Source organism: Bubalus kerabau, chromosome 6 (assembly GCF_029407905.1).
Source record: "Bubalus kerabau isolate K-KA32 ecotype Philippines breed swamp buffalo chromosome 6, PCC_UOA_SB_1v2, whole genome shotgun sequence".
Taxonomy (NCBI): domain Eukaryota; kingdom Metazoa; phylum Chordata; class Mammalia; order Artiodactyla; family Bovidae; genus Bubalus; species Bubalus kerabau.
Genome location: NC_073629.1, coordinates 49,984,523 through 50,056,611, shown reverse-complemented (window position 1 = coordinate 50,056,611; position 72,089 = coordinate 49,984,523). Strand labels below are relative to the sequence as shown.

Below are 72,089 nucleotides of genomic sequence, written 5' to 3'. Positions count from 1 at the left end.
CATAATAAGGGCAAACATTGTTTTATTAAACTACTGTTTTCTGAAACATTTGTCTCAATTGTATGTGTGTAGAGCACATACTGAGTCCCAGCAAAAAGATATATTTCTTACTGGGAGTTGCATTTTAAAAAACGACTTAAGTAATTTGCTTTCATGGATTCTTTTCATCAGCTTCCAAACATAATCTACTATATTTCATCTGTGAAAATTTTCCCTGAAGGGGATATATGTATAATTATGGCTGATTTGTGTTGTTGTTTGACAGAAACCAACACCACATTGTAAAAATTAAAAAACAAGGGAAAAAATTTTTCTCCCTGAGTTTCACACATCCATCCAGCTCTTGTCTTGTTGACTCAGGTTTGTGAATAAGAGGTCTGAATTTGAAAATGCACATCCCAGCCACTTTTCAACACACCCACTCTAGCCCTGCCATTAAGAACCTTCCTGTGGAGGGATCTTTCACAGCCTCCCACCTTATCTGATGTCTCAGCAGTAGTCTAAGGATAGGCTACTCCTTACCTCCTTGTACATCTCTTTTTTTGGCTTCTATGAGAAAGCACCCTCTCCTGCTTTCTCTTCTGCCTCTTTGCGGGCTTCTCCTTTGATGGCTTCTCATTTGTGGGCCCGTTGACTCTTCACTGGTGGCTCAGAGGTTAAAGCGTCTGCCTGCAAGGCGGGAGACCCGGGTTTAATCCCTGGGTCGGGAAGATCCCCTTGAGAAGGAAATGGCAACCCACTCCAGTATTCTTGCCTGGAGAATCCCATGGATGGAGGAGCCTGATAGGTTACAGTCCACGGGGTCACAAAGAGTCGGACACGACTGAGCGACTTCACTTTCTTTCTTTCTTTCTTTGACTCTGAACTATTAGTACCCTTTGGGACTGGTCCTGTGTACTGTTTTCTCCTCACTCTCTACTCCTTCCCCTCATGCATGCATGCTAAGTCGCTTTAGTCACGTCTGAATCTTTGAGACCCTATGGACTATAGCCCACCTGGCTTCTTGGTCCAAGGGATTCTCTAGGCAAAAATACTGGAGTGGGTTGCCATGCCCCCCTCCAGGGGATCATCCCCACCCAGGGATCAAACCGTTGTCTCTTATGTCTCCTGCATCAGCAGTCTGGCTCCTTACCACTAGTGCCACCTGGGAAGCTCACTCCCCCTGTAGGCAGTATCAATCATTCTCATGAGAATGGTAACCATCTGTGTTGTTCCCCACTTTCCACCTACCCAGCAGTTAGCACAGTGCCTGGCATACAGGTGGTGCTTAATAAATAATCATTGACTAAATGAGTAAATGACCAAGGGGTCTCCTCAGTTCAGTTCAATTGCTCAATCGTATCTGACTCTTTGCGACCCTGTGGACTGCAGCAACCAGGCCTCCCTGTCCATCACCAATCCCCAGAGCTTGCTCAAACTCATGTCCATTGAGGTAATGATGCCATCCAACCACCTTATCCTCTGTCATCCCCTTCTCGTCCGGCCTTCAATCTTTCCCAGCATCAGGATCTTTTCCAATGAGTCAGTTCTTCACATGAGGTGGCCAAAATATTGGAGTTTCAGCTTCAGCATCAGTCCTTCCAATGAATATTCAGGACTGATTTCCTTTAGGATTGACTGGTTTGAGATCCTTGCAGTCCAAGGGACTGTAAAGAGTCTTTTCCAACACCACAGTTCAAAAACATCAATTCTTTGTCTCTCAGCTTTCTTTATAGTCCAACTCTCACATCCATATATGACTACTGGAAAAACCATAGCTTTGACTAGACAGACCTTTTTTTGGCAAACTAATGTCTCTGTTTTTAATATGATATCTAGGTTTGTCATAGCTTTTCTTCCAAGGAGCAAGCGTCTTTTAATTTCATGGCTGTAGTCACCACCTGCAGTGATTTTGGAGCCCCCCCAAAATAAGCCTGTCACTGTTTCCACTGTGTCCCCATCTATTTGCCATGAAGTGATGGGACCAGATGCCATGATCTTAGTTTTCTGAATGTTGAGTTTTAAGTCAACTTTTTCACTCTCCTCTTTCATTTTCACCAAGAGGTTCTTTAGCTCTTCTTTGCATTCTGCCATAAAGGTAGTGTCATCTGCATATCTGAGGTTATTGCTATTTCTCCTGGCAATCTTGATTCCAGCTTGTGCTTCATCCAGCCTGGCATTTTGCATGATATTCTTTGCATATAAGTTAAAAAAGCAGGGTTACAATATACAACCTTGACGTACTCATTTCCCTATTTGGAACTAGTCTGTTATTCCATGTCCAGTTTTAACTGTTGCTTCTTGACCTGCAAACAGATTTCTCAGGAGGCAGGTAAGGTGGTCTGGTATTTCCATCTCTTTAAGAATTTTCCAGGTTGTTTTGATCCACACAGCCAAAGGTTTTGGCACACTCAATAAAGCAGAAGATGTTTTTCTGGAACTCTCTTGCTTTTTGGATGATCCAACAGATGTTGGCAATTTGATCTCTGTTTCCTCTGCTTTTTCTAAATACAGCTTGTAGGTCTGGAAGTTCATGGTTCACATACTGTTGAAGCCTGCCTTGGAGAATTTTGAGCATTACTTTGCTAGCGTGTGAGATGAGTACAATTGTGTGGTAGTTTGAACATTCTTTGGCATTGCTTTTCTTTGGGATGGGAATGAAAACTGACCTTTTGCAGTCCTGTGGCCACTGCTGAGTTTTCCAAATTTGCTGGCATATTGCCCCACTCCAGTACTCTTGCCTGGAAAATCCCATGGATGGAGGAGCCTGGTGGGCTGCAGTCCATGGGGTCGCTAACAGTCGGACACAACTGAGTGACTTCGCTTTCACTTTTCACTTTCATGCATTGGAGAAGGAAATGGCAACCCACTCCAGTATTCCTGCCTGGATAATCCCAGGGTTGGGGGAGCCTGGTGGGCTGCCATCTATGGGGTTGCACAGAGTCGGACACGACTGAAGCAACTTGGAAGCAGCTGGCATACTGAATGCAGCACTTTCACAGCATCATCTTTTAGGATTTGAAATATCCTGGAATTCCATCACCTCCACTACCTTTGTTCATACTTCCTAAGGCCCACTTGACTTTGCATTCTAGAATGTCTGGCTCTAGGTGAGTTATATAGAAATCTGGATCTGGAAATCTGGTTATCATGAAGATCTTTTTTGTATAGTTCTTCTGTGTATTTTTGTCACCTTTTCTTAACATCTTCTGCTTCTCTTGGATCCACACCATTTCTGTCCTTTATTGTGCTCGTCTTTGCATGAAATGTTCCCTTGGTATCACTAAACTTGAAGAGATCTCTAGTCTTTCCCATTCTATTGTTTTCCTCTGTTTCTTTGCATTGATCACTAAGGAAGGCGTTCTTATCTCTCCATGCTAGCCTTGGAACTCTTCATTCAAATGGGTATATCTTTCCTTTTCTCCTTTGCGCTTTGCTTCAGTATTATTCTAGTTCCATATTCTTGCCTCGAGAACTCCATTCTTGCCGTGAGTTTTCTTCATAGCGCTTCATACCACCTGACAGCACCCTTCTTTTTGTTTAAGTCATTTCTCCCCACCAGAAGGTAAGTTTAAGAGTACAGAAAGTTTGACCATTTTGTTTACAGCCCTCATACATAGTACTTAAAAGAGTACCCGATATGCAGTAGGCATACTGTCTAGGAGTGGCTGCTTGGAGAGCTGCTCATCAGGGTCACTGGAGTCAAGTGGGAAAGTTGCCAATGTCTGAGGGTTTGTTGAGGTAAGGGTGAATTTGAATTTCCTGAACCCAAGACTCTGGCTATATGAAATCCCTGTGGATTCAGTATCTCCCTGAACACCAAACCCCAGGTCACGGTCAGTTATTGTCCTTACAGACAAGTTTCCTCTCCCCTCCCTCATCTTAAGAGGCAGCACTAAGCTCGCTGGGTCCCCTGCTCCTTCTCAGATACCCCAACCCCAACCTCATTGCTGTCTTCTCTCCCCGGTGCTGGTCCTTTAAATGGAAGCATTACCCAACATTACTTTTTGACCTTCTTCTCTTTAACACTCTCTCTAAACTCCTGTTAATCATTGTCTTTAGATGATATCAATGCATGAGAAAGATTAGCAAAAATGGTAGAAGCAATATTTTTAAAAAGGGAAACACATTTTGCTTTGCATTTTAATGAGCCCAGATTTTGATTGAGAAGACCTAGGTTTGGGCCCAGCTCTGTCAACTTACCAATTTTGTATCTGTGCAAAAAACTCATAACTTCTCTGGGCTTCCATTTCTGCATTTACAAAATAGAGATAATAATGTCTTGAAAATAAAGTGTTAGTTGCTCAGGCAGTCATGTCCAACTCTTTGTGACCCCGTGGACTGTAGGCCACTAGGCTTCTCTGTTCATGGGATTCTCCAAGCACGAATGCTGGGATGGGTTGCCATTTCCTTCTCCAAGGGGTCTTCCCAACCCAGGAATCAAACCCAGGTCTCCCACATTGTGGTTAGACTCTTTACTGACTGAGTCCCCAGGGTTATAATGTCTTACCTTACATATATTATCTTAATGTATGAAATCTGAATGACTCATTTGTTTATAATAAGTTTTTTATAAAATATGTTTTATAAAATATAATTTGATCTATAAATACAGTTTCTAACATGATAGACCAGAAAAGAATGGGTCACTAAACCACTTTCTATAGGGAATAATAATTGATGTGGGGAATCGTCTTTTCATTTCCATGTACTTGTAGGGAGAAGTACAAGTATGCCCATACAAGTACTTGTATGGCCTCAAGGTTGCTGTTTAGGTCGTATGTCAGTTCAGTTCAGTTCAGTTCAGTCGCTCAGTCGTGTCCGACTCCTTGCGACCCCATGGACCACAGCATGCCAGGCCTTCTTGTCCATCACCAACTCCCAGAGTTCACCCAAATCCATGTCCATTGAATCAGTGATGCCATCCAACCATCTCATCCTCTGTCGTCCCCTTCTCCTCCTGCCCTCAATCTTCCCAGCATCAGGGTCTTTTCCAATGAGTCAGCTCTTCACATCAGGTGGCCAAAGTATTGGAGTTTCAGCTTCAACATCAGTCCTTCCAATGAATACCCAGTACCGATCTCCTTTAGGATGGACTGGTTGGATCTCCTTGCAGTCCAAGGGACTCTCAAGAGTCTTCTCCAACACCACAGTTCAAAAGCATCAATTCCTCTGTGCTCAGATTTCTTTATAGTCTAACTCTCACATCCATACATGACCACTGGAAAAACAAGACTCAATCAAATCAATAATGCACTATGACTGCCCATGGACCTAGGATTGAAACTACAAATAATCTCAAAATATGTGACCAATGGATTGAGCTGAAATCCAAATCAACCAGGATTCCATTTCACTTCTTGAAGTTAACAGTCCTCAAACCTTCTTTGACTGCATTCACATCAGCCCTGCTTCTTTATGGCAGCTGGAACCTGGCTGAATTGTCCTTCCAGTAAAGGGGGCTCATGTGGGATTGGAGGCAAGCACATTAGCACATTCCTATACAAGGAGGGGGGATTTCAACATTTTCCAGGCTCAGCTTTCCTTTTAGCTGTGGATTAGACACAGAGCACATCTTAGTTTAATTTTGTTCATTTGCTCTTACTGTTTGTTTCATTTTTCCTCCATGATATATAAATCTGCACTTTGAAGGGGAAAAAAAAAAATCCTATCTGCTTTACGGGTGGTTCCATGAGAGGCTAAGCTATTTATTAAGAGCAGAAAATATTTTAAGCTGCTCAGCTGAGATTTTAATAGCTCTTGTCTAATCGTTAACATACAAACCTCCCTAACCAGAACATTTGTGAGGGATGACTTCTTAACAGGATCTGAAATCAACCCTTTCCCAAAAGGCCTGTTAAAAATTACACATTTGGAATTTTGTTCTAACCTGATTCAGCTGCTGCATTCTCTTCTGATATTTCCTGGGGGATTGCAGGGAGAGGTAAACAGCTTTGTTCTATTTAATCTGGCTGCAAAGCGGGAGACCGGGGTTCAATTCCTAGCTCAGGAGGATCCCCTGGAGACGAGAATGGCAACCCACTGCAGTATTCTTGCCTGGAGAATTCTTGCTGCAGTATTCTTGCCAAAGAGTCAGACACGACTGAGCAGCAAACACTTTTCTATTTAATCTAGCATTAAAAAAAAAAAATCTGGTGTCATATTTGAGTACTTGATGAAAGGAGGATGACCAACCATCCTAGTTTGTCTGGAAATAAGGAATTTCCCAAGATACAGGCTGAGTTAATCACCCTGGAAAGGAATTCTTAGTCCAAATCACTCACAAGACAGAGGAAGAAACTGAAGCCCAGCAAAATGAAAGAATCTTCCCTAATATCACATAAAGAACATTTACAGTGTTGTTGGCACCAGAACCCAGATCTCTTAAGACCTAGATAAGGTCTTACACTGACCCATTGTCCTTGTCCTGGCAGATACGGGGTCAGCTATGAAGAGGAACTTAAGTTTAATTACTGGCTCTTAGACATTTGACTGCTTTATTTATTTATTGTCTTTACTGAATTTGTTACAATGTTTCTTCTGTTTTATGTTTTGGCTGTGAGTCATGTGGGATCTTAGCTCCCTGACCAGGGATGGAACCTGCACCCCCTGCATTGGAAGGCAAAATCTTAACCACTGGACCACCAGGCAAGTCCCTTGACTGCTTTATTTAATTCACATGTGAGGAAAGCAAAGCAATAATCCAAGTACATTCTAATCAGTGATTGTAGGGGTGCAAATGTTCTAAAGCAAAGTAAAAATGATGACCACTTGTATATCCATGTTTACAGAAGCATAATTCAGGATAGCTAAACCTAAGTGTCCATTGACGGATGAATGATTAAGCAAAATGTGGTATAAATGTGCGATGGAGTATTACTCAGCCTCAAAAAAGGAAGGAAATTCTAACACATCCTACAACATAGATAAAACTTGAGGACATTATACTAAGTGAAATAAATCCATAGCAAAAAAATACTGTCTGATTATACCTACATGAAGTACTCTATAAGTGGTTTCTTACAGATCTAAGATACAAATACTCTTAGAGTATTTGACCACTCTAAGGAGTCAAAAACCACAGAGACAGAATAAGAATGGCAGTTGCCTGAAGCTCTGGGGAAGGGAAATGAAGAGTTAGGGTTTAATGGGTAGAGAGTTTTAGCTTTCCGAGATAAAAATTGTTTTGGCGATAGATAGTGTTGATGTCTGCACAACAATATGGATATACTTAAAACCACTGAACTGTACACTTAACAATGGTTCAAATAGCAAATCTTTATGTGTATTTTATCGCAATTTTTTTAATGAAAAAAATTAAATAAGGATTACAAAAAGCTCATCTATTTTGCTGATGCCGGATTTCTGTTAAGGAGGTCTGCAAAGTGCTTTGCAGTCATTTATTAGCTAGGGGTGTTTTGTCAAATCCAACCACATTCTTTAGATAAGGAGTTTGGTTTGCTTTGATATTTAATGACCTTCCCTTTACGGAGGGCATAGAATTTCCAGATGTGCAATACCCTTAACACCTCGCAGGACCTCACAGCCTGGCACATAGTAAATGCTCCATAAACATTTTAAAAATAAATACAGAACAGCAAAGGCTAGCATTGGTTTTGAACATTTATTCAGAGGAGGGTTTACTTTGAATCTGATGAAGATGAAGCTTCAGGTCTTCCCACTTTAAAAAGCCCTCTTCCCAGACCCTGTGAGGAGCCTTAGCAATGTATTCCCATAAAACTTATAAAAATAAGATTTAACTTCTTTTTATTTAAGAGGGCCCTCAAAGTTGTATAATCTTTAGGCCCCATAAAATCTGGACCTGCCTTTGTACTTTCTGCCTGTCTAAGGACTCTGCTAATTACTTTCCACCGTCCTCTCTTGTTATCTTCACTTCTCGGATAAGGTAACAGGATAACCTGAGCACAGTTAACCAGCTAGGGAATGATATGCGAGGATTTGTACCCTGACATCTGAGACCAACTGAGCACTATGAAAGTCACTCAGTTGTGTCTGACTCTTGCAACTCCATGGACTGTAGCCCACCAGGATCCTCTGTCCATGGAATTCTCCAGGCAAGAATACTGGAGTGGGTTGCCATTTCCTTCTCCAGGGGATCTTCACAACCCAGGAATTGAACCTGGGTCTCCTGCATTGCAGGCAGATTCTTTACGGACTGGTCTATGATGGGGGTGCCAAACCTGACTCCAGTCTCAGTTGAATTAGCTGTGTCCTTGGTAAAAACTGTGATTTCATCTGATGTAACTGTACTGACAGCAAGGACGGCTGCTCTTTTAAAACAACCTATGATTTGGGGAAACCATTTATTATATATGCTTTTCCTACTCTCATCTCCATTTAGTATTCTTGTTTAGTCAATGGAAGGGAATTTAGGAGAGTGGGGGATGAAAAGAGTGAGACTGAAGAGGGGAGAGGAACAGAGATGCAATCTTGTATTAACAAAGTTTCTCCATACTCCCTCCCCAGCTGTTTTCCTTTCTTTTTTGAGGGATGTGCAAGGGTGCTTTGTGACCTGGGAAATTCCACTTCTGTTTTTATCTATTATTTGTATTTGCTCTGTCCCCCTAGGATTTCTACTCTGGAGGCCCTATTTCTAGTCTGAAAGCTCTACAAGTCAAAGGGCAGAAAGGAATCTTTCCTGTAAACATCCGCTAGCCACTCCCGGAAAAGGTAACCAGCAACCACTGTTTCCTGTCTTTATTCTGGTTCTTGGAGCAAGTAATACAATTTTCTATTCCTCTAAGATTTCTGGGGGCCAATGGAAAAACAGAATTGAAATGTCACAGGATTGAAAATTTCCTCCCATTGAGGATGCCGCCTCTCTTCAGAGTCAGATTCTCTGCCTTAGAAATCTCTCTCACACACACCTTTCATCAAAAGGCTGGGCCTCCACTGTGCCTGGCATCTGGGAAACCCTGCCCGTGACGCCCGCCTCCTCAGAGTGCTGTCATCCACCCAAAGGCAGCACCTCCCACCCCCCGTCGCCTGCCCGATTCCCTATACCTGGCTGTAATACAAACCTTAGAGTCACCTCTGCTGGCCCCTCCCTCCCCTCAGATCCCACTAATCACTATAATTTCCTCCTTTGCTGACACCCAGAACTCACTCCCTGTTTTCCATCTTCTCCACTGATAGATATTAATACTCTGTTTTCTGTCCTTCTCTTCTTGGGTCTAGGCTATTACAGTTACTTCCTGACTGGGTCCTCTGCCTTTAGAGTCTCTCCCTTATAGAAGTGGATTTGTCATTTAGTTTATAAGTCCTAAAATCTAGGATGCCTCGCTTGCATAGATGAACCCCTTTCAAGTGTTTATACCTAGTTTTGTATCTGTGATTTTACATTCCTTTTCTTAAAGAAGACTCCCCAGATCATATAAGCTTCAGATCTCTCAAAACAGGATCTTCCTCATCACCATTAACTTTCCACTTAAGATGCCAGATTAATCATTTTTTAATAGACTTTATTTTTTAGAGAACTTCAGGATCACAGAAAAATGTAACAGAAAGTACAGAGAGTTCCTCTGTCTCTACATAGATATAACCTTTCCCACTGCAGACATCCCACACCGGAGGGGGACATTTGTTACTATCGGTGAACCTGCAGTGGCACATCAATATCACTCAAAGTCCCTGGTTTATGTTAAGATTAATCTTTTAAAAGTAATACTCCGTGTCATTTTTCTGCTTTAAAACTGTGCACTAAAATGGTGCCTATTCTTCTAAGTCTATCTCCTTATTTAGACATTGAAGGTTTTCCATATAACATGTCCTAATTTTACTTTAAATGGTCGGGAAGATCCCCTGGAGAAGGGAATGGCAACTTACTCCAGTTTTTTTGCCTGGAGAATTCCATGGACAGAGGAGCCTGGAGGACCAAAGTCCATGGGGTTACAAAGAGTCAGATACAACTGAGCAACTAACACTTTCTTTCACTTCTTTCCCAATGATCACCACTATAAACTCCTCAGAGAGGGAGGCTCCAATCTGGCCATCCCCATTGTCACCCCTCTTGTTCCCATCTCCTCCACTCAGAGTACGGTTAAGTTCAACTCAAAAAGATGTGGTGGAACAGGCTAGCACGCCCATGAGCATCCAGTATGCAGTTACTCCACATGGTCAATGACCCCTCCTGTCCATCCTTCTTCCCCCAACTGCAGCACTTTCTAGTTTGGGGGATTTAACAGGCCAGCAAGACTTTTCCAAACAATAATAAAGTTCAATATAGGACTGTCAACTTTTTGTTCTGCCAAACTAAAGACTTAAAACACTAGCATCACAATTATCTTACTGCTGCTGCTGCTGCTGCTGCGTCGCTTTAGTCGTGTCCGACTCTGTGCGACCCCATAGACGGCAGCCCACAGGCTCCCCCGTCCCTGGGATTCTCCAGGCAAGAACACTGGAGTGGGTTGCCATTTCCTTCTCCAATGCATGAAAGTGAAAAGTGAAAGTGAAGTCACTCAGTCGTGTTCGACTCTAGCGACCCCATGGTCTGCAGCCTACCAGGCTCCTCCGTCCATGGGATTTTCTAGGCAAGAGTACTGGAGTGGGATGCCATTGCCTTCTCCGGATTATCTTACTAAAGACATTTTATCACTCAAAAAGCCCAAAAGGCATAGTCTCAGAATAACCATCAGTTCTTTCAATGTAGAAAGAATTTGCCCTCCACTTTAGGAAAACTCACATTTCTCTTTATTGTATGGCTGTCTGAGGTAGTGAAAACAACTAGACTGGTATCTCTGGCACTGATTTAGCTCTTACTCATAAGCTGCCTTGGGGCACATTTTGAGTTGTTGACTCTATTTAACTTCTTGTGCACATAAGTCATTTCCTCAACTAGGACGTAAGCTTCATAAGAAGCCTGTAGAAGAACTGCACCTCTAACTCCCCAGCAAGGCCATGCACACAGAAAATGTTCTATAAATATTTGTTGAATGAATGAATCAGCCTAGAGTAGGCTTTCTAAGCCTGGGTAACCAATAAATCTCCTGTTAATGGAGTATGAGCGCCCCATCCTGAGGCAATTTCTTTCATGACTTCTTTAAAAAGAGTTAACCAGTACAAATTGCTATACTTTTGAGTGAAACCTGAAAATTTAAAAACATCTGATATGAAAAGTAAACAGTTTCTTCCTCAAGGCAGTAGCAAGCCCCAGCAAAGAGAATCAAAGCACAAACACAACTTCTGTAAGCTGTCGTTTAACTATCCCGGTTATTTTGGGGCTTTGTAGGTAGGCACGCTTGCGGGGAGTGCTTCTAGCTTGACTTAAGTTGAAGGGGCTTCCTTCTGGGGCTCCCACCTCTGTGCCTGAAGCCTCCATAGTACCCAGGTTGCCTCTTTCGCTACCTGGGAGATTCAGAAAGGAAAGCAGTTCAACATCTTCTCAACTGAGTCTCGATTTTATATTCTGGTGTTCACATAGAGCAATGCAGAAAAGAAAGTGTCTTTCAGATTTAAAATATCCTTTTCACTCAGCATCCAGAGTCATCTTTGGAAAATATAAATGAGAGGAAGTCACATCCATGCTTAAAACATTCATTGCATTTCAATTTAATTCCATTCAATAAGGAACTTCCCTGGCAGTCCAATGATTAAGATGCAGTGCTTCCACTGCAGGGGGGCGCAGGTTGGGGAACTAAGATCCTACATGCAGGGTGGCTCTATCACAACATAAAAAGAAAAGAAATAAAAATCTTAAGATAATAATAAATTTTAAAAATTCAAAAAATTCCATTCAATAGTTACTGATCGAGCGTATGCCAGGCCCCATTCTAAATGCTGGGAATACATCAGTAAATAAAACAGTTAAAAATTCCTGATTTCCTGAAGCTTACAGAAGAGGGTAGGGGAAAACATAAAAGAAACATAATTTTAAAAATTTATTATACTACATTAGAGGCTGATAAGTGCAAAGGAAAGGAATTGGAATAAGAGGGCTGTTACCGTTAGGTGACATGGTCAGGGCAGGCCTAACTGAGAAGGTGGTTGGAGCAAAGACTTGAACAAGGTGAAGGGCGTGGGCTGTGAGGTTATCTGGGAGAAGAAGAAGAAATGCCTTCCTACAGCATGACCTCACTGGGTACCTTATCACCTCCTCTTGTGCATAATAGCCCTCCCTCTCTGCTCTCCAAACACCCTGGCCACCCCCTTCCCACCTCAGGACTTTGCACACACGGTTCCAATCACTCAGCATTCTCCCTTCCTATCCCTGGCTCCTGGACAAGCTCCTCATCCTTCAGGTTTCATATAAATGCCATCTTGGCAACCCACTCCAGTATTCTTGCCTGGAGAATCCTATGAACAGAGGAGCCTGGAGAGCTACAGTCCACAGGGTTGCAGAGAGTTGGAAATAACTGAGGGACTAAACACACAGATAGGCTTTCTTAGTCCCAACCCATTGTAACTTTGCTGTTGCTAAGTCACTTCAGTTGTGTCCGACTCTGTGTGACCCCATAGATGGCAGCCCACCAGGCTCCCCTGTCCCTGGGATTCTCCAGGCAAGAACACTGGAGTAGGCTACCATTTCCTTCTCCAATGCATGAAAGTAAAAAGTGAAAGGGAAGTCGCTCAGTCGTGTCCGACTCTTCGCAACCCCTTGGACTGCAGCCTACCAGCCTCCTCCGTCCGTGGGATTTTCCAGGCAAGAGTACTGGAGTGGGGTGCCATCTCCTTCTCCGCATTGTAACTTGGGTGTCCTCTAATAATTGCTCTTACAGCCTCCCCTTCAGATACTCAATTAATATGGTTTGAATAAACAAGCAAATGAGCAAAAAGGGCTAAAATGACTGAGCTCATTGGGGACAAGGTTTCTGACTTGTTCATTTATCTTCAGTGCCAGGAACATTGCTGAATGTATTTGATAGACTTCCTCTGCCTAAATAAGCTTCTTTACTAAGGGTTGATACAGGGGTCAAGTTATGGATTGCTCAAATTTAAGCATCATCATCATGCTAATAAATAAACTATATGAAAAAACGGGATATGAAGCTTTAAATTGTGTTATGGAGAAAGAATTTTCTCCCTGCTTCCCTCTGTCAGCAGAGTAACACCTCCCTCCAGATGGGCCCTTTCAGGACCATTTTCCACACAGTGAAGGGCCAGTGGCATCTTCTTCACTTCCTTCGAGTCCTAGGTTTCTCAGTAGGAGAGTCCTAGCTGATGGAGCATTTTTGCTTTCTATTCTTCCTTGAGACTGAGATCACAATGTCTCAATTTCCTCTGTGCCTCAGTCAAATGAATTAAAAATAGCTATTATATCTCCAATTCTCAATTATCAGAGGTAATTAAAACATTTAAAATTTTCTCCCATAATCATTCATACTTTGAGGAGTATCTCCAGTGGTATTTTCTTATTGATGTTTGCTCAGGAAATACCATAAGAATGATAAAGATATCCATTTAACCCCTGCCTCATTTTGAAATGTATCTTAGGTAATATAAAAATCATGCAACATAATTGAAACAAAAGAGATAGATAAATCAGAGCAAAGAGAAAAAGACAGTAAAATGGAACAAGAGATAAAGCCACAGCACAAATATCAACCACAGGGATTCAAGCAGTCACTACAGAGGGACCACAAATTTGGCTTTGAGCAACGAAGAAATCAAACCAGTCATAGGAGTCAAGATGTTTTATAAGATGAATGCCAGGGGCTTGGAGACTGGAGATCTGAAGTTTCTCCAAGGCATCTTCAAACAGGACACTTGGTGGTACAGTGGATAAGAATCTGCCTTGCAATACGTGGGACACTGGTTCGATCCCTAGTCTGGGAAGATTCCACATGCCGAGGAGCACCACAGCTACTAAAGCCTGAACACCTAGAGCCAGTACTCCACAAGAGCAGCCACCACAAGGACCCACACACCACAACAAAGAGGAGCCCTCATCTCCATAACTAGAGAAAGCCCACGTGTAGCAACGAAGACCCAGCATAACCGAAAATAAAAATATGTAAATAAAAGAGACATCACTTGATGTCATGCTACTGCTGCTAAGTCGCTTCAGTCGTGTCCGACTCTGTGCGACCCCATAGATGGCAGCCCACCAGGCTTCCCCGTCCCTGGGATTCTCCAGGCAAGAACACTGGAGTGGGTTGCCATTTCCTTCTCCAATGCATGAAAGTGAAAAGTGAAAGTGAAGTTGCTCAGTCGTGTCGGACTCTTAGAGACCCCATGGCCTGCAGCCAACCAGGCTCCTCCCTCCATGGGATTTTCCAGGCAAGAGTACTGGGGTGGGTTGCCATTGCCTTCTCTGGTAGTTCAAATATAAAGTCCTTTAATTACCTGACTTGATCCTGTTTAAAGTTTAAAATATCTAAAAGAAACAAAGGACTGCATCCTCCCATACATGTTATTTTCTCCAATCAAACTTCAGTAAGAATCACGCAACAAAGAAATCAAGGACAAACTCTCTGGCAAGGGTCTAATGTATCAAAACTGTATTTTTGATTAGACAGAGGTCTGTAAGAGCGTGGCATCTACTTATAAACACAAAGTAGGCTATCCAAGCCAGGTGCCTGCATAGACCTACCTCTGTAAAGAAGCCAACTAAGCCGTACCCATGGGCTGGGGCCAGATTGCCTTCAGAAACTAGTTCACATTTGCTCAGACACAAAAACAAATGGACAGCCAAAGCCCCATGGAGCGTGACCACCATGGGACATAAATAACAACCCTCCCACAAACATATCATATGTTCCACAGTTTAGTTTTCTATTACCCTGTTTTGGTTTATTTATCCCGTGCCTCCCCACCCACTAGAGTAGATAGTTGAGAAGTGACTGTTAAAATCAACCTGCAGAGAAAAGTCATTTTGGATTAATGACTTGTGGCCCTAGGCTGTTGGCCTTCTGTTTAATTTGGCTCCTTCCCAATCCAGTCCCACGCAGGAGATAGGTCACTCCATATAGCTAACTCCACCAACATGATGATTTTGTTTTTTATAAAATATGTACACTTGGGAAGCTGTCAAAGTGAGTGGTGCTTAAGGTATGAGTTATTCAGAGGGAGAAAATATTTTCAGCACTACTTGAAGTCTTTATTTCTGACAATGCACTAAGAACTCAACACAGTAATCTTATTGTTTTAGCTGTTGCTTTTACCATTACTCATGAAACATGCCTGGAAAAAAACCTAATGATAACTTCTCCCTCCCCTTCCCAAATGTTTTGTATGTGTGAATTTTTTTTTTTTAACTTTTGGTTTGGGATGAATGCGCCTAACAATCCACCACCTGGTGTCCAAATATTTTTACAGACGTGAATTCAAATACCACAGAATCAGGGCCACAGCTCAGGTTATATGAGTCTTTTTCTCAGACAGGCTTTTTTTAATTGAATATGATCATTCTTGAGCTAGGAGAATCTCAGCCAGGAGGAGATAGAGCCTTTAGATGAGAACTCACTATGTTGACCAATTTAAAAAAAAAAAAAAATGGAAAAGAGAACTCCTCCTGGAGAATATTTCAAGGAAAAAAAAAATGAACTTTTATTTTGGTTATCATGATCAGCATTATACAAACTGAACCGAAGTGACAACTCCTGCTGCATTCCTGCCATAACTGTCGCTGGTGGAAGAAGATAAGGTGTGAACAGCTCAGTAGGAATCGAGTTTCAGTCCTGTCAGGTGTAATCAGAACCGCAGTCCCAAAACAAAGGCCTCCAGGCCACCTCCTCCCTCAGGCAGGGCACTGTTTGATTCCCCCTCCCACCCTGACCCCAACCCCACCAGGCACTAAGAGAATAAAAAGGGATCAACTCTGCACAAACGAAACAACAGTAGCAAGCCTGAAGGCTGTCTCTCCATCTGCACACCCTGGGATCAGTGATCTCCAGGTAACATTGGTTCTCCACTTTTCCTATAGAATAATAGCAATAGATCTTTGGAAAATATGTTTTGTTGCTTTTAAAAATGAAGATTTCCCTTTTAATCCTATGCAAAGAAGCTTGGTGAGTGAGTCTGCATCATGATGGAGTTCCTAGGAAAATGCCATGTCATGATAATTAGAAAAAACATTTTTTTTTCCCTGAAAGAAACGAGTACATTCGCTCAAAATGTCAGCCAGAGAAAACTGCTCTGGTCAGTGACTGGTAAGATCTGTATGACTGGATTCCCTCACAAAGTTAAAAATAAGGATGTGCTAAGTCATTTCAGTCATGTCTGATTCTTTGCGACCCTTGGACTGTAACCCACCAGGCTCCTCTGTCCATGGGATTCTCCAGGCAAGAATACTGGAGTGGGTTGCCATGCCCTTCTCCAGGGGATCTTCCCAACCCAGGGATCGAACCTGCAGCTCTTATGTCTCCTGCATTGGCAAACATATTCTTTATCATTAGCATCACCTGGTAAACCCCTAAAAAAAAGGACAAACAGAACCAAAACCCCCCAAAAAAGACATGTCTTTGCAGCCTCTAGCTTTGATAGTGAAACTAATCGGAAGGTTCATTAAAATAATCTCAGAATTCAACCTGTCCCCAGTGTCTTATTGGCCAGACTGTCTTACAAACAACCGGATTTTGATGCAGCTGCCTCGGAAGAAAAGGGAGAGGTGACACTCCCATTTCAGCAATGGCCAAACTGAGGTGCAGTTAAGCAGTCATGCCAGATCACTGAAAGCCGGTGCTGAGCTGGAGACAGGTCAGAAAGAGAGTAGGAAGTGTAGACGCTGGTGATAAGGCGATAGCTAGAGGAAATTAAAACCCTGTAGTGTGGGAAAAGAACAATTAGCCAAGACAGAGGAGCAGGAAGGAATACAGAATGAATTACAATCAGAGGAAACGAGCCAGTAACAAAAAAGCCTGGTGGGGCAGGGCGAGAGGAGTTGGAAAAGTGACTTAGGAATGCTGTCTCTCTTTTGGTCCCTTCAGGAGCTCATTGTTGAGTTCCGGAGACTCATAACTTAACCCCTTTGTACCTCAGAGCATCAGACTCCAAGGCAGTTCTCTTTATTCATGAAGCACTTTGAGTATTACTTCATGAACATTATGAATTCCAGATAAGAATGACTTCATGATTAATTTAGAGAAATCTGTCCCCCATCCAGAGAAAGGCCAAAAGTTTAAGCTTGGATTGGTAAGCAAAATAGTTCCAACAGAAACCATAAGAAATATCTACAGCACAAGTATAGATGTTTAGGCAGGTTTAGATGGTTTAAGACCAATAAAAAAGTATTCATTAATGAGATCTTTTTTTTCCCCCAGATGCTATTTTTACTTCAAAAAAATTGTATTGGAGTCTAATTGATTTACAGGGTTGTGTTAGTTTCAGGCGTATAGCAAAGTGAATGAGTTATATGAGAGCCCCCTTTTTTCTAAAAAGAATCAGTACCAAAATAACCTGAAAGGATGAAAGGCTCTATAACTAGTAGGAGGTGACAGGAAAAAGCTACAATTTTATAAAAACAAGAATTAGCTTATTCTTTATATCAGTGTGTTTACCACACATGATTATTAGCATGAAAAAAGGGTTTACGGTGAGCCCAAAATAATATTGTTTTTGATTCATTCCTAAAACTTGATTGTCAGAAAGCTAAGAGAAGCTCAACTTTAATCAGCCAAGATGTTAAAATCATGGGAGAAAGGCAAGCAGAAGGATAAAACACTGCAGCGAGAGTCACTGAAAAGAAGGGGGAGAGTTTGATTATAAAATAGATGGGATTAGAAGAACCAGATACTGTTGCAAAGGATTGATTGAGGGGGCAAAGTGGATAATAAGGCAGATTAAAGATTCCTAAAAATCTTCTGTGTCCAGGAAATGAATTAACTGCCCAGACAAACTAATAAAGAAAGATCACATGAGAATGACCAAGAAAAAACAGAAGGTTCTGGCTTTATAAAACCAGCACACTTGGAAAGATTTTTTTATGAAACAGGGAGGTGGCTTTGAAACAATACTAAGAGGATATAAAGAGAACTGCTAAAGTAGATGGTAATGGAAGGACGACCTTAGAAAAAGCCACAACTATAAAAGATTCTTTAAAGACCCAAAGTGGTCGTGGGTGAGGGGGAACATTCTTTGGGACCTTGGAAAAATTGAACTAAGTTTTATTTTAGTTTAGCTTTTTGTCTTGCCTTCATGAGGCCAGTAAAATGTATCAGAAATGGAAACAGTGTCAGAAAAGTGATAAATTAAGGGTGATTAGGAATTCCCTTCGATAAATTAAGATGACTCAAGAAGAGACAGCCTCTGAGTGGGAAGGAAAAGCGTCAGAGATTAATACTGCCTTAATGCAGCGTTTGGATGGCTCCCTGGAAAGACAGAATGCTTGGGGGAACCAGAGCCAAGTTAATCTAACACATTTCTAGAAATGGACCAGGGGAGGGAGCAGAAAACTGCTAGCATTTCTCTTGGAACTCAAGAGCAACTGAAAAATTTTAAGTGTAGATAAAGCATCAGGGTGAAATTACAAAATGCCTAGATTTATGTGAGTTCAGAAAATAAGCAATCTTATTAAGAAAAATTACCTCAATTAAAATTCTTATAGGGGTCTCTGGAGACATATTTATAGAGAAAACTAGTAAATGAACTTCTATTGGCATCATCATCATATTCTGCAAATGCTATTTGTTAGCTAAGATAGAATAGAGACTGGTAAGAAGGTATTAAGAGCAGATGAAGGAATCCCTCTCCACTTGGAGACCCTAACACTCTTAAGGACCTGACATCGGTGTAGACACAGGGCTTCCCATGAGCGTGGGGATCCAATGATAGGAAAGCACATGCATTATACAAGCACACGTGTGGGCAAGAGAAAGGTTCATCTAAAAAGGTTCATCTAGAAAGAGAAGACATTAACTGAACAGGAGTACATCATGAGACCCTGATGAGTGGTGATGGAGCAAATGGCTTGCTTTGCAGACAGGGTATCTTGGATACAGAAAGGACCTCTGAGAGCCCAGAGCCAAGAGCAGGCAATCAGCCTGAGGAAACTGAGCAGGGCTTGTTAAGAGAACCATTTGAGTGAAGAGTGGTGGGAAAGGTTAGGTGTTCTAGAAGACAAGGCAGCTTTGAACATGAGCTCTAGGCAAGTTGAGTTTGGAGTCCAGCTCCACAGTGGTAAACCTTTCTGTGCTTTGGTGCGCTTGTCTCAAAAATGGGATTTTAGGGGACTTCACAGGTGGTCCAGTGGTTAAGACTCTACACTGAAGTAGATGCAGGGAATGCTATTTCAAACTCTGGGAAACTAAGATTCCACATGCTGCATGGTTGTGGCCAAACAATGGAGGTGGGGGGGATTTTAATTCCTTAGAAAATATTTAGAAATTGTTAAGAGTTCAGTGCAGAGAAGGCAATGGCACCCCACTCCAGTACTTTTGCCTAGAAAATCCCATGGACGGAGGAGCCCAGTAGGCTGCAGTCCATGGGGTCGCTAGAGTCGGACACGACTAAGCGACTTCACTTTCACTTTCATGCATTGGAGAAGGAAATGGCAACCCACTCCAGTGTTCTTGCCTGGAGAATCCCAGGGATGGAGAAGCCTGGTGGGCTGCCGTCTATGGGGTCGCACAGAGTCGGACACGACTGAAGTGACTTAGCAGCAGCAAGAGTTCAGTGAGATTGTACGGGAAAAATAAAAATTCCAACAAAAGCTATCACTGTGAATGAAATGCAGTCAGTTTGAGGATAAGAATCCATACCTTTCTAGCTTCCTTCATGTCATCTCTGGCTAACTTTCTATTGCCTTTTCTAACCTTTTCCATTTCCTTTCTCAAGGGGATCTTCCCGACCCAGGGATTGAATCCAGGTCTCCCACATTGCAGGGTAAAGCAGACACTTTACCGTCTGAGCCACCAGGGAAGCCCAGTTTTTTATGCTCCAAAATCACTGCAGATGGTGACTGCAGCCATGAAATTAAAAGACACTCCTTGGAAGGAAAGTTATGACCAACCTAGATAGCATATTCAAAAGCAGAGACATTACTTTGCAGACAAAGGTCCGTCTAGTCAAGGCTATGGTTTTTCCTGTGGTCATGTATGGATGTGAGAGTTGGACTGTGAAGAAGGCTGAGCACTGAAGAATTGATGCTTTTGAACTGTGGTGTTGGAGAAGACTCTTGAAAGTCCCTTGGACTGCAAGGAGATCCAACCAGTTCATTCTGAAGGAGATCAGCCCTGGGATTTCTTTGGAGGGAATGATGCTGAAGCTGAAACTCCAGTACTTTGGCCACCTCATGTGAAGAGTTGACTCATTGGAAAAGACTCTGATGCTGGGAGGAATTGGGGGCAGGAGGAGAAGGGGACGACAGAGGATGAGATGGCTGGATGGCATCACTGACTCGATGGACGTGAGTCTGAGTGAACTCCGGTAGTTGGTGATGGACAGGGAGGCCTGGGGTGCTGCGATTCATGGGGTCGCAAAGAGTCAGACATGACTGAGCGACTGAACTGAACTGAACGTTTTCCACTCTCAAAGGACCACAGCTCCACTTGGCTCCCCTGCTCTAACACATGGTGGGAAGGTCTACCTCATCCTGTTTCCCTTTTCCACTCGGAACATAGTCCATTTCTTGTGCACCTCATCTCCTGTTCTATTTTCAAGGACACAGACCCCATTCCTTCCCAAAGCCAACCTCTCTCTTGCAGTAGGGATCCAAAAATGTCCTTAAGGCTCTTTCAGGATGTTACTTCATCGATAAGCCCATTTTTCTGTCTCAGCTGCGGAAACTCCTCCGTCAACTCCTTCCCCTCTGCCTCTAGCCATATGCAATTATTCTCTGGCTTCATGCATCTTGTCCTCCAGGGTGCAGATGGGCACTGCCCACTGCTCTCATTCCTCACATAAACTAAACTCCCCTCTGTCTGTCTTTTGCTCCCTTCCTCTGCTGAAACAGCTGGTTTCATGGCCATCCAAGAAGAATCTAACAGGTTTTTCTCCATCTATGCTATTCTAGCTTCTTGTCGTTCTGAGTTTACCTTCTCAAAAGCAAATATTCAGTCTACACTGGGTAGGTGATATGTGCTATTATTGGCTACACTGAAATAGGCGTTCTCTCTCTTTTCTCATTGTTCCTTTTTAGTCTTCTTTTCTTTACTCACACTGTTCATGTACATTATCTCCAAGGATTCTCGGCTTAGCTTGTTTGGTTTCTCTCACTGGACTTCCTCTGGGCAGCCTCATTCAAGCCTATGATCTTTTTTTTTTTTACAGGTCTTTCCTTCACTACTCTCCTGAAGTCGGGATTTCCAATTGTCTTTTGAAAATCTCATGTCATTACCTTTTCATTCATTTAATTATCCACTCAATGAAAACTTATTGAGTGCCTGTGAAACGTGTCTAAAATCATCTACTCTTTATCCCCACTCCCATCTGCATTTTGTCCTGTCCTTACTCTGGATACATTACATTTTGATCACTACACCTCAATGAGGATCTTCAATCTCCTTATCTAGACATCTGCCTGGAGAATCCCATGGATCGAGGAGCCTGGTGGGCTGCAGTCCATGGGGTCACACAGAGTCGGACGTGACTGAGCGACTTCATTTTCACTTTTCACTTTCATGCCTTGGGAAAGGAAATGGCAACCCACTCCAGTGTTCTTGCCTGGAGAATCCCAGGGACGGGGAGCCTGGTGGGCTGCCGTCTATGGGGTCGCGCAGAGTCAGACACGACTGAAGCGACTTAGCAGCAGCAGCAATCAGCCATTGAGTCATTATGGCAGTATACATTGACTCCTTTACCATATGCCTACTTTTTCTCTAGAAGTTAGAAGCTAGCTTATTTCTTGGGGGCAGAAGCTAATTTCAATTGTCTCTGCAACCTCCCAAAGTGACTTAGTATAGTTTCTAGAACTGAGTGTAACTCCATAAATACTGTTGAATTACATTGAATTGAAATCATTCATTAAGTGATTGACAGTTTTGGCAAGAATCTTAGAAGATGTGCCTAATTCTTTGGCAAAAATGCAAATACACTAAATTATCAATTAATACTTGCAATTAAGGTTTTAAAATTCTATAGAAATGAACAGAAAAAAAAACATGTAATGGGCCTAAAATAATAATTTTGAGAATGGAAATAGAATTGTTTGAGAGAAGACTATCCTTTGATTAGCAAATGAACTTGAATAGGAAAGATGCAATCCCCAAGGATAAATTGCCTTGTGTAAGAAAAGTATCAAGAATTGAAGAGTGGCAGCCAAAAGCGGGGCATCCCTCGTGGCTCCAGTGGTAAAGAATCTGTCTGCAATGCAGAAGCTGCGGAAGACACAGGTGCGATCCCTGGGTTGGGAAGATCCCCTGGAGGAGGAAATGGCAATCCAGTCCAGTCCTCTTGCCCGGAGAATCCCATGGATGGAGGAGCCTGGCGGGCTACAGTCTTTGTGTGTTGCAAAGAGCAGGACACGACTGAATTGACTTAGTATGATGCAGGCACAGCCAAAAGGGAAGAGAAAGAGGAGCTAAGGAAAGTAAAGTGAGGGGGTGATTTTTTTCAGAGCTCCCCACTCCAAAGAGAGCCAGTAAGTAGTTAAGAATGGCTAAGTGAGTTTTAAACCCAATGGCATCCAATAATTGATTTTACATAATTGACCATGCTATACTCTGATTTTGTGTAAGTCTTATCATTCTCTCCTCTGTTGTAGAACCTCAGTAAGTCTCCCATGTGGTGCCCTAAGTCAGTGAGTGTGGCTATAGACTATGCCGTTGAGGTCTTTCTTCCAGAGAACCTGCTGCAGCGAGTACAAGTACATCAGTCTCCAACTGCTGCACCTTTAGGGTGCACTACAGAGTTCATGCCAAAGCCACCACCTCCCTGGGCTGCCCAACCAGTGAGTGAACACAACAGGGACTGTGGCTGGGCCATTCCTGCCCACTGAAGGACTCCTCCAGTGCTGATCTTTGCTCTCAACCTCCCTATCTGCTGGCTCATGACCTTCTCAGAGCCGCATGTGGCTTGAGGCTCTTCCTACCAATCAACTTCTTTCCTTTCCTTTCTTTCTTCGAAGGTGTCACAGCTGAACCCTGTCTAAGACTTCCCCTACCTGCTCCTGCTCTCTTGCTCTCTCTTCTTTATCATTGAAAAGCTTTTCCCTCAAGAATTCACTTGCATTTCTAACTTTTTCTTGGTGACTGAATCTCAGAGGACCTGAAATGACACAGTGGGGTTTTTCCTTGTGGATGGGGCCTGGGCAATGCAGGAATTCGAGCAGTTTCCATGGTGGAGTGATGTGGTGTGAAAAAGGACAGTGCATACAGAAGGTAAGGGGCTGAGTGGGGATGGAGAAATGAGCGGAAGCAGGAAGCTGGAGCCTGGAAGTGACTAGAAGCAAAGCTGTCTGGGAATATCTAGAGATTTGGGAGAAATGCTGGGTTTCCCATTTTGTTTGTACCTTAGAGGATAAGGTAGCCTCAGCAGCTGGAGGACTTTCCAGGAAAACCAGCTGTCTCGCTGTGTGCGAGCAGGTGCAAAGGCAGAAGGTGTACTTTGTCCTGCAGGGACAAAGGAGGGTGGTCAGAGAGCCCATCATTGTTCCTGCAGCACCTGCCTCAGGGCTCGGCAAAAAGGAAGCTCGTCAGACTTGCTGAATGAACGAAACCTGCTGCTCTAAGGCAGCGCACATTTCCTGGTCTGGATGAATTACATAAGCTACCCAATAAACTTGTGAATGATGTCACCAAATCCCAGTTAGTGACCACTAAGAAATTTAAAAGAAGGAAAGGGCTATGAACTAGGAATTGAACAACATCAGTGGGGTATTCCATATGAAACCAGGATGACCCACTTTGTTAACAATGTATGATACTTTTTCCCCTAAGGGGAGTTTATTTCAAAGGAGTTTATTTCACATTTACACGTCTGCATACTTTCTATTAATAATGTGAAGAAGAAATATTTAGAATCATCCCTTACCTTCTCCCAGGTTTGCTCTCTGAGATACTGCCTGCAAATGCAGGTGTGGATACTGAACTTGGCCTTCCCCTATCCCATCAGGTTCCTGGCCGTGGCAGCTGGTGGTCCCTGGGGCTCTCCTAGCCCCAGTCACTCTGTTCTCTCCTGTCAGGGGCCAGTAGGCCCCAAGGAAACCGCTGCTAAGCCAACTGCAGTCAGCACAGCCCAACTGCAGTGGTGGAGGCCGTGGGAAGCAGCAGCCAGGCTTGTGCCATGGGCAGTAGCTGCCAACTTGGGAAAGGTGTAAGAGAACAGGGAGGTTGCAAGAGTATTATCACTTTCACATTTCAATGAAATTGCTTGATTCTGCAATATGGTCTGTATCTGTCTTCCGAAGGCCACCTCTGCCTCACTTACCTCCAATGTCTTAAGAAGACCTAGTCTAAAGGGAGGTGGTGATGAGCGCTGATATTATTGGCTATGCTAAGTGCTTTCCATGTACTTTATCAAGCTGTGTTTACATAGCTAAGAAGGTCCACTAAAGTGACTTTTCCTGAGCGAAGAACGTCTGCTCCATGCTCTGGTATATACATTACAAATGCCTCTGAGATACACCATTACCCAAAAGTGCCAGGTGGATTCTACCACCCACGATCAGTTACTTGATGAGCTGTTCAACAAGATTCTGGTGTGGATTATGAAAGCAGTTTCGATAGTAGTTGTACGATGGACAGTTGAAGAACTATCAGTTTTTAACTGAGGGTGTCTGGCCCTGGGGTGTGTATGAAGCACCATGTAAGGAAAAGGGAGCTCCTGTAAAAATTTACTCCTCGTGATCTTAGTTCTGAACTGCCTTTCTGTACCTGTGCGCCTTATTGTTCTCTTCCACTCCTGACCCTCTTAGCTGACAAATTTACTGTCTGATATCTTCCTTCTGTCCCTTCTTCTACCTCTTGACTTGACGTTCCATTTCCCTTCAGATATGACCATTACTCTTACTGGCAAAAACTTTGGCCCTTACATCTGCGTAGGATAGTATCTGGCCATTCCGGGTAAGTACCCCGCCGAGGTAAACTGTGAGAACTGTCAAGCAGGGCTCCATTCGTGGTGTGGAAGACTTAACAGGCTTGGTGTTGGAACTCGATACTGGGAAGGCATGAGCAACCATAGTTCTGCCTTCAAATTCCTGGGAGCGGCATTTTTCTTATTCTCTATGGCCCTGAGGGATAGAATGAGGAATAGTGGGGCATTAAAAGGACAGAGTATGGCTTAACACAGAAACAAAAATGTATTTGACAGCAGTCAGAGTATCCACACTTGCATTACCTTGTCTCTAAAATGCACTGGAGGAACGAGTAACTAGCCGTCACATAGAAATGACGTCAAAAGGAGTGAGGCATCCATAGATCGTTTACTAAGGGTCTGCGGCTCAGTGGTAAAGAATCTGCCTGTCAATGAAGGAGATGCAAGGGACACCAGTTTGATCCTTGGGTTGGGACGATCCCCTGGAAAAGGAAATGGCAAGTCAATCCAGTATTCTTGCCTGGGAAATCCCATGGACTGAGGAGCCTGGCAGGCTACAATCCATGGGGCTGCAAAGAGTGGGACACCACCCAGCCACTGAGCACGCACACACACATGCATTCTTTCAGTACAGAGAGTCTCAGAGTCTAAACTTTCATGATTCTTTGAGTTAAATAGAAAAAAGTTCAGACGTTTGACCCCGAGGAACAATTTGGAGTTGGAACCACTGGAGGGTCATTCACATATGGCTGTTACCAAGAAGAAAGTCACTGAGATGAGAAGCACTAGTTTGAACCTGTGTTGGGAGGGAGGAACCATACCCTCAGAAGGAACCTGGTAAATGGTCTGTGTTTTTCTGTGACAAACAGGGTAAACTCAGACTAAAGAATGTCAGCAATTTTTGCCTTCCCACATACTACTCTATAATAATGAGTTTTACTATTTTTTTCACAAGCTATTACTTTAATTATTTTAATTAGATTGTTCATGCACTCAAGTTGTTTACAAGCACTTTTTTTTTAAATAGCATATGGATAAACAGTAGAGGGAAACTACCACTCTGGAGAAAGTCAGGAAGTTTCTACTAGGTAGCCATTGCCCGTGGAGATGGCCCCTTCTTCTCTAAACTGGAGAGCTGCCAGCATCCTGGTCCCTCCTTAGAGAGGTCCAGGTCCCTGCCTCTGTGCAGTGCCTAAGTCACAACCTTATATTCTGGGGTCATTGCTTCTTCAGTCAAAGAAAGAGAGCAAATAACCTATTTTCTATATGCCCTCTGACAACCACCACCACCGAGTAACTACTAAGGGCTATGGAAGTTAGTTGTCCACCTATATTGAAACTTCACATACTTGGCATTTCCTAACTTTTCTGGTTTGTTTCCTGCTTCCACTTCTTACCATTTGGGTGACTTTGAAAACGTAACTTCTCAGATTCTCAGTTTGCCTATCCGTCAAATGAAGGTTAAAAACATTGAACAGGTAGAGTTCTTCAGAGGATTCAATGAGTCAGCCTTGGGGGGACTCTTAAGACTGTTTCAGCAAAGAATGATGATCAATTGGTACCTATTCCTCCTCCCTCTTCTACTCTACGCTCTCAGGTTTTTTGACATGACAAAATTGAGATATTTTTTGGTTTCAGGCTTCAGGGCTCTCTCTTACTTCATTATTGTTCTTAAGCCTATTCCTTTCATAAGTATGAAAGAGAGAAAGTGAAACAAGTTGAGAAAACAGTCTCTGAGGAATTGTCACCGTTCAAGCAGTCCTGCTGGAACAGATGAAAGACCCCCGAGCTCCTGTTCTCTGTGGCTGTTTTGTCATCCTTGTCAAAGTTAGCACATGAGCTGCATTGAATATTTCCCTCAGTACCATCCTTTCCACGTGATGGGGCTGCTAAATCATGACCAGTGAAGTGTGATTTAACCTTTTTTTTTAATTAAAACTTTAATAGATTAATAGAAAAAATTTTTTTTCTCCAGGAGTTTTCCTATGACTAGGATCTAGAACAGAGAAAAAGATTTAGTCTGTGTTGAATTGAAATGTTTACACTTGACCTCATTTATTGCATTGTTCTAATTAAATATGATGACCAAATATTATTTTTACCATAATTTAGTGTTAGTCACTCAGTCGTGTCCAGCACTTTGCAACCTCATGGGCTGTAGCCCTCCAGGTTCCTCTGTCCATGGGATTCTTTCTCCAAGCAGGAATACTGGAATGGTTTGCCATTTCCTTCTTCAGGGGATCTTCCCAACCCAGGGATCAAACCCGCATCTCCAGCATTGCAGGCGGATTCTTTACCATCTGAGTCACCAGGGAAGCCCCTACCATAATTTAAACACTAAACAAATAACTGACATTTCAAAAGATTTTCAGAAGTCTTTGGGCACCATCTAGTGGCTATTTGGGGTACAATTTAAACAAAACCCCAAACTCCCCGATTGTTTTCAAAAGCAGTCTCTGGCTCCCTCTTGTGGCACATCACACAACTGGGAAAACAAAAGCTTCCAGATGATGACTTTTGTCCCAGGAATGGTCAAATATTCAATCTCTGGGACAAATAAATAGAGGAAAACAATAGAATAGGAAAGACCAGAGATCTCTTCAAGAAAATTAGAGATACCGAGGGAACATGAGAATATGGGCACAATAAAGGACAGAAACGGTATGGACCTAACAGAAGCAGAAGATATTAAGAAGAGGTGACAAGAATACACAGAAGAACTATACAAAAAAGATCTTCATGACCCAGATAACCACAATGGTGTTATCACTCACCTAGACTCAGACATCCTGGAATGCAAAGTCAAGTGGGACTTATTAGGAAGCATTACTATGAACAAAGCTAGTGGAGGTGATGGAATTCCAGTTGAGTGAGTGAAGAATGAAAGTTGCTCAGTAGTGTCCGACTCTTTGCGACCCCATGGACTTAGTCCATGGAATTTTCCAGGCCAGAATACTGGAGTGGGTAGTCTATCCTTTCTCCAGGGGATCTTCCCGACCCAGGGATCCAACCCAGGTCTCCAGCATCACAGGCAGATTCTTTACCAACTGAGCTATGAGGGAAGCCCAGTTGAGCTATTTCAAATTCTAAAAGATGATGCTGTAAAAGTGCTGCACTCAACATGCCAGCAAATTTGGAAAACTCAGCAGTGGCCATAGGACTGGAAAAGATCAGTTTTCATTCCAATCCCAAAGAAAAGCAATGCCAAAGAATGCTCAAACTACCGCACAATTGCGCTCATCTCACACGCTAGTAAAGTAATGCTCAAAATTCTCCAAGCCAGGCTTCAATAGTATGTGAACTGAGAATTTACAGATGTTCAAGCTGGATTTAGAAAAGGCAGAGAAACAAGAGATCGAATTTCCAGCATCTGTTGGTTCATAGAAGAAGAAAGAGAGTTTCAGAAAAACATCTCTTGTCGCTTTATTGAGTATGCCAATGCCTTTGTGTGTATCACAACAAACTGGAAAATTCTTCAAGATGGGAACACCAGACCACCTTACCTGCCTCCTGAGAAATCTGTTTTCAGTTCAAGAAGCAATAGTTAGAACCGAACATGAAACAACAGACTGGTTCCAAATTGGGAAAGGAGTACATCAAGGCTGTATATTGTCACCCCACTTATTTAACTTGTATGCAGAGTACACCATGCAAAATGCTGGGCTGGATGAAGCGAAAGCTGGAATCAAGATTGCTGGGAGAAATATCAGTAACCTCATATATGCAGATGACACCACCCTTATGGCAGAAAGTGAAGAAGAACTGAAGAGCCTCCTGATGAAAGTGAAAGAGGAGAATGAAAAAGCTGGCTTAAAACTCAACATTCAAAAAACTAAGATCATGGCATCTGGTCCCATCATTTCATGGCAAATAGATGGGGAAACAGTGGAAACAGTGGCTGACTTTATTTTTCTGGGCTCCAAAATCACTGCAGATGGTGATTGCAGCCATGAAATTAAAAGATGCTTGCTACTTGGAAGGAAAGTTATGACCAACCTAGACAGCATATTAAAAAGCAGAGACATTACTTTGCCAACAAAGGTCTGTCTAGTCAAGGCTCTGTTTTTTCCAGTAGTCATGTATGGATGTGAGAGTTTGACTATAACGAAAGCTGAGTGCAGAAGAAGTGACGCTTTTGAACCGAGGTGTTGGAGAAGACTCTTGAGGGTCCCTGGACTGGAAGGAGATCCAACCAGTCCATCCTAAAGGAGATCAGTCCTGGGTGTTCATTGGAGGGACTGATGTTGAAGCTGAAACTCCAATACTTTGGCCACCTGATGCAGAGAGTTGACTCATTTGAAAAGACCCTGATGCTGGGAAAGATTGAAGGCAGGAGGAGAAGGGGACGACAAAGGATGAGATAGCTGGATGGCATCACCAACACAACGGACATGGGTTTGGGTGAACTCCGGGAGTTGGTGATGGACAGGGAAGCCTGGCGTGCTGCAGTTCATGGGGTTGCAAAGAGTCGGACACGACTGAGCGACTGAACTGAACTGATTTTGAATTACAAAACTGTAGAATTGTTCCCCCAAAAAAGGTTGTATGCCAATTCATACTGCCAATAAAATGTCTTTGACATTGTCTTTTGCCCCATAACCTTGCCGATACCAAGTCTACAGATCTTTATCATTTACCAATTTGAAAGGGAAAAAAACAGGTATCATTTATTGATTGCTTTTCTCATGCTGACCTTCAGCTCAAGGCTTTGTATATCTTTTTCCATTTGATCTCTGCTTTAACTCTGTGATATAGGTACTATTGGGCTTCCCATATGGCACTAGTAGGAAAGAACTCACCAGTCAATGCAGGAGACAGAAGAGATGGGGGTTCAATCCCTGGGTCGTGAAGATCCCCTGAAGGAGGGCATGGCAACCCACTCTAGTATTCTTGCCTGAAGAATCACATGGACAGAGGAGCCTGGCAGGCTATGGTCCATAGGGTCGCACAGAGTTGGACAGGACTGGAGTGACTTGGCATGCATGCACATAGGTGCTATTTTATTCCATTTTGTACCCCAGTTATAAAAACAAGACCTGATCAAGATTCCATAATACAGTAGCAGATGGGGTAGTCTCAGTAAGTCTGACTTAAGAATCTGAGCTGTTAATGACTGGTGAGATTGAGTCTACCTCAGGTGGCCAAATAGGCCCATAACATTTCTTTTTCTCTGAATTGCATCTTCACATCCTTTCCTTCTGTGCTGGATGTCTTCTGTTCGTCACTCTTCCCCTTTCTCCACTCTGCTATCACCCTAGAAATTTAACCTCCCTGGGTTTCATCAACATGGCCCAGTGCCCTCCAGCTCCCTGCTGGATTTAGCCAGTGGAGAGGCAGGCAGGAGACTGGAGGTGGAAAGAGCCTAAACTCAAAGTATTTATTCCCTTGTCTCCCTCCTGGGAGGTTGCATCTGACTGGTTGTGTTTTCAAAACAAAGTTCATTGCTCTTCTAACCTGACCCTCTCTCACTCTGGGCTCCTGTGACCTTTCCCTCTTTGACCTTTCACACAGAAAAGAGTCATCTGGTTGACTTCAGATAGCTCCAAGTGACTGCGCTGGTTTTTCCTCTCACTCATCACTGTACGAACAGTCCTTTGGAAATGAATCCTCCTCCCTTTATCCTAATTTGCGTGTGCCATCGTTTTCAGTTCTCTATTACGTTGTCTTTTCTCACTGAATGTAAGTTCTTTCCCTATACTGAGGTCATAACCCTTTGCTTATCACTTGGTATAGTTGTCCCAGCTTGCTGCTTTTTGTGCATGCATGCTCAGTTTCTCACTCATGTCTGACTCTTGGCGACCCAATGGACTGCAGCGTGCCAGGCTCCTCTGTCCGTGGAATTTTCCAGGCAAGAATATTGGAGTGGGTTGCCATTTCCTGCTCCAGGGAATCTTCCGACTCAGGGATTGAACGAGCATCTGTTGCGTCTCCTGCATTGGCAGGCAGATTTGTTACCACTGTGCCACCTGCGAAGCCCTGTTGCTTCTTAGTTTTCTTTAATATAGTTTTTGGGTAAATTGTATATCCTCACTCAAAAGCTCCACTTTAAAAAATGTGTGCTTAACCTTAACAAATCCGTTGAACTTGCTTCCCATCTTTGGAATGGAATAAAATGTCTACAACCTGATCCATTTGTGGCCCAAATATCATTTTCCCCTCCTTAAAAATACACACTTTCTTTCAGAAGCATTTGAAAAGGTTTTCTCTTGTACTCCACCTGAGCAGTCTATCAGGAGCTGTATGTACTTCAGTGTCATGTGCTTCCCTCTGCTCCCAGCTTTGCTGATTACTGATTACTCTCTCAGGTAATCTCATAGTTCAGTACAGATGATGAGACTGTGCTTTGGCGGCAGGAGAGAAGTGGAGGATAGATTTCCATTAAGATGAAGGACATTATAATACAAGATGGTGGGGGAAGGGGGTTAAAACTCAGGGTTAAATGTGGTTTTTCCAGAAGTGCACTTAGGAAGTTAAATTATTCATAGAGTGTCTCATGGACAAGCTTGGTCTCTAATACCACTCCCTATCTTTATATCTTTCTTCTAATCTTTTAACCTTTTCTCCATGTGTTCCTTTCCCCACTTCTCAAAGAAAAACCTGCTCATCTGTCCACAAGCGTCAGTCTTCCCCCAGAATTCTTTCCCTACTTCCACCAGCGAATCGTCCTCAGCATACTGAAGGGAAAGTGGGGCCCTAGCAGCATACACTAAGGGAGCCATCTATCACCTGTGCCAGTTCCTAAGAGCTGTGGGGGTGGGGAGTTCAACACCCCAACCGCACATAGGAATCTGGGGTGGGCAGCCAAGCCCAGCCTCCTTAGAGGTGGCCCAGGCAGAATATGCTGCAGACCCATCTTCATTTCTTTGCATTGAATGCATTCATTTCTTTCTTTAATTTCCTGTTATCAAATTGTGTCACCTTGGGCTTCACGAATAAGAAGTGGGCTCTACATGACTGAGTGACTAAGCACACACGCACTTTGATGCTTATCCTGGGGAAAAGGAGGGAGGGAGAAGATGGGGAGGGGAGTGGAAAGGGAGAGGAACATTTCATTCCGTACCTTTAAAAGACGGAAGAAGCAACAGTCCCTATCTAATAGCTATTGCTGCAAGAGTAGAACATGACACTTTGAAAGTAAGCTCCCTGTCCTCCAGAGGGTGGACTTAGAGGGATGCCATCATAGCAAGATGACACAGAAAAGATTCCTGTCTTTTTAGGAGAAAACACAAAGTCTTTCTCATCACGTGGCCTTTAGATCAGCTCTATACTATTTAAGATATAAGTGTGAAGTCCAGGTTGGACTCAACTAACTGATAAGGAAGAAAAAATGTTAAAGGAAAGGAGGTCAAGGGTCAGGGGTGGATAAGACATACAAACAGGTTGTGTCACACTGTTGAAGGGAGAATCTGGTGTGTGTGTGTGTTGCTCAAAGCTAGAACCTGATAGGCTGGGCTAGGCAAAAAAGATTCATGGACAGGTGGCGAGAGGGAAGAGACGCCTTCCTGGATAAGGGTCAAAGAGTAAAGTCCCCAGATAACCAGGGAAACCATGCCCGTGTGTGCTTTGTGGACACCCTGGAGAGGGAGATGACTGCAGTGGCCAGGGCACGCAGGGTCAGCGCACGGGCGGAAGTCCGAGGCGGATACAATGCAAGGCTACAAAAGTTATCTCAAGTAAGAGCAGGCAGGGGGGCTGGGTGCAGGTAGTGAATTTTTAAAACCAGCTTTATTCAGGTATAATTTGTGTACAATAAAAGTCACACTGGAGGAAGAACAAATGGGGAGTTATTGCTTAATGAGGACACCGTCTTTTGGAGAAAAGAAATAGTTTTGGAAATATATTGTGAAGACGGTTGTGCAACCCTGTGAATATAAACAGTGCCAATAAACTGTACACTTAGAGAGGGAAGGGCAAGCTTATGTATATATTTTACCACAGTAAAAAAAGTCACCGATTTTAAGTATACAATTTGATAAGTTTTGACATAGGTACACAGTCTTAATCAAACCATCATCTATTTCAAAAAACAGAAAATATTCATCACTCCCAAAAGTTTCTTTGTGCTTCTTAGGAGTCAGCTCCCTTCCCTTGTGGCAAACATCATCTACTTTTTGTCACTGTAAGTCTGCCTTTTCTGAAATTTCCTATAAATGTAATCATAAAGTATGTGGTTCTTTTTTGTCTTGCTTCCTTCATTTAACATAATGATTTAGAACAAACAGAACACAGCAAAAATGTGATATCATTTCTAAGATGTGTGAATCAGTTAGTTTCTTTCTTTTTTATTGTTGACGGGTATTTCATTGCATGGATGTTCCACAATTTGCTTATCAATTTCCCAGTGGAAAACATTTGGGCTGTTTATTGAGTTGTTATAAATGAGAGCTTGGATTAAAGCCTAAGCTCCTGAGGATAGAGGTGTCACTACCCCAAAGGGATGAGGTGCAAATGCTAATTACCTGTGGTTATGAATCCAGGTCAATGAACAAATCCTTTGTGTTTCTTTTGACAGTGTAACATCGTGGACCATGGCCTTCAAATGATTGCCAAATCTCAGGTTTTCCAGTTCCCTAGTTCGCAGATTTTATTCTATGAGACATGCTCCACCTGGGGATCTCTGCAGCTGGCGGTCTATGTGCCAGGCTCTAAGAACGCCATGCAGCAGCCAAGACATTCTCTTGTTGACTGTCTACATTATTTCTCTAGGACGTGAGTGGAGATCCAAAGAGAAGTGGACCAGTAAAACTTTACACCATATTATATTGACATAATAAAATTTATTTTGTACAATATGCTATTAATTATATCACTTACCTACATACCTCATGCTCTTATTCTTACATAAGAGAAAATTGCACTATATATTCACAAAGTTATCATCACTTGTTCAAAATTACTTGTTTCCCCCTTTTCCTTCCCGCTTACAAACTCCATAAATGACTCCTGCCCCAGCTTTGGTGCCCTAAGAAATGTCTTCAGACTATCTGCTGGTACTTGGCCTTCACCGGTCCTTGGCTGTGCTCTGATTTTACAGTTTTGCTGTGACACCCTAACTCCCACCTCTGGCCTTTCCTATGATGTTGACATTTTAGACTGAGCTTTTTATGCAGAATGGCTTGGGATGAGAGGAAGTCCAGTGAACTGCTTGCCTGTTTTGGCCCTTGGGCCCCAGGCACCAGATGGCAAACCTGCCCTCCCTGGCCCTGTCCACCTCGTGGATTTTCTTCAGCTCTCTGTTAAGAAGCTTGTGGCATTTAATGGAAGACTTTCAGGCTTGGACTCCATCTCCCAGTGGCCCCAGAAAGGCCTTCAGCACCTAGTGAGGAAATATCCAAGATCCCACGGTATTTTCTGTGCCACACCCTACCTCCTTCTATGGCCCTATGTTCGCCAGACGGAGAACCCATCCACCCCGGCCTGGGATACTCCTCTTGGGAAAATTCACCAGCAGCATCTTGAGTTTTCTTTCTCCTACAGGACTCACAAAATTCCAGGCTGCAAGGAAGAATCATGTAGGGTTGATGACATGATGGGAATCCGTTTTTCTCTGCCCAATATCACTCTGCTCCCTTCTTTTGGTAGTGGCACTCCTATTCTTTAGGGAACTGTTCCTTCGTTATTTCTCTGTATGGTTCTGGAATAAGAACCACTCCTAATGCCCTACCCAATACCCAAGCCCCACATGCAGAGCAGTCACCCAGCCTGGCCACTTAGAGTCATTCCCCGTGATTCTTTCTCTTCCATCACTAATAATGGAGATGTCAGATGTGATCCCAGAATTCCTAGGAACCATGTCCCCCAGAGTATGAAGAAGATTGAGAACATGAACCTTATAAGCAGAAAAATATCTTGATTTTTCTTTGGGGACTCCCCCTTTATAATGAATGCAGTCTTGGTTCAATTGTTGGTTAAGATTCCAACACTCACTTGCCCAAGATATGGGCATATGATCCAATAGAGGCCAATTAGACTCTCTCCCAAGAGGCTTCCCTAGTGGCTCAGATGGTAAAGAGTCTGCCTGCAATGCAGGGGACCCAGGTTTGATCCCTGGGCCAGGAAGATCCCCTGGAGAAAGGAATGGCAATCCACCCCAGTTTTCCTGCCTAGGGAATCCCCATGGACAGAGGAGCCTGGCTAGCTGCAGTCCATGGTGTCACAAAGAGTTGGACACAACTGAGTGACTAACATTAGACTCTCTCCCATGAAATTTGAATCTTGAGCTGTGTGACACAAGAATTTAAAGTTTGGAGCTGAGTCATCCTAGCAGAAATACCCTGGAGAGACTGTCCATTAGTTCCTAGATCTAGATCTCAATTTGCACTGCTTCCTGTCTCCCAAAGACCCAATTGTTCAACTTTTTCTTTATTTCTGAGTTATTTTATAATTTTTTAATAAATTTCCTTTTTACTTATGTTAATCAAAGTAGGTTTCTGCCGTTTGCAACCCTAAAACCTTTCAACTAATAAATCTTCTGTTGTCTTTATCCATTAGGGTCTCCCCCAGTCATTACCATTGCTAGTTCCATTTCATCTACTAATATCCCATCACCAATCAGTCTGACTGGAAAACAGACTATGTCTTACAAGAGACTTATCCGGGGAATGGTGTGACTCAGCAGAAAGTGAAGAGGAACTAAAAGCCTCTTGATGAAGGTGAAAGTGGAGAGTGAAAAAGTTGGCTTAAAGCTCAACATTCAGAAAACAAAGACCATGGCATCCGGTCCCATCACTTTCATGGGAAATAGATGGGGAAACAGTGTCAGACTTTATTTTTTGGGGCTCCAAAATCACTGCAGATGGTGACTGCAGCCATGAAATTAAAAGACGCTTACTCCTTGGAAGGAAAGTTATGACCAACCTAGATAGCATATTCAAAAGCAGAGACATTACTTTGCCAACAAAGATCCGTCTAGTCAAGGCTCTGTTTTTTCCAGTGGTCATGTATGGATGTGAGATTTGGATTGTGAAGAAAGCTGAGCGCCGAAGAATTGATGGCTTTAAACTGTGGTGTTGGAGAAGACTCTTAAGAGTCCCTTGGACTGCAAGGAGATCCAACCAGTCCATTCTGAAGGAGATCAGCCTTGGGATTTCTTTGGAAGGACTGATGCTGAAGCTGAAACTCCAGTACTTTGGCCACCTCATGCGAAGAGCTGACTCATTGGAAAAGACTCTGATGCTGGGAGGGATTGGGGGCAGGAGGAGAAGGGGACGACAGAGGATGAGATGGTTGGATGGCATCACTGACTTGATGGACATAAGTCTGAGTGAACTCCGGGAGTTGGTGATGGACAGGGAGGCCTGGCGTGCTGCGATTCATAGGGTCGCAAAGAGTCAGACATGACTGAGCGACTGAACTGAACTGAAACACGTTGTTGGGAAGAAATTCTCCATGGGTCTTTCATGTTTCTACACATCACACAAGCACAAAGACTGACTACTGTTGTTATGGACTATCTTTTTCTTTACTTTTTTTTCCACATCAGTAAAATGCATTTATTTTAATGTGAATTGGTATAACTACAAATAAGGATAGAACATATTATCATATTCTCCCTGGCTATATATATATATTCTGATCTGAATTCCTTGTTCAGTTTCTAAGCCCAAATGATGAATTCATTTTATTATTGTTATTATCATTAATTTGTTAGGTATTTTAAAAATGAATCTATTAATATATTTTCCAAATTTTTTTTCAATTGGTTCTTTTTCACTTACAATTTTATTTATGGCATTTCATTTTATTTTGACATAAGAGAGAAGTGCTTGAATTTTGCATAATCATATCTATAAATTTTTCCTAATGATTTTTTTGGTTTTATGCTTTATAATGGCCTATACTCCAAAATTATATAAATACTTACCAACTTAGCCTAGAAGTATGTGTATGTTTCAGTCTTATGAAATTATTTGTGTATGTCTTGTAAGGAAATTAGAAATACTTGGTTATATTTGGTAGAAAGAGTTCCAGGAATATCTTTCTGTTTTGCTATTTTTCATCATTTCCGTTTTTCTTTCCTTTCTTCCTTTTAAAATTTGCTTCTATATAGGCAAAAGCAGAGTTCAAGTTATTTGGCTATCTGTGACCTTTCTATGGCTTTCTTGGACTTCCTGGACTATCTTTTTAAAGATGTTTGTATAACAAACAATTTTGGAAGACGGAGACAGTACATGTTTGCTTTTGCCTATTATAAGAGGTCTGGGTTCCCTAAACTCAGGATTTCTCTCTATCTGTCACATACATTGGTGTTATTTGGTCTTCTTTGAATTGCCTGTTGGAGCTGGGGTCTAGGAAATTGACACAAATCTGAGATCTGACTACTGCCAGTGCTGTGACTAACAAAGTCCTTTGTCTATGATCCAGTCTTGTGTTTTCTCCCAGCATTCATGAAACTGTGGCAAGCTAGCTTAGATTATTGGATGGTAAAAATCACACTCTATGGTTATTGACAGTCTTGGTAACCAAGAGGGAATGTGAAAGAGCAAGGATGAGGACCTCATAGACCAATTAAAAGATTTTGAGGAAATCCCTGGGAATTAGTGTTGAACATGTTGACCAAATTTTATTATCAATCAGGCATTAAATACTTCTGTAATTTCTTATTGCAGGCTGAGTACTAGGAAGTAGGTTGAAGGCCAACCATGTGAAACAGTGCCTGGGGTGTTGCTAACTCTCCTCTGTGCAGGGCACTTTCTCAACCTGTTGATTAGTTTCACGTGTGCCCCACGGCCACAATTAGTACTAATATTCACCCTGGGTGACAACAGCTGGACTGTTTTATGACTCCATCTCTCATGCCAAACTTTAACCCATTCAGTTTAGAGCAGAATGTCTCAGGCTATTTTGCAGATTGTCCTGGCTGCTAAATGGAGCAGTGGCTCTTTGAGGGGAAACGTCTATGGGAATCCATGGATGAGGTATTAACTAATATTAGAGCTCTTCCTCGGAGAAGGCAATGGCACCCCACTCCAGTACTCCTGCCTAGAAAATCCCATGGACGGAGGAGCCTGGTAGGCTGCAGTCCATGAGGTCACTGAGGGTCGGACACGACTGAGTGAGTTCACTTTCACTTTTCACTTTCATGCATTGGAGAAGGAAATGGCAACCCACTCCATTACTCTTGCCTGGAGAATCCCAGGGATGGGGGAGCCTGGTGGGCTGCCGTCTACGGGGTCGCACAGAGTCGGACACGACTGAAGTGACTTAGCAGCAGCAGCAGCAGAGCTCTTCCTGCCTGGGATTGGGTTTCTAATGCTGATGCAGATGACATATTGGAGAATGGGAAACTGACCCAGAGAACTCTACATGTATTCTTACTGTCAATTCTTAACCCTGGAAAACTTAACACTGGAACTGCTGCTGCTGCTGCTAAGTCACTTCAGTTGTGTCCAACTCTGTGCGACCCCGTAGACGGCAGCCCACCAGGCTCCCCCGTCCCTGGGATTCTCCAGGCAAGAACACTGGAGTGGGTTGCCATTTCCTTCTCCAATGCATGAAAGTGAAAAGTGAAAGTGAAGTCGCTCAGTCGTGTCCGACTCTTCGAGACCCCATGGACTGCAGCCTACCAGGCTCCTCCATCCATGGGATTTTCCAGGCAAGAGTACTGGAGTGGGGTGCCATTGCCTTCTCCGACACTGGAACTAGGTGAAGCCAAAGGGATATTTTTGATAATGAGGCATTAAATACCTCAGGTTGAAGTTGTCATTTTTTTCAGTCACTAAGTTGTTTCTGACACTTTCTGGCCCCGCAGACTGCAGCACACCAGGCTTCTCTGTCCTCCTCTGTCTCCTGGAGTTTGCTCAAATTCATGTCCATTGAGTCAATGATGCTATCTAACAATCTCATCCACTGCTTCCTCCTTCACCTTTTGCCTTCAATCCTTCCCAACATCAGAGTTTTTTCTGATGAGTTGACTCCTTAAAAAACTTGCCACTCTATGAGCCAAGCCCAGCAGAGCAGGAAGAAGCAAATCCAGTGACACCAGCCAGAAAAGAATGAGGTCATGATTCCCAAACTCAAAGTAGGCAATATCAGCCATGAGGAAATTTACCTACCTTAAATTTTTGAATCAGCCTTAAGCATTGCAAGTTGATTCATTGGAGCCATGAGCAGCCACACCCAATTTGAAACTAAAAATTAATAAATGTAAAGCCTTACTGGCGTAGAAGGCTCTTTTCCCTTTGTACCTCTCCGCCCCCTCAACTCTCACCTTGGCTGCTGATATTACAGATATTTGGACGAACTTCCATGCTCCCTACCAGCCACAGACATCTAGCACTGGAATGGCCTCCCCAAAAACCGACTAAAAAATTTCTAATTCTACTTCCTTCACCTTCTCCTGGTCCATGCACTTTGGTAAGGCAGTTTGGTCACTGAATGCTGCTGTCCTCAGAAAGGGTTCACTTCTCCTTGGCTGCTTTCTAGTTATTGGTCAGGACAAAAGGGGTAGGAGGTCACATAGACCTATTTTGAAAAATTGAGATTTCTTCCTGACCATTCTTGCACATGTCTTTCTCTCCCCTAATAGCAATTCCAGGCCAGCCCAGCTGGTATACTCTCTAGATGGCAGTTCAGTCAAAATGGTGCCCAGGAGGTTCCAACTTAATTCTGATTCTACCATCTGGATTCTCCAATTAGATGGACTTGGTCCTAGATCATAAAGATAATGCCACTTGACTGATCACACTATCACCAAACCCCCATGCAGTGGTCCAGACAGGTTGATGTGGGGTACATAAGGTGTTCGTATAACTTCTATTAAAATGTCCAAGTCTTGCACCTTTTTTCCTCAGTAAAAGGTCTGGGTGTGATTAGGAAGTAACTACAAAAAGCATGAAATTATCAATAGCGTAATTGAACACACCAGTTTTGAAGCAATGGAGGACAGACAAGAATAGTACCTGGGATTGGGAACACTTTAGACCCCAAGAGACACAGAAGAGAGATGGATCTGCATGACCTCTGTGTTTCAGAATCACCCTTGGAGCCTTCTTCATGATGGGCAACCACCTGGTGAGTTTCTCCCAAACCATTGCATGTGCCTTCTGTTTTATTGACTGCTGGATCTATTATCCTCTGCCTGATGCCTCTGACCACAGTTTGGCCCATTTCCTCTAACTTCACGGAGAAGTCAATCAGAAACAACAGAGGCTGTCCTCAGCTCCTGAATCTTTCACACACAAAACAAATCTGTTAACTCCTCTAGATATTTTCCCTATGCCCCAGTTTCACAATTATGTCAGTTCCTCTGATAGACAAAGGCCACCCAGCTGGTGGTGTAGACAAACAGGACAGGTTGGACTGACTGCCCTTAGGCAGGCCTTCTGAAAACAATGATTAAACTTAATTGCTTAAACTGAACTGGGAATGTAAGGTTTACCAGTTTGCCGAGAGCTTATGTTAGAGGCACTGTCAACACCTTCCCCTAAATGATACAGGTCTTATATAGGAAACCCCAACAATTACAATAACGCTTTCTTTCCATGGGTATGATGTACATCCTTTGTACTATACTTCTTTTGTGGAATCCAGGCATTAACCTCCCTGCCTTCTAAAAACACAGTGACTTACAATTTAGCAGCAGTCATAAGAAATCTTCCAGGGTTAAAGGAAGAACCTGTAGACTATATCGCCCTTCAGTTCAGTTCAGTTCAGTTCAGTTGCTCAGTCGTGTCTGACTCTTTGCGACCCCATGAATCGCAGCACGCCAGGCCTCCCTGTCCATCACAAACTCCTGGAGTTCACTCAGACTCACGTCCATCGAGTTGGTGATGCCATCCAGCCATCTCATCCTCTGTCATCCCCTTTTCCTCCTGCCCCCAACCCCTCCCAGCATCAGAGTCTTTTCCAATGTCAACTCTTCGCATGAGGTGGTCAAAGTACTGGAGTTTCAGCTTTAGCATCATTTCTTCCAAAGAAATCCCAGGGCTGATCTCCTTCAGAATGGACTGGGTGGACCTCCTTGCAGTCCAAGGGACTCTCAAGAGTCTCCTCCAATACCAAAATATAGCCCTTAGGACTGCAGAAACCTCTCCAAAAAGAAGCTACCTTGGAAAGATTCCCAGAGAGATAACTGACATTTATGCGCACTGTAGTTATCCTTATGGCAGAAGTCATCCAATTAGAAAATTAGTTCCTGACTTTAGTTGAAGTGATCAATGGCACTACCTTATCCCTGGAAGGCATTCAAGTTGGCCTCAACTCACTGGTCAGGGTTGTTACAAATGACAGGATTGCCCTAGACTTGTTTGAGGCCCAAGACAGAGCCTGTACAATCACCAATACATTCTTTTGCACCTGGATTAATATCTCAGGCCTAGTGGAAAAATCAATATAGAAACTTACAGAGCAAAATCACCTGACTTTCTAAGGTAGAACCTGATGATATATGGAATTTGTTCAGCTGCCTGGGTCTGGACTCTTGGGAGGCAAGTTTGAGGTCAATACTTCAGGTTGGCCTTGTCCTGAGACTTTGACTCCTATTGATAACATGTTAATTGAATGCAGTGTGAGAAAAAGTTGGACAGATTTGGTTTTATTGGTCCAGACTAATCTGAGTGGCCAGTGGAGTAGTAGACTCATGGGATATTTTTCCAGATATCCAAGACAGCATAGATAGTTATGCTCATTGTCTAGTATAATAAAGATAATGTTTCCTTTTGCAGCAAAGAACAGGAAACTTTATTTTTATTATAATATAAATGTATTATGTATATGTATGTTGTTGTTCAGTTGCCTAGTGTCTGATTCTTTGCAACTCCCTGGACTGCAGCATGCCAGGCCTCCCTATCCGTTACCATCTCCTGGAGTTTGCCCAAGTTCATGTTGATTGCATTGGTGATACCGTCAAGCCATCTCATCCTCTGACACCCTCTTCTCCTTCTGCCCTCAGTCTTTCCCAGCATCGGGAACTTTTCCAATAAGTCGTCTGTTCACATCAAATGACCAAAATACTGGAGCTTCAGCTTTAGCATCAGTCCTTCTAGTGAATATTCAGGGTTGATCTCCCTTAGATTGACTGGTTTGATCTCCTTGGTGTCCAAGGGACTATCAAGAGTCTTCTCCAGCACCACAGTTTGAAGGCATCAATTCTTTGGTGTTCTGCCTTCTTTACAGTCCAGCTCTCACAACAACTGGGAAGACCATAGCCTTGACTCTATGCACCTTTGTTGGCAGAGTAATGTCTCTGCTTTTCAACACGCTATCTAGGTTTGTCATTGCTTTCCTGCCAAGAAGCAAATGTCTTCTAATTTCATGGCTGCAGTCACCATCGGCAGTGGTTTTGGAGCCCAAGAAGAGGAAATCTGTCACTACTTCCACCTTTGTCCCTTCTATTTGCCTTGAAGTAATGGGGCAGGATGCCATGATCTTAGTTTTTTTTTTTTAATATTTAGTCTTAAGCTGGCTCATTCACTCTCTTTCTTCACCCTCAAGAGGCTCTTTAGTTCCTCTTCACTTTCTGCCATTAGAGTGGTATCATCTGCATATCTGAGGTTGCTGATGTTTCTCCTGCCTATCTTGATTACAGCTTGTAATTCATTCAGCCTGGCATTTCTCATGTATATGTATATGCATATGTATATGGCTTCTCAGGTGGCTCCAGAGGGTAAAGAATCGGCCCCAGCGCGGGAGACCAGAGTTTGATTCCTGGATCAGGAAGGTCCCCTGGAGAAGGGCATGGCAACCTACTCCAGTATTCTTGCCTGGAGAACTTCATGGACAGAGGAGCCTGGTGGGCTACAGTCCGTGGGGTCACAAAGAGTTGGACACGACTGGATGACTAACACACACACATGTATATGTGTGTGTGTGTGTGTGTGTGTGTGTGTGTATATATATATATATGTATGTATATTCATGTGTGTTAAGTTACTTCAGTCATATTTGACTATTTGCAACCCTATGGACAATAGCCCACTAGGCTCCTCTGTCCATGGGATTCTCCAGGCAAGAATACTGGAGTAGGTTGCTGTGCCCTCCTCCAAGAAATCTTCCTGACCCAGTAATAGAACTGCATCTCTTACATCTCCTGCATTGGCAGGTGGGTTCTTTACCACTAGCACCACCTGGGAAGCCTATATGTATATATACACACATATATAATATAAAGCCTATATATAGTATATGTTTATACTATATAACATACATTTATATTATATATATTGCATATAATATATATGTAGGCTTTTATATAATATAAAAGCTCAGCATTCCTCGCCTATGAAGATACCTGTTACATACGCAAGTGTCACCCGGTCCTTTTTTGCATCATACTATAGGAATTGGGGCCTGGGAAACAAACACAAATGCTCACACCTTCACAACTGCCATTGCTTTGAGTAATAAAGTACTTTGTCTTTGACCCAGGAATCTCAAGTCTTCCTCCAACATGCATGAAATCACATCCATTAGCTTGCAAGAAGGGTAAAATGTGAGACCTTAAAGTTTTAACATCAGTCCATCTTATTTATGAGACTCTTAATGGGTTAAATCCCTCCATCAAGTGAACTTAGAAAATCCCGTTCCTCTCCACACAGGAAAGAAGAACTGATGAGGGATTAGGGTGACGTTCGGTGTCCTTTGCGGCTTTCTCTCCACTTGTAGATTTGCCTGTGCTCTTTAAACAGCCCTCTCTTAGAAAGCAAAATAACTTTCGTTGATGTCTCCAGGCCCTACTTCTTACACTCTGCTGGGCCATCCTATCTCACCCCTCTAGCCTGTCTTTGCTCACTGTCTACCTGAGTTGTAGGTGGTGCTGCTGGTTGGCAGCATTCATTCTCTACCATCACCACTCCCCCTGCAAGATGATTTCTGATGGAATTCAAACACCATTTAGACATTCACTTATTTCCCACCCCCAGCTTCAGAAGTGAAATGGATTGGTCTGAAAGTAACCCATTCACTCCCTTTGCCCACAGATCAATTCTGGTCAATGAGCTGTGAAGCCAGCTCTCAACTCTGCGCTACCTGTTATGCAAGATGATACATTTCCTAAGTGCTTACTGGTGGTCCAGTGGTCCAGAATCCACCTTCCAATGCAGGTTCATTCCCTGGCTGGGGAACTGAGATCCCACATACCCTGGGGCAACAAGCCTGTGAGCAGAAACTAGAGTCCATGCTCCACAACGAGAGATGCCCTTACAACTAGAGAAAGCCTGCATGCTGCAGTGAAGAGCCCATGTGCTGCAACAAAGGCACAACGCAGTGAAAAAAATGTTTTTAAATGTTTAAATCTGTTTGAAGGAGTTCGTGGCTCAGCAGTAAAGAATCTTCCTCCAATGCAGGAGACACAGGAGTCACGGGTTCGATCCCTGGGTTGGGAAGATCCCCTGGAGGAGAGCATGGCAACCCATGCCAGTATTTTTACTGGGAAAATCCCATAGACAGAGAAGCCTGGTGGGCTACAGTCCATAGGGTCGCAAAGAGTCAGACACGACTGAAGCAACAGTACAGACACGATCAACCTCTTCAAAGAACATCTGTTGTCTGGACTTTCAGGAAAGAGTATTCTTGCCTGGGAAATCCCATGGACCGAGGAGCCTGACAGGCTACATTCCATGGTGTCGCAAAGAGTTGGACATGACAGTGACTAAACAACTACAACAACAACAACAGTTTCTGCCAGCCAGATCATGTGTGTATGTGTATATATATATATGTATATATATGTATATATATATTTAGGGCTTCCCTGGTGGCTCAGCTGGTAAAGAATCCACCTGCAATGTGGGAGACCTGGGTTCAATCCCAGGGTTGGGAAGATCTCTTGGAGAAATAAAATGTATTTGAATATATTTAAAATGTTTTTTGGACCAAAGCTTATATAGCGTAAGAAAATCCCGCCTCTATCAAAGCCTCATATACTCATCTCCTAATTTTAATCATCTGACAAACAGCACAGTTACCCCCACATTATATTCTGATAGCAGGAGGGACATGATTAACAGAGAGGATCAATCCATTTATCCTTCCGTCCCCTGCCCTTTGCCCAGGGAAGTCTCATTCCCTCTTCTTGTTGAAAGTTCTTAGCTTCTGCTGACGTTCTCCCCAGCCAATGACTAGGGGAAAGTCCAGACTGCGTGAGGACACTTCTGCTGCTCCTCTTCCCTGTCAGCATTATTGCTGCCTAACACTATTTTCAATAACCTGTCAGATAAATTTCTAGAATTTGTAAAAAATCATCAAAGAAACTGAGAGAAAGGTGAAAGGTATTTTAAGTCTGGAGGTCAGAAGTGATCAGTGGCTGGCTCTGTTTGATTAAATCAGGAGTACTATTGCTTAATCCTGGGGCAGTACTCCTTCAGCGCTAACATGTTTGAAGTTACCTCTAAGTGTCTACAATGGAAATGTTGAGTAACTCATTTCAAGATTTATCTGAATAGAAAATGCATTATCTTGAATGAAATGGAGATGGGAAGACTTCACATTTGAGAAATTCTAAAACTCTACAAGATCTCCTTAGATCTAAACAGGGAGGACTTGTTTTTTTTTTTCCCTAAAGTCTTTTGTATAATAAACATCTCAAGTTTCCTTTTAAGAGAATCTTAAAGGAAGCAGATGCTTTGAACTGATCTGAACTTAGAGCTGAAAAAACTGTAAAGTCTCTCTTTTTTTTTTTTTCCTATTTATTTATTTTGACAAGTCTGGGGTTGTTCGTTTCATTTTTCTTTTTTTTTATTTTTTTTTAAATTTTATTTTATTTTTTAATTTTACAATATTGTATTGGTTTTGCCATATATCGAAATGAATCTGCCACAGGTTTACATGTGTTCCCCATCCTGAATCCTCCTCCCTCCCCATACCATCCCTCTGGTTCGTCCCAGTGCACCAGCCCCAAGCATCCAGTATCGTGCATCAAACCTGGACTGGTGACTGGTTTCATATATGATATTATACATATTTCAATGCCATTCTCCCAAATCATCCCACCCTCTCCCTCTCCCACAGAGTCCAAGAAACTGTTCTATACATCAGTGTCTCTTCTGCTGTCTCGTATACAGGGTTATTGTTACCATCTTTCTAAATTCCATATATATGCCTTAGTATACTGTATTTGTGTTTTTCTTTCTGGCTTACTTCACTCTGTATAATAAGCTCCAGTTTCATCCACCTCATTAGAACTGATTCAAATGTATTCTTTTTAAAAAAAATGGCTGAAAGGATAAATAAAATTGACAAACCATTAGCCAGACTCATCAAGAAACAAAGGGAGAAAAATCAAATCAATAAAATTAGAAATGAAAATGGAGAGATCACAACAAACAACACAGAAATACAAAGGATCATAAGAGACTACTATCAGCAATTATATGCCAGTAAAATGGACAACATGGAAGAAATGGACAAATTCTTAGAAAAGTACAACTTTCCAAAACTGGACCAGGAAGAAATAGAAAATCTTAACAGACCCATCACAAGCACGGAAATTGAAACTGTAATCAGAAATCTTCCAGCAAACAAAAGCCCAGGTCCAGACGGCTTCACAGCTGAATTCTACCAAAAATTTAGAGAAGAGCTAACACCTATCCTACTAAAACTCTTCCAGAAAATTGCAGAGGAAGGTAAACTTCCAAACTCATTCTATGAGGCCACCATCACCCTAATACCAAAACCTGACGAAGATGCCACAAAAAAAGAAAACTACAGGCCAATATCACTGATGAACATAGATGCAAAAATCCTTAACAAAATTCTAGCAATCAGAATCCAACAACACATTAAAAAGATCATATACCATGACCAAGTGGGCTTTATCCCAGGGATGCAAGGATTCTTCAATATCCACAAATCAATCAATGTAATACACCACACTAACAAATTGAAAAATAAAAACCATATGATTATCTCAATAGATGCAGAGAAAGCCTTTGACAAAATTCAACATCCATTTATGAAAAAAAACTCTCCAGAAAGCAGGAATAGAAAGAACATACCTCAACATAATAAAAGCTATATATGACAAACCCACAGCAAACATTAGCCTCAATGGTGAAAAAATGAAAGCATTTCCTCTAAAGTCAGGAACAAGACAAGGGTGCCCACTTTCACCATTACTATTCAACATAGTTTTGGAAGTTTTGGCCACAGCAATCAGAGCAGAAAAAGAAATAAAAGGAATCCAAATTGGAAAAGAAGAAGTAAAACTCTCACTGTTTGCAGATGACATGATACTCTACATAAAGTCTCTTTAGTAACTCACACTGCTTTGAAGAAAAAGGTCAGAGTCTTGAGAGGTTTCATTTTCACATGGATAGCTGAAGAAGACAATGCCCAGAGAAGATTGGGATTTTTCTTTGTATGCACTATGGAAGAAATACCTATTTTATATGTAAAAAAAAAAAAATCAAGCATTCTTTTCTCTAGACAAAATGTAGAGAGAGAGATAATAGATATGGGAAAAAATAAAGGAACTAAAATTATGAAAGGCTTATGTATTTTTTTAGAGTGCTTTGCTGAGAGTCCCCCTGGTTTATTAACAGAAGAGTTCAGTGCAAGGAAATGGTCAGAGTAATGTGTTTATCTTTGGGAATAAACTACAAATCTTCATTTTAGATAACAAGCATTTATTTAGTTATTCTTATAATAATATTATTTTTAGCATACCATACTACTACCATAGTGTGATAGTCTTTTTTCATTGATTTTAAATGCAACATATGTGGCCATATATGACAAAGCCACAGCTAACATCACAGTCATCCACAAAAAGATGAGAGCATTTCCTCTAAAATCAGGAACATGACAAGGATGCCCACTCTCACCACTTTTATTCAGTATTGTATTGGAAGTCACAGCAATCAGACAAAGAAAAGAAATAAGGGAAACCAAATTGGAAAGGAAGAAATAAAACTGTCACTGTTTGGCATTTTAAATGACATAATACTATATATAGAAAATCCTAAAGATGCCCACCAAAAAGCTATTAGAACCAATAAATGAGTTTGGTTGGTGAAGTTGTGGGATACAAAGTTAATATATGTAAATCTGATGCATTTCTATCCACTAATAGCAAACTGTCACAAAGATAAATTTAGAAAAGAACCCTATTTACAATTGCATCAAAAAGAATAAAATACCTAGGAATAAATCTAACCAATGAGGTAAAATACTTATACTCTGAAAACTATAACATACTGATGAAAATGAAAGTGACACAAACAAATGGAAAGACAAACCATCTCATGGGTTGGAAGAGTTAATAACACTAAAATGTCCATACTACCAAAGGCACGCTACAGATTCAGTGCAATCCCTATCCATATACCAATTGCATTTTTCACAGAACTAGAACACATAATTCTAAAATTTGTGTGGAAACACAAAAGACCTCCAATAGACAAAGCAATCTTGAGAAAGAACAAAGCCAGAGGCATTGCATTCCCTGACTTCAAACTATACTATAAAGCTACAGTAATCCAAACAGTATAGTACTGGTACAAAAACAGACACATAGATCAAGGAAACGGAACAGAGGGCCCAGAATGAAACCCAGACTTTTATGGTCAATTAATCTATGACAAGGGAGGCAAGATTATACAATGGGAAAAAGACAGCCTCTTCAATAAATTGTACCGGGAAAACTGGACAGCTACATGCAAAAGAATCAAACTGGACTCCTTTCTCATACCATATTCAAAAATAAACTCAAAGTGGATTGAAACCATAAAACTTCTAGAAGAAAACACAGGCAGCGTGCTCTTTGGCATTGATCTTAGCAACATTTTTTTTTTTTATTGGATCTATCTCCTCAGGCAAGGGAAGCAAAAGCAAAAATAAACAAATGAGACTACATCGAACTAAAAAGCTTTTGCGCAACAAAGGAAACGATCAGCAAAATGAAAAAGTAGCTTACTGAATATATTTACAAACGATATATCCAATAAGGGATTAATTTCCAACCAAACAAACCAAAAACTCAGATAATTCAACATCAAAAACAAACCTGAATAAGATATGAACAGAGACCTGAAGAGACATTTTTCTAAAGAATATATACAGACAGCCAATAGGCATACGAAAAAATGTCGACATCACTGATCATCCGGGAAATGAAAATTAAATCCCAGGAAGATGACACCACACACCTGTCAGAATGACTACCTTCAAAAAGACAACAAATAACAAGTGTTAGTGAGGATATGGAGAAAAGGGAACTTTGATGTACTGTTGATGACATTGTAAATTCCATAGCACCCACTATAGAAAACAGCATAGAAGCTCCTCAAAAAGTTAAATATAGAACTACCATATGATCCAACAATTTTACTTCTGGGTATTTACTCAAAGGGAAAAAAAAACATCAATTTGAGAAGATATGCACATCTTAATGTTCATAGCAGCATTATTTACAATAACCAAGACATGGAAGCAGCCTGAGTCCATCAACAGATGAATGGATGAAGAAGGCGTGGTATATGTACAGTGGAATATTACTCAGTCATATAAAGAAATCTTGTCATTTGTGACAACATGAATGAATTCTAGATAGTACTGTGCTAAGTGAAATAAATCAGACAAAGACAAACACCATATGATTTCACTTACTTGTAGAATCTAAAAAAATGAACCAAACAAAATGAAAGCTGACTTACAGGTACAGAGAACTCACTGGTGGTTGCTAGAGGGGAAGCCCATGGTAGAGGGGTGAAACTGGTGAAGGAGACTCAGAGGTACAAACCTCCAGTTATAAACTAAGCTATGAGGATGAAATTTATAGTATAAGAAATATAGTCAATAATATTGTAATAACTCTGTGTGGAGACAGGTGGTTACTTATCTCAGTGTTCATTTCATAATGTATGCAAATATCAAATCAATATGTAGTACACCTGAAACTAATATTTATGTCAGATATATTTTAGTTTTTAAAGGCAATATGTTTAATGTAGAGAATAAAAAATGCTTCTTTATTGAGTAAGTATTTTTAAGATCCTACTGCATTTATGCATTAGGAATGCAATGCCAAACTAAAACAGATGTGGTCTGTTTTCAGTTTGTAAGAGTTCAGTACATATCACTCAATCCCCCAAACAACTCTATGATCGTAAATGCCCATAAAGAACTGAATTTTAAACGCACAGTGGAATACTGTACAGTAATGTGAATGAAGAATTTATAATTCCATACAATGGATAAATCTCTGAACATAGTGTTAAGGAAAGATGCCAAATACAAAAAAATACATGTTATATGACTCCACTGAGATGAGGTACAAAGCAGGCAAAGTTAATCTGTAAAAACAGGTCGTACTTTGGGACATAATGAGGAGAGCCCAGGAACCACATCTGGAGCCAGGGAAATGTTCTGTTTCATGATCAAGGTGCTGGTTACATGGATGAGTTAAGTTTGTGAAAATTCAGTGTAGCTTAAAAACTGCAACAGCTTTAAGAGAAAATAGTTATTACTATTTCCATTAACAGATGGGAAGTCTGAGCTTCTGAGAGGCTGATGACTTGGGTCAAAGTCATACTTTAAGTGGCACAGCCAGGTTTCAATCCAGGCTACCTGCCTCCAGGGCCCAGGTGTCTGAGGAACCTGAGAAACTCCTATTACTCCACACGCTCAGCAGCATTTGGTGTTGTCAGATTTTTGGATTTGGGCCATTGTAGGAGGTGCGTAGTGGTATCTTTACCACTCAAGGTACCATGTATCTTGGTATATGTTCCAAAAGTATTTGAAAAGAAGATGTGTTCTTGAATGGAGTGTTCTGTAAATGTCTGCTCAGTCTTGTTGACTGATGTCTTCTTGAGTTCTTCTGTACCTTTCCTAGTTTTCTGTCTAGTTGCTCAGTCAGCTAGATTGTGGATGTGTTGGTTTTAATTCACAGACTGTGAATAGAGACTTAGTTAAAATAAGGAGGGGAACTTTGTTCTGTGGAGTGACAGCTGATATGACTACCCCAGGCACCTGGGAAGGACAAGCATTGAAAGGACAAAGGGCAAAGGCAGGTGCTTACTTCACTGGATAAATCATCACTCCCCAGATGCCTCTCGATATTGCTATTTTCTGTCTGAAATCTCTGAAATGAATCTCCTCTTCTAGAAGTGTCCAAGTTCTGCCATGTCATTAAACTTTTTTTAAATTGAAGGATAATTGCTTTACAATGTTGTGTTGGTTTCTGCCAAACACCAAAGTGAATCAGCCACAAGTACACATATTATATACCCACTCCCTCCTGAGTCTCCCCACCTCCCCGACCCCATCCTGCCTCTCTAGGTTGTCACAGAGCTCCGGGTTGAGCTCCCTGTGCCCATGCAGCAGCTGCCCACTAGCTATTTCACACAAGATAGTGTATATATGTCAGTACCACTTTCTTAATTCATCCCACCCTCCCCTTCCCCCACTGGTCCACAAGTCTGTTTGCTATGCCTGTGTCTCTATTCCTGCCCTGAAAATAGGTTCATCAGTATCATTTTGTTATCTTGAAATGGAGTCAGCCTCAAGTTTCTTAGTAAGGACTCTAAAAAATGAGTTTTTAAATGCAAACTCACTAACTCTTATAATTTGAATAAAGAAACAAAAACTAGTAAAAGAAGTATCACTGTCATATGTTATATATAACTTTCCCAAGACTACTCCTCCTGCTGCTAAGTCACTTCAGTCATGTCCCACTCTGTGCGACCCCATAGACGCCAGCCCACCAGGCTCCCCCGTCCCTGGGATTCTCCAGGCAAGAGTACTGGAGTGGGTTGCCATTTCCTTCTCCAACGCATGAAAGTGAAAAGTGAAAGTGAAGTCGCTCAGTCGTGTCCAACCCTCAGTGACCCCATGGACTGCAGTCTACCAGGCTCCTCTGCCCATGGGATTTTCCAGGCAAGAGTACTGGAGTGGGGTGCCATTGCCTTCTCCATTACTCCTACTTCCATATATTATCACTTACACTGAAAAAGGTATAATCCTAAAGATATGACTGTCTTTCAGAGAGGTAGCTTTTTTTTTTTTTTTTTCCTTTTCATGTACTGGGGAGGAAGAAATTTTTCTCTACCATCTAGGTTCTTCTGGCTGGTCTAAGAATTAAATTGACATGATACAAGTTAATGGAAGAAATCATACAAAAGTTTAATAATCCAAAACTGAGTAATTTGCCAAAACAGGCTAAACTTTCAGTTTAAATACCATTTTCAGTTAAAAACAAAAGATCTTGTGGGTAGGGGTTTAGGGATTCACAGGGAAAGAAGACAATTTATATAGAGATAGAAAAGCAAATGTCTGGTAAATAAATTTTGATGGGTCATGTGGAGACTATGGGACACAGAGTGGACTCTGATCTCTACATCCTTGCTAGTTCCCACCACCACACTTAGCCCATATGCTTTGCAGATATCTCTGGTCATAGCTCTATTTTGAAAACAAGCCCTTTATTTAAATTCTTTGAGCAGCTAAGGGGGAGAAAAAAAGGCTTCTTGAGTCTTCTATATTTTCAGGTTGTCTTGAAAAAAATCTGCATGCCAAAGAGATATTTTGGGGTGGCTAATTCTTCTCCCTTATACACAGATATGCAGATGACACCACCCTTATGGCAGAAAGCGAAGAACTAAAGAGCCTCTTGTTGAAAGTGAAAGAGGAGAGTGAAAAAGCTGGCTTAAAGCTCAACATTCAAAAAACCAAGATCATGGCGTCCGGTCCCATTGCTTCATGGCAAACAGATGGGGAAACAATGGAAAAAGTGACAGACTTTATTTTCTTGGGCTCCAAAATCACTGCAGATGGTGACTTCAGCCATGAAATTAAAAGACGCTTGCTCCCTGGAAGAAAAGCTATGACCAACCTAGTCAGCATATTGAAAAGCAGAGACATTACTTTGCCAACAAAGGTCCATCTAGTGAAAATTTTGGTTTTTCCAGTAGTCATGTATGGATGTGAGAGTCTGACTATAAAGAAAGCTGAGTGCCAAAGAACTGATGCTTTTGAACTGTGGTATTGGAGAAGACTCTTGAGAGTCCTTGGACTGCATGGAGCTCAAACCAGTCCATCCTAACAGAAATCAGTCCTGAATATTCTTTGAAAGGACTGATGCTTAAGCTGAAACTCCAATCCTGATGTGGAGAACTGACTCACTGGAAAAGCCCCTGATGCTGGGAAAGATTGAAGGCGGGAGGAGAAGGGGATGACAGAGGATGAGATGGTTGGATGGCATCACCAACCTGATAGGCATGAGTTTTAGCAAGCTCTGGGAGTTGGTGATGGACAGGAAAGCCTGGTGTGGTGCAGTCCATGGGGTCACAGAGTTGGACACAACTGAGCAACTGAATTGAACTGAACTGAAGTGTACGATTTAGTGGCATTAAGTACATTGGAATTGTGCAACCATCTACCCAGTGTCAAGGAGAGGGACATTTCCCCCTTTACCTTTCTTGAGTTCTTGTGGTTGGACTGTCAGGCGAGTGTATGCTCCTCGGTTCTGTCTCGTCACAACAAAGATTTGGAGTGACGGACATTAAAGCCCCCCCTCGGCATGTCACAGCTCTCGGGCCCTGGACAGACCATGTTATAGCTCTCGGGTCTCGAGCGGACCGTGTTATAGCTCTTAGACAAATCAGTGTTACAGCTCAGTCTTACAGCTCTATTTTATTTAGATAATAACAGGAAAATCCATCTTCGAGGCGTGAGGGCATGTTGACCCAAAGATGCAAAGAGAAGAGCACCCCAGTGCGTGGGGGTGGAGGGGGGACAGAGAGCGTGGGGAAGAGAGAGAGAGCCCCAGCCCTTTGGCTCCTCTTTTTACATGTTTTCCTCTCCCTGGGCCTGTCCTATGTAAACTGGACCAGCCAGGAGTGTTGTTTGTTTTACCTGAGGTCCTCACTCTGGTCCTCCGACCTTCCTTTGTTCTGTTTTCGTGGGCTTTTCTTTCCTTGTCTTTTAGCCGCTGCCATTCTGGACTCCTTTTCCCCTTTCTAACTACCTAACAGGACTAATAATAAAATTGACACAAGGCAGATTAGCAGGAGAAAAAGAATTAAATTTTATTTTCTGCACATGGAAGTCCCATGGAAATAGAACTTAAGTGGCCAAAATAGACAGCTTATATCTGTTTAGTTCAGTTCAGTCTCCATTCCCTATTTGGAACCAGTCTGTTGTTCCATATCCAGTTCTAACTGTTGCTTCCTGACCTGCATACAGATTTCTCAAGAGGCAGGTCAGGTAGACCGGTATTCCCATCTCTTAAAGAATTTTCCAGTTTGTGGTGATCCACACAGTCAAAGGCTTTGGTGTAGTCAATAAAGCAGAAGTAGATGTTTTTCTGGAACTCTCTTGCTTTTTTGATGATCCAGTGGATGTTGGCAATTTAATATCTGGTTCCTCTGTCTTTTCTAAAACCAGCTTGAGCATCAGGAAGTTCACGGTTCATGTATTGCTGAAGCCTGGTTTGGAGAATTTTGAGCATTACTTTACTAGTGTGCGAGATGAGTACAATTGTGCAACAGTTTGAGCATTCTTTGGCATTGCCAAAGAATATATAAGCAGTTCAGGCAGCTTATATACTTTGTAGAAAAATTAGAAATATATCTGTGAGGAATTGACAGGTCAAAGGTTTGGGGTGAAGAATGTAAACTGAGCTTGGCTTGAGGTGATAAATGAGAATAAGTAACAAGTTTTATTAATACAGGCTTCTCTGCTCTGAATTCCTAACTTTGATGATGGTGTCCTCCCTCCAGATGCAGAGGGTGCACCCTTCATGTAAGATTTATTTCCTGCTTTTTTCAGGGAGACAGAGAAGGGTCAGAGTTTCCTTCTTGAATCACCTGCTTTTCAAGCAACTTCAGTCAGTTCAGTTGCTCAGTTGTGTCCAACTCTTTGCGGCCCCATGGACCGCAGCACACCAGGCTTCCCTATCACCAACTCCCAGAGCTTGCTCAGACTCATATCCATCAAGTTGGTGATGCCATCCAACCATCTCATCCTCTGTCGTCCCCTTTTCCTCCTGCCTTCAATCTTTCCCAGCATCAGGGTCTTTTCAAATGAGTCAGTTCTTCACATCAGGTGGACGAAGTATTGAAGTTTCAGCTTCAGCATCAGTCCTTCCAATGAATATTCAGGACTGATTTCCTTTAGGATGGACTGGTTGGATCTCCTTGCTCTCCAAGGGACTCTCAAGAGTCTTCAACACCATAGTTCAAAAGCATCAATTCTTCAGCACTCAGCTTTCTTTATAGTCCAGCTTTCACATCCATATATGACTACTGGAAAAACCATAGCTTTGACTAGCTGGATCTTTGTTGGCCAAGTAATGCCTTTGCTTTTTAATATGCTGTCTATATTGGTCATAGCCTTTCTTCCAAGGAGAAAACGATTTTAATTTCATGGCTGAAGTCACCATCTGCAGTGATTTTGGAGCCCAAGAAAATAAAGTCTGGCCCTGTTTCCATTGTTTTCACATCTATTTGCCATGAATTGTTGGGACCAGATGCCATGATCTTAGCTTTCTGACTTGAGTTTTAAGCCAACTTTTTCACTTTCCTCTTTCACTTTCATCAAGAGGCTCTTTAGTTCTTCTTTGCTTTCTGCCATAAGGGTGGTGTCATCTGCATATCTGAGGTTATTGATATTTCTCCTGGCAATCTTGATTCCAGCTTCTGCTTCATCCAGCCTGGTATTTTGCATGATGTACTCTGCATAGAAATTAAATGCAGGATGACAATATACAACATTGACGTACTCCTTTCCCGATTTGGAACCAGTCTGTTGTTCCATGTCCAGTTTTAACTGTTGCATCTTGACCTGCATAAAGATTTCTTAGCAGGCAGGTCAGGTGGTCTGGTATTCCCATCTCTTGAAGAATTTTCCACAGTCTGTTGTGATCCACACAGTCAAATGTTTTGGCATAGTCAATAAAGCAGAAGGAGATGTTTTTCTGGAACTCTTGCTTTTTCGATGATCCAACGGATGTTGGCAATTTGATCTCTGGTTCTTCTGCCTTTTCTAAATCCAGCTTGAACATCAGGAAGTTCATGGTTCATGTACTTTTGACTCCTGGCTTGGAGAATTTTGAGTATTACTTTGCTAGCGTGTGAGATGAGTGCAACTGTGTGGTAGTTTGAGCATTCTTTGGCTTTGCCTTTCTTTGAGATTGGAATGAAAACTGACCTTTTCCAGTTCTGTGGCCACTGCTGAGTTTTCCAAATTTGCTGGCATATTTAGTGGAGCACTTTCACAACATCATCTTTTAAGATTTGAAAAATCTCAACTGGAATTCCATCATCTCCACTAGCTTTGTTCATAGTGATGCTTCCTAAGGCCCACTTGACTTTGCATTCCAGTGATCACACCATTGTGGTCATCTGGGTCATGAAGATGACCAGGAGACATAGTTTTTGTAAGTTTTTCTGTGTATTCTTCCACCTTTTCTTAATATCTTCTGCTTCAGTTAGGTCCATACCATTTCTGTCCTTTATTGTGCCCATCTTGCATGAAATGTTCCCTTGGTATCACTAATTTTCTTGAAGTGATCTCTAGTCTTTCCCATTCTATTGTTTTCCTCTGTTTCTTTGTACTGATCACCGAAGAAGGCTATCTTATCTTTCCTTGTTTTTCTTTGAACTCTGCATTCAAATGTGTATATCTTTCCTTTTCTCCTTTTCCTTTAGCTTCCCTTCTTTTCTCGGCTGTTTGTAAGGCCTCCTCAAACAACCATTTTGCTTTTTTGCATTTCTTTTTCTTGGGGATGGTCTTGATCACTGCCTCCTGTACAATGTCATGAACCTCCATTCATAGTTTTTCAGGGACTCTGTCTATCAGATCTAATCCCTTGAATCAATTTCTCACTTCCACTGTATAATCATAAGGGATTTGATTTAGGTCATACCTGAATGGTCTAGTGGTTTTCCCTACTTTCTTCAATTTGAGTCTGAATTTGGGAATAAGGAGTTCATGATCTGAGCCACAGTCAGCTCCTGGTCTTGTTTTTGCTGACTGTATAGAGCTTCTCCATTTTTGGCTGCAAAGAATGTAATCAATCTGATTTCAGTGTTGACCATCTGGTGATGTCCATGTGTAGAGTCATCTCTTGTGTTGTTGGAAGAGGGTGTTTGCTATGACCAGTGTGTTCTCTTGGCAAAACTCTGTTAGCCTTTGCCCTGTTTCGTTTTGTACTCCAAGACCAAATTTGCCTGTTTTTCCAGGTATCTCTTGACTTCCTACTTTTGCATTCCAGTCCCCTATAATGAAAAGGACATCTTTTGGGGTGTTAGTTCTAGAAGGTCTTCTGGTCTCCATAGAACTGTTCAACTTCAGCTTCAAGCAACTTCAGTTCAACATAATGAAGATGCCACTGTAACATGTTTTGGGGTGGCCCACCCTGAGTCCTAACACCACCTTTAAGCTTTTTCATTAACCCAGACTGAAACTCAGTACCTATTAAACAATAACTTTCCATTTTTGCTATCCCATAGCATTTGCCTGCCTTAGCTGAGTTTATCATATTCTGACTTGGGTAACTTTAGTCTGTCATTAACCTTCTTTTTGTCTGTTATTGCCTGAGTGTTCTCACTGTAGAAACTAGCAGCTGTGAGTTTAGGTAAACAACACCAGCTGTGCTGGACTGGGGCACTGATTTCTCAATGAGTGGGTAGACATCCAAGCTGAGGAGTCATGAGCTGATAAAGAAAAGATAAAGGAACATCTTTATTCTCAACAACAAGCACAATGTTATTTTTTCAACTAAGAATACTGAAGCCTAGGACATTTAAGTAAGTTGCTTGTGGTCACAATGCTAGAGTGGTTGAGGTCAGACTAGGGCCTTGTTTCCTCCTCAATCCAAGCATCCCTGCCTTTTGGTTTCATTTCATCCAGCAGGCCATATTTCCAAAGTTTTAGATGACGACTTGATGCTAGGCTCCAAGGAAGACAAAGCCAAGGATTTTGCTTTCAAAGTATTTGCAGTCCTAAAGCCTCAAAGTGCTACTGTTTAAAAATTAGTGGTTCCATGCAAGTTTTAACTGCACTGGGTGTCATCACCTACCCATACCTCAGCTGAAAGCATCACGTGTGTGCCTGCTAAGTCACTTCTGTCATGTCCAACTCTTTGTGACCCTATGGACTGTAGCCTGCCAGCCTCCTCTGTCCATGGGATTCTCCAGGCAAGAATACTGGAGTGGGTTGCCCCTGACCTCCTCCAGGGGATCTTCCCACCTCAGGGATAGAACCCACATCTCTTATGTCTCCTGTATTTGCAGGCAGGTTCTCTACCACTTCTCCAGTGGACCACATTCTGTCAAATCTCTCCACCATGACCCGCTCCTATTGGGTTGCCCCACGGGCATGGCTTAGTTTCATTGAGTTAGACAAGGCTGTGGTCCTAGTGTGATTAGATTGACTAGTTTTCTGTGAGTATGGTTTCAGCAAATTTGGAAAACTCAGCAGTGGCCACAGGACTGGAAAAGGTCAGTTTTCATTCCAATCCCAAAGAAAGGCAATGCCAAAGAATGCTCAAACTACCGCATAATTGCACTCATCTCACACGATAGTAAAGTAATGCTCAAAATTCTCCAAGCCAGGATTCAGCAATATATGAACCGTGAACTTCCTGATGTTCAAGCTGGTTTTTGAAAAGGCAAAGGAACCAGAGATCAAATTGCCAACATCCGCTGGATCATGGAAAAAGCAAGAGAGTTCCAGAAAAACATCTATTTCTGCTTTATTGACTATGCCAAAGCCTTTGAGTGTGTGGATCACAAGAAACTGTGGAAAATTCTGAAAGAGGTGGGAATACCAGAACACCTGATCTGCCTCTTGAGAAATTTGTATGCAGGTCAGGAAGAAACAGTTAGAACTGGACATGGAACAACAGACTGGTTCCAAATAGGAAAAGGAGTTTGTCAAGGCTGTATATTGTCACCCTGTTTATTTAACTTCTCTGCAGAGTACATCATGAGAAACGCTGGACTGGAAGAAACACAAGCTGGAATCAAGATTGCTGGGAGAAATATCAATATCCTCAGATATGCAGATGACACCACCCTTATGGCAGAAAGTGAAGAGGAACTCAAAAGCCTCTTGATGAAAGTGAAAATGGAGAGTGAAAAAGTTGGCTTAAAGCTCAACATTCAGAAAACGAAGATCATGGCATCCGGTCCCACCACTTCATGGGAAATAGATGGGGAAACAGTGGAAACAGTGTCAGACTTTAATTTTCTGGGCTCCAAAATCACTGCAGATGGTGACTGCAGCCATGAAATTAAAAGACGCTTACTCCTTGGAAGGAAAGTTATGACCAACCTAGATAGCATATTCAAAAGCAGAGACATTACTTTGCCAACAAAGGTTCGTCTAGTCAAGGCTATGGTTTTTCCTGTGGTCATGTATGGATGTGAGAGTTGGACTGTGAAGAAGGCTGAGTGCCGAAGAATTGATGCTTTTGAACTGTGGTGTTGGAGAAGACTCTTGAGAGTCCCTTGGACTGCAAGGAGATCCAACCAGTCCATTCTGAAGGAGATCAGCCCTGGGATTTCTTTGGAAGGAATGATGCTAAAGCTGAAACTCCAGTACTTTGGCCACCTCATGCGAAGAGTTGACTCATTGGAAAAGACTCTGATGCTGGGAGGGATCGGGGGCAGGAGGAGAAGGGGACGACAGAGGATGAGATGGCTGGATGGCATCACTGACTCGATGGACATGAGTCTGAGTGAACTCCGGGAGTTGGTGATGGACAGGGAGGCCTGGCGTGCTGCGATTCATGGGGTCGCATAGAGTCGGACACGACTGAGCAACTGATCTGTCTGATCTGATCTGATCTGATCTCTACCACTAGCGCCACCTGGAAAGCATTGCAGGAGGAGGTAAAACAGTGAAAAGGTGGATTGCCTTTAGATAGTGTTGAATGATTCTGTGAAAAACAATGTAAGGAAATGGCCTGTAGTTCATGCTACATTAAAAAGGAATGACGTATTTAAGAGCCAGTCTTTCCAGGGCACTTAAAATGTCAGTTAATTTAAAAAGTGAAGTCTACTACAGGTTTGGGGGGGAATGTATATTCAGTTTTCAAAGCCCTTTAATCTTCTGGACTCAGCGGCTGTGTTTAAGGCAGTACAGTTCTGACAAGGCTATGTGTGTCAAGTAGGCTATGGAGCTGCTGAAGTCATCTCACCTTGTTCACAATGCTTTCCTTGGCACACGGTATCCCTTGTGGAAAATGGCTGATCCTGCAGGTCCTTAAATGGCCCTTCCGTCAAAGCAAGCCCTGCCTCCACCCCTTCAGATGTTGGCTTTGTAGCCCAAGGTTTATTTCAGTCTTTCATCTCCTGTAAGGTTCAGAACCAGAACGACAGCTGCCATGAAGAGCTCCTCTCTCAATTCAACCTGTGGTGATTTCCTCATCCTTAGATATACTGAATTTTGTTAACTGTATCTTCCACTTAAAAACACAGGGAGAGGAGAGCATAATGACTAAGATTTCAGGCTCTTTACGTAGGCTTCTGGATTCAAATTCACTGTTTACTGGCCAAGTTTCTTAATTTATCTCAGTTTCTTCATCTGAAAATGGGGATAATAATAATTACCTCAAAGGTCAAGTTAACTCTATTTCTTTCTTTATTTTTGACTGTTCTGGGTCTTTGTTGATGCACAAGGGCTTTCTTTAGCTGCAGTGTGCAAGCGTTACTCTTCGTTTTGGAGCATGGGCTCCTCGTTATGGTGACTTCTCTTGTGCAGCACAGGCTCTAGAGCACTGGCCCAGTCGTGACACACGGGCTTACCTGCCCTGCGGCATGTGAAATCCTCCCGGACCAGGGACCAAACCCATGTCCTCTAAATTATCAGGTGGATTCTCAACCACTGTACCACCAGGGAAGTCCTAAGTTAATTCCTATAAAGGTACTTGGAACAACCCAAATATTCATTAACAGACAAATGGACTGAAAAATGACATAGAAACATATAATGGAGTATTTCTTACTCAGCTTTAAAAAAAAGTGCAGTTCTAATGAAAACTTCAGTGTGGATCAACCTTGAACCATTACACTCAGTAAAATAAGCCTAACACAAAAGGACAAATATTGTATGAGATTCCTAGAACAGAAAAATACATAGAGACAGAAAGTAGAAGAGAAGTTATCAGAGGCTGAAGGAAGGAAAGAAAGGGGAGTCATTGTTTACTGGATACAGAACCTTGATATGAGGTGATGAAAAAGTTCTAGAGATGGAAAGTGGTAATAACTGCACAACGATATGAATGCATGTAATGCCACTGAGCTGTAAGCTTAAAATGCTGAAAATGCTGAGTTTTGTTATGTATATTATACCACAATAAAAATGGTTTTAAAGGAACAGGGTCTGATACATACTAAAGTTTCTGGTTTATTTGTGGTATCTCTTGCATTATTGCCTAATGTTGTTCTCTAACTTTTTGCCTTTAAATTCTTCACTCAGTGTGATGCCTTCTCTCTAACTTCAGGGCACGGACCATGTCATACTTCGGCTTGTCCTTCAGTGTACCTGCCCATGTACCTTGCATATAGTTGGACTCTGTCAATCATTGACTGACTAGAGCAGATTCCAAATAACCTGTGTTAAAATAATGTGACCCATGCTCTCATGTGGATGGAGTGGATCTCAGTGTTTTCTCTGTGGGAGGTTATTAGCCTGGTGACTAAGAGCTAGAATCTGGAGTCCTAGATTTGAGTTTCGATTTTGCCATTTGTTAACTCTGTGACTTTGGAAAGTAAATCAGTTTTCTTAGCTTTGGCTAATTGTGATGGGGCAAATAATATTTATTTTATTATATGTTCTGTGTTGATAAAAATGAAATAACATATGTTGAGAACATGGCCCAACCTGGGAACTCAATAATTAGCAGTTAATACAAACATTTCTTATCCTAAGCACTACTGCTACCTTAACTTATTGCTCTGAGAGTCAATTCTGAAACTGATCTTTCAATTAAAGCAAATGCCAGTCCCTGGACTTTTGTGGGCATTTCTGCAATGAAGGACAATGTCTTAAAACTATAACCTCTCAGGAGGATTGTGGGACTTACTCTGCTTCCCAGTGGTCTCAGATGTACGAGGAAGATTCTAAAAGCTCAGCAGAGTGAGAAAAGAGCAGTAGCTCTTCTCAACTCAGCAGTAGCTCCCTCTTAACCCAGACAAACACTTTTAGGTGTGAATGATTGCTCAGAGCCCTTAGAGAAAGCAGTGGTGAGCAAAGTTAGAGTCAAAAGCCTGGGTGTCTCTCCAAAGTGCAAAGTAGATTGAGAGACAGGAGCAGTGGAGTTATTGGCTCATTCAGCACTGAAGGGCAGTGAACATGTAAAGACCAGGTACATTCAGAGGCTGAACTTGCTTTAAAAAAATGGTGGCCACTGTGGATGATTTTGAAGGCATCCAAGAAAGGAAGCAGATTGGGAGCCACAAAGATGAAGTCCTGAAAACTGAGGTTGTACCTGTACCAAGAACCAGATCTAGGCAGGCTGGATCTTATCCTCGCTGAAATATTTTAGGGGGCTTATTCCAGAGTGAGCACTGAGACATTCTCTTAGCCCAGGGACAGGGCAAGTGGTCATACGTTAAGGTGAATGTTGGCAAACAAAGGAGATACTCTTGGACTCGGTATTCCAGGAAGTCTAGAAGTCTTGACCAATTAAAATGTAATCCTGTACTGGAATGTGAATTCTAGATTTCACAACACCTGAAGTGACTTCAGAATACAAAGCAGAGAAAGAGAGCAAGCTGAGAAGGAAGGAAGGGAGCAAACACATCAAGAGACTACACTTGAAGTGGAGCAGTTACGAAAAAAGAGGGCCCAAGAACTAGAAACAGGTTCTTACACAAAGCACTTATCACCTTATGGGCAGCCTCTGTCAACGTTCCTTTGACTGCCATGAACCTGATGGTAGAAAAGTACTCTGTATGTATCAATCACTGCCTTAAACAGGGACAAATTCTATTTTCCTGCCCATGAATATATTTGTAACTAATCTTCCAGGTAACTTCACATTTCAGAGGCTTCAGCAGTATGTGAACCATGAACTTCCAGATGTTCAAGCTGGTTTTAGAAAAGGCAGAGGAACCAGAGATCAAATTGCCAACATCCTATGGATCATCGAAAAGGCAAGAGAGTTCCAGAAAAACATCTATTTCTGCTTTATTGACTATGCCAAAGCCTTTGATTGTGTGGATCACAATAAACTGTGGAAAATTCTGAAAGAGATGGGAATACCAGACCACCTGATCTGCCTCTTGAGAAAGCTGTATGCAGGTCAGGAAGCAACAGTTAGAACTGGGCTTGGAACAACAGACTTGTTACAAATAGGAAAAGGAGTACATCAAGGCTGTATATTGTCACCCTGTTTATTTAACTTCTATGCAGAGTACATCATGAGAAACGCTGGGCTGGAAGAAGCACAAGCTGGAATCAAGATTGCTGGGAGAAATCTCAATAACCTCAGATATGCAGATGACACCACCCTTATGGCAGAAAGTGAAGAGGAACTCAAAAGCCTCTTGATGAAAGTGAAAGAGGAGAGTGAAAAAGTTGGCTTAAAGCTCAACATTCAGAAAACGAAGATCATGGCATCCGGTCCCATCACTTCATGGGAAATAGATGGGGAAACAGTGGAAACAGTGTCAGACTTTATTTTTTTGGGCTCCAAAATCTCTACAGATGGTGACTGCAGCCATGAAATTAAAAGACGCTTACTCCTTGGAAGGAAAGTTATGACCAACCTAGATAGCATATGCAAAAGCAGAGACATTCCTTTGCCAACAAAGGTTCGTCTAGTCAAGGCTATGGTTTTTCCTGTGGCATGTATGGATATGAGAGTTGGACTGTGAAGAAGGCTGAGCGCCGAAGAATTGATGCTTTTGAACTGTGGTGTTGGAGAACCTTGGACTGCAAGGAGATCCAACCAGTCCATCCTAAAAGAGATCAGTCCTGGGTGTTCATTGGAAGGACTGATGCTGAAGCTGAAACTCCAATACTTCGGCCACCTCATGAGAAGAGTTGACTCATTGGAAAAGACTCTGACACTGGGAGGGATTGGGGGCAGGAGGAGAAGGGGACGACAGAGGATGAGACGGCTGGATGGCATCACCGACTCAATGGACATAAGTTTGAGTGAACTCCGGGAGTTGGTGATGGACAGAGAGGCCTGGCATGCTGTGATTCATGGGGTCACAAAGAGTCGGACACAACTGAGCAACTGAACTGAACTGAACTGCTGTCTGAGTTATGAATTTTCTGTCATTCATTACACATAACTTGAGAAATGTCACCCTAATCCAACTTCAGGAGATGTTTATCTATGTCACTAAGGACTTGTCTGAAATTTTTATAAACAGTGAGGAAATACACAGACACACACACACATACACAGATACCAATAGACCATATAGTACATAACTGTAAATATGAAAAAAGTTCAGGAAAAAAGAATGGAAATATAGTCACCAAATTGTTTACAAGATTATATTCATTTTCATCTTCATTTTTGATACACATTTGTATTCCCCCACCTTCACTGCAGGAACCACTTCTCCATTCTAAGCAAAACATCTCTCTCTGAGCCAGAGATGGGTAGATGTCTGTGTGGGATCAGCAGTGGCCATCTGTTACTGAAATTGTGGCCTTAAAGTCCATGGTGAGCAATGAGCTCTTTAGAGAAAAAGTGTGATAACAATTCAGGTGATTCTGGGACTTCCTGGTGGTCCAGTGGTTAAGATTCTGTGCTTTCACTGCAGGGGGCACAAGTTCAATCCCTGGTAGAAGAACTAAGATCCCACATGCCAAGAAGCACAGCCAAAAAATAAAAAATAAATAAAACCAAAAAAATTCAGGTGATTCTAAACTCTATTTTAATTTCATATTAGAAATAATTAAATTGTAAGAGTTTCATAAACACATTCTTACCCTTTTCAAGCAAATGTTAAATTACTAAGGTAACTAATGTTTCATTCTCTTCTAATACATATGATTAACACTGGGAAAACTGTCACTTGAATTCAGCATCTATTCATCGCTTACTATGTACAAGGCAATTTGAAGGACTGCAAAATTGAACTGCGATCTAGTGGAAGAGAAAATGCAAGTACATAACAATATCACAGGTCAGAATACAATAGATTTAGCAAAGGCAGTTATAATGCTGTAGAATGCTCACAATAACTTTTTATACTTTCTGAATCCTTCAGGGTCATTATGAGGATTACAAATGTAAATATTTGGATTTTCTAAGCAGTCAAATATTTATCATTACATTAAAGAAATGCACTGAAAAAATTCATTGGCGCAATTAAGGGTTTCTCTGAGCAACATTTCTTTTATTCGATTTAATTTTCAGAGTTCAGTGTCTCAGAGTTTATGGTGATCATTTTGAGCTGCTATAAGAATTTTAACTGTTCTTTGATTTGCTAATACTTTGTTTTCAGTAAATATGCTCAGATATACTATTTGCCTTTGGTTCTTTACCTGTGCACTTTTTTCTATGTTAAACTTATCCTACTAAGACATGCTTGAACCTCCATTTCATAATTTAAGGAAAAGCTGATGCCCTCCCCAATGTTTCTGTCAAATCGTGGGGTAAGACAGCCTGGGCTTGACACTGCCCAGGTCACTCTGTCTTCTTGGGTGGTTCCTGCACTTCTCCCAGCCTCTATTTAACAAGAGGCCTTGAGTGGTGTGATATTGTCCGCATCACTTACTTAGTATTGGTTGGGTGGAGACTAGCAGTGGGGTGGTGGCTTCACTGCGGGAACTACAGCAACAACAAAAGGCACAAAGTCAGCAATTTCCGACCCTACAAGTTCTTGGAGCCCCTCCTTACCCTACATAGCACCAGGCTATGATCATTATCTTTTCTTTTTCTTGGCTTCAACCTTTTTAAAAGTCTTTATTGAACTTGTTACAGTATTGTGCCGGGCGCTGTGTTGGGCTCTTGAGGACACAGTGGTGCAGACCCAGTCACTGGCCCTGCTGAGCTTCATCTGGGAAATGCTTTCTGGCCCCCACTGAATTCTGAACCCCAAGCTACTCATCACTCTCCAGATACGCTCTCTGCTTTTCTCTCTCTAGGTTTGTCCTTACCTGGAATGTGCTTTCCTTCCTCATAGTCACCTGTTGAGTTATTCAAAAGGCCAGCCATAAGTCTTACTTCCTTCAAAATGGTTCTCAGATTCCCCCAACTGGGATTAATTCATTTGTACTCCAAAGACCATTCGTACTCCTATTAGAAGTCAACATGGTACAGAGAAAAGACCATAAACTTTGAAGCTAAAAAACACTAAGTTCAAGACCTATTTCTGTCACTTACTAATGACATAAACTAAAGGAAAATACATAGTTCTTCAAAGCCCATTTTTCCATCTGTAAAATGAAGATAATAATACCTAGCTCAGAGATTAAGTAATATCTATAGCAATAATTTTGAGCATTACTTTACTATCATGTGAGATGAGTGCAACTGTGCGGTAGTTTGAGCATTCTTTGGCATTGCCTTTCTTTGGGATTGGAATGAAAACTGACCTTTTCCAGTCCTGTGGCCACTGCTGAGTTTTCCAGATTTGCTGGCATATTGAGTGCAGCACTTTCACAGCATCATCTTTCAGGATTTGAAATAGCTCAACTGGAATTCCATCACCTCCACTAGCTTTGTTCGTAGTGATGCTTTCTAAGGCCCACTTGACTTCACATTCCAGGATGTCTGGCTCTAGGTGAGTGATCACGCCATCATGATTATCTTGGTCATGAAGATCTGTTTTGTACAGTTCTTCTGTGTATTCTTGCCACCTCTTCTTAATATCTTCTGCTTCTGTTAGGTCCATCATGAGAAATGCTGGGCTGAAAGAAGCACAAGCTGGAATCAAGATTGCCGGGAGAAATCTCAATAACCTCAGATATGCAGATGACACCACCCTTATGGCAGAAAGTGAAGAGGAACTAAAAAGCCTCTTGATGAAAGTGAAAGAGGAGAGTGAAAAAGTTGGCTTAAAGCTCAACATTCAGAAAACGAAGATCATGGCATCCGGTCCCATCACTTCATGGCAGATAGATAGGGAAACAGTGTCAGACTTTATTTTTTTGGGCTCCAAAATCACTGCAGATGGTGACTGCAGCCATGAAATTAAAAGACACTTGGAAGGAAAGTTATGACCAACCTAGATAGCATATTGAAAAGCAGAGACATTAGTTTGCCAACAAAGATACGTCTAGTCAAGGCTATGGTTTTTCTAGTGGTCATGTATGGATGCAAGAGTTGGACTGTGAAGAAAGCTGAGTGCCGAAGAATTGATGCTTTTGAACTGTGGTGTTGGAGAAGACTCTTGAGAGTCCCTTGGACTGCAAGGAGATCCAACCAGTCCATTCTGAAGGAGATCAGCCCTGGGATTTCTTTGGAAGGAATGATGCTAAAGCTGAAACTCCAGTACTTTGGCCACCTCATGTGAAGAGTTGACTCATTGGAAAAGACTCTGATGCTGGGAGGGATTGGGGACAGGAGGAAAAGGGGACAACAGAGGATGAGATGGCTGGATGGCATCACCGACTCGATGGACGTGAGTTTGAGTGAACTCCAGGAGATGATGATGGACAGGGAGGCCTGGAGTGCTGTGATTCATGGGGTCGCAAAGAGTTGGACACGACTAAGGGACTGAACTGACTGACTGATAACAATAATATACTGGTACAAAAGTTGGTACATTTTTATGTCATATGTTTATAGAAATGGCTGATTGTTTTATCCCTTTGGAAGTGTTAAAGAGAAATAGGTTGTAACAGATAAAATCTTTCACCTGGCAATACTGCTTTACCTGCTTTTTTTTTAGCTGAATTTCCTCTGATATATTTAATTCCTAATCTGAACCAGCCATTGCACATAATCTCATTTAGCCATCCCCAATCCTGTGAAGTATACAACATCTCTCCTATTTGATACTGTTTATTAGCAATCAGCAGTTGTTTCCACCTTCTTCTCTGCTTTCCCTTGTATTCAAGGGACTGGAAGCTCAGGAACTATAATTCTGAATGTAATTTAAATGCCTCAGTAAGATACTCTCAAACTATCTGGGGAAGGGAAGGCAGATAGAATGCATTCTTCCAGATGAGGTATAGCAGATATGGTGGCTTTAGCGAATATGAGTTTTCGCAGGTCTGGGCAGACTCTCTGTTCTGCCAGTAGTGCTCAGACTTGAGGCTATTTTCCCCAAAAGCTCCATATAGAGGAAATTTGGAGAAGCATTCCTCTTGGCCCATTTTGTGTCCCATATCCATCCCTTGACAAATTACTACTGCCAGGAAAAGAAGTCCTCTAAGAATATGGCAGCTTCCATTCAGATAATGTAGCCACAGAAGATAGAGGTATGGCTCCCCAGAATAAGTTGAATATCACAGACAAGGCCATTGAGGAATCATCTTATCCCAAGTCTTCCCAAAAGCAGTCTTGTATGCAAGTAGTTTATTTAAGAAGTAATCCCAAAGAGCAAGATTGAGGGTCTGAAAGAGTAAAACATGGAAGGAAAAAAATTACCTCCAAATTCTGTGATATATTATTGACTTAGCAACCATGCTGGGTAGCTGGTGTGCAATCCTGCCAGTGTGTATTATTATTTTGGCATGCTAACTTGACTGAGGGAAGAGACAGTTTCAAGTTTCTTGCCATAACGGCTCTCCACAGGTTGGGATACCAATGTACGGCTTCCCCCAGCTATTAATACTAACTGTATACACCCTAACTGCATACTCAAAAACTAGAGAAATAACCACAGGGTAGCTCCAACAGATCCACTGAACCCATCTGAGACAGGCGGAACTCCATTTCTAACCTGGCCCTCCTTATAACCCCTTTCAAGAGAGGATAATGAAGGGGCCGCAGCACCCTTGAGTCAGTATGAACACAGAACCATAGTCCCAATATTCAGCAGTTCTTTAAAAGTCTGAGGATTCCCTTTCTGTCAGGTATATTAACGCTGATAAACAATCTTAGATCCCCTTTGGCTAGGATCATGAGCATGTTTATCATACATACTTACAGTAACATTGCATTGTCTTTCCTCAAGGGGATCCACCTCTCTTTCAATGAGTGAGCTTTGAGTCTATGAAATAACATATTTGGAAACTGGGTGATGGACTATTTTCCGCTGAAGTGAAAGCTGGTGAAGGTTTTCTGTTCACCAGTTTTTTAATTTTATTCTTCTTTTTACAAGTTAAATAATGTTCTGAGTGGTTCACTACCTGATCTGCCCTTGGAGAATACCATGATTTATGAGTTATTGCTACTGATTCCTGTGGGGGTACGGGGGGTGGTTGTTAAGGCAGATTGAATCCTATAACAGATAGCCTGCTGCTGCTGCTAAGTCACTTCAGTCGTGTCCAACTCTGTGCGACCCCATAGATGGCAGCCCACCAGGTTCCCCCGTCCCTGGGATTCTCCAGGCAAGAAAACCAGAGTGGGTTGCCATTTCCTTCTCCAAAGCAGGAAAGTGAAAAGTGAAAGTGAAGTCGCTCAGTTGTGTCTGACACTTCACAACCCTATGGACTGCAGCCTACCAGGCTCCTCTGTTCATGGGATTTTTCAGGCAAGAGTACCAGAGTGGGTTGCCATTGCCTTATTATGGCTTATGTCCTCTTTATTCTAAGTGCTGCCATTGGTCTCTGCCATTCCAGAATCCTATCAGCACCTTGATATTAGTGATCTCAATTCCTTTGCAATACCTTCTTCTGTCAACCCCATCCTAAATGGGATAGTTGTCACTGAGCTTCTTAAATTAGCTGATGTCCCTTAGCAAGTATTCCTCATTGCTTTAGCAAAAGAAGTGTCCTCTCCGTTTTCCCAGGGAAGATTGTCCAGTGCTAGCTTTTCCTGATCATACATAATAAATTTATTCTAACATTTTTACCTCCTTGAATCATTGGCATTTTTCCTCAATACTATGTCAAGGCAGTTCCAGCATCCCCATCTCATTTATGTTAATGGTAGGCTCTTAGTGCACAAGCTTCAAAGAGTCATCTTAGCAGCACCATGTGAAATGGGCTCCTTGTGTCCTTGCCAGAATCTAAGTCATGGAGGAGTGCTCCCATGTCAATAAACTATACTCCACCGAGCTTTATATCCCCACCAACCACCACCATTCCTGATCCAGCATCCTCAAGATCCTTGTACATGTGTCCTCCTGAAATATTCATATTCACCAGGTCCTGACATTTCTTTGGCAGGTAGGCTACTTCCTCCCAGAATAGGAACTGTATTTCTGCTCTGGGACTATGCTGAGCTCTTACCATAGTTACCCATCTGAAGGCAATGAGGGAAATAGGTCAGATCTTGAGGAAAAAAAGTATAACCTTGAGAGGAATCTGCCTCAGTTGTGATTTTTTTTCCCAAGTGTCTCCAGACAAGGGAATGTTGATTTCATCTACCAAGTTCAAGAACTAGCGAAGAGAGGGTTGGCACCAGTTGCCACTAAGGAAAAAAAGCAGTCTATCCCATTTACTATAGATCTGTGAGAAGTTGGTTCTGCTCCACAGTACATTGGGGCATGGACATCTTATAATCCTGGTAAGATTTGTGCAATGTGGGAAGTTAAAAAAAAAGAATATAGGACTTCCTTGGTGGTCCAGTGGTTAAGAATTGTCCTGCCAATGCGGGAGACATGGGTTCAATCCCTGGTCCAGGGAGATTCCACCTGCCATAGGGGCGAGTAAGCCCACGTGCCACAACCACTGAGCTCACATGTCCTAGAGCCAGAGCTCCGCAACAAGAGAAGCCTGCACACCTCAACTCGAGAGCAGCCCTCGATCGCCACAACCACAGAAAGGCCACACACAGCAACTAAGACCCTGCACAGCCAAAATAAATAATAAAATAAAATAAAATAAATTTAAGAAAAGACTCCATTTAAAAAAAAGAAAAGAAAATCCGAACATAACAAAGTTAATATATATATAATCAAGCTTATTAAATACTGCACAAAAGAGAGGGCACTAAACTGGCAGGACTAAAAATATACCTTGCAGTGCGGTTGATACTGGGCGCACTATATTCAGACATGGTATAGCCTGAAGTCAGGACACAGAGTCAAGGTCAAGAGCCTGAGGAAGCTTTGACTGCATTTTTTACATTTTGGTTAAAGACAGATTCTTGGAAGTGTACCTTCAGTGCTTTTCATTGAAATTATATTCAAAGTTTCTGTGTCTCTGACACAGCACTTTTAGAAGCCATCCCTCTTCATAAGCCCTCTAATCTATAGTAACTCCCAACCATGTGGGGGAGGCAATGTGATTGTGGATGTCTATGTAAACAGGTGAGCAGCCATGAATAAAATTTAGTGAATTGAGAAATCTGTATATATGGTAATTTGCTTGAAGTCATTTAAAAATCTAGCTTAAAGAAGAATTTGTATACACCATTTATTTTAACTGAAAGCATTCAGGCCCGAGGAATTTGCTGAATTTGCCAGAATACATTCTTCTCAATATTTATTTGTATTGCAAGCAGTTTAAGAAAAGCTTTTTGGACTTACTGTTTAAGGAACATTTATGCCCTCCACAGAAGAAAATTCAGTATTGTGATACTATCTTAAGCCTTTCCCCACTAGAAGGGGATCATTCCCTACTGTGTGACACTGGGGTAGGGCTTACCCAGGTAATTCCATTTTTCACTTGGAGTAGGAATGGGGTGAAATAAGCTTTAAGTTACTGAATTTGGAACAAAGAGGGGAGCCAAGACAGTGCCTTGGACAAAGATGGGTTATGGCAAAGGTTGAGAACATTTAGAGCCTAGTAACTAACAAGGACCTATTGGACAGCACGTGAAACTCTGCTCAATGTTGTATGCCAGGCTGGATGGGAGGGGTGTTTGTGGGGGAGCGGATGCATGTGTATGTATGACTGAGTCCCTTCGCTGTTCACGCGAAACCACTACAACATTGTCAATCGGCCATACCCCAAAAGAAAATAAAAAGCTTAAAATTTGAAAAAAAAAAAAGAATCAAGGGAACATTTTGTGAGGCACTTCACATCCCATAGCACAGAAATTTAGAACTCTTGTACCTTCCATGGTCTAAAGAATTTTGGAGCTCAGAAGGAATGAAAAGATCATCTTGATCAATATCTTCACCTGTCACACAAGAGAACAAGGTCAGAGAGATTAAATGAACTGAACAAAATCACAAATAGGTTAGCTGTAGGGTTAGAATTATAACCTAGGTCTCCTTGCTTTTCTGGTCCTTTGTTCTGCTATACTTTGTCGACTTTAATGATATAATGTCCAGTTATTTTTATCAGTACAAGGAAGTTTATTTGGGAATTGAAAGAGGAATTGCAATTTGGGA

General features: G+C 42.1%; 1 long non-coding RNA gene across 1 annotated transcript; it reads left to right on the top strand.

The window, feature by feature from the left end:
• Positions 1 to 22,949: 22,949 nt before the first annotated feature.
• Positions 22,950 to 34,291, top strand: LOC129656147 (uncharacterized). The gene is made up of 3 exons (XR_008716229.1): positions 22,950 to 23,189; positions 24,801 to 24,872; positions 33,356 to 34,291. It is a non-coding gene; the product is annotated as an uncharacterized LOC129656147 (long non-coding RNA).
• Positions 34,292 to 72,089: the final 37,798 nt, after the last annotated feature.